At 32.5% G+C, this 72,089-nt stretch overlaps 2 protein-coding genes and 1 long non-coding RNA gene across 4 annotated transcripts; 2 read left to right on the plus strand and 1 right to left on the minus strand.

Moving 5' to 3' along the window:
• Window positions 1–4,359: 4,359 nt before the first annotated feature.
• LOC124847044 (uncharacterized) lies at window positions 4,360–8,505 on the plus strand. Of its 2 annotated transcripts, XR_015780465.1 has the most exons (5): window positions 4,360–4,668; window positions 4,760–4,870; window positions 6,155–6,218; window positions 7,648–7,753; window positions 8,087–8,505. It is a non-coding gene; the product is annotated as an uncharacterized LOC124847044 (long non-coding RNA). The 2 variants fall into 2 exon arrangements; XR_015780464.1 differs by lacking the exon at window positions 7,648–7,753.
• Window positions 8,506–19,399: 10,894 nt separating this feature from the next.
• On the plus strand, window positions 19,400–20,097 carry LOC148196995 (uncharacterized). Its single transcript, XM_088093567.1, is given in 2 exon segments — window positions 19,400–19,922; window positions 19,925–20,097. Coding segments are annotated over 2 exon segments (696 nt in total).
• Window positions 20,098–42,801: 22,704 nt separating this feature from the next.
• LOC124847045 (cationic peroxidase 1-like) lies at window positions 42,802–44,812 on the minus strand. The gene is made up of 3 exons (XM_047324431.2): window positions 44,565–44,812; window positions 44,181–44,372; window positions 42,802–43,588 (listed from the first exon to the last, which is right to left on the minus strand). Exons 1-3 carry the CDS (start codon window positions 44,775–44,777, stop codon window positions 43,037–43,039), a joined length of 957 nt encoding a protein of 318 aa, XP_047180387.1. The 5' UTR covers window positions 44,778–44,812; the 3' UTR covers window positions 42,802–43,036.
• Between the last annotated feature and the right edge of the window lie 27,277 nt (window positions 44,813–72,089).

The following is a 72,089-nucleotide window of genomic DNA, read 5'->3' on the forward strand; positions in this document are numbered from 1 at the left end:
GAAATTAACTTTGTGGGGGAGGCCATAGGATCATTTATTGCCTGGCCTAGAGCATTGATTATGTCACACATCGCTACTCCACATGTATAATGTCTTTTTCCTTAGTATTTCTATGTTTATTCTTCAAATAAGTGTTGATAACTCTTTCACGTAAATTCTTATCTTCAGTTCACACGTCCTCAGAAGCAGCCAATTCATGATATAGTCATACATGAAGATGATGAGATGGCTGAAATGGAGGATGATCCTCTATCAAAGCTAATGACAAAATTACCAAAATTGAAGAAAGCATCATTAGAACTATACTGGGATTTGAGAGTATTTGGTCTTCCCCCACATGTGCCAATTTATATCACATTCTCTAATGCATTGGAGGTGATTGGGAGAGACATGATGTTGAATATTTCCATCATTCAGTTGTGGTGCATGTAAGATAGTTGAATAACTATTTGTCCTTCGTGATAGGTCGCACTGGCAGCTGATGGTCATCATTCCCAAACAATGTAAAATTATATGGTTTTGTTCGTTGCACAGGAGGATGAAAAATGACTTGAGAACCATGCTTCAAGGGTAAGTGTTTCTATGTTATTGAATTATCTAAATTCTTAACTATTTAGTTTGTCATTTTAGTGTAACCAGCAGCTAGATTCATGGGAATGTGGCTTCTATGTGATGTGTTGGATTAAGACCATCATTCGAGCTGTCATTACAGATGACTGGAATGAGGTAATGATGTATACCTTGAATACATTACAAATCAAATTCATCTTCAAACATATATATGAAACCATAATGAATCTTTCTTGAATTTTGCAACGCTTCAAGAGTACATCTCCTATACCAGAGGACACAATTAGGCAGATAAGGTAGGAGTGGACCGCTTATCTTATGCAAAGATGGAGTTAGGAATAGTTTTATTTGTTGTTGAACATTGTTTAGTTTTAGTTTAAGTTTTATCTTGATAGTTTTGGTAGTGGATTATATTTTACATTAAGTAAAACTTTGTTTATATGAAACGCATATATATATTATTGCAAAATTGTTCTGGGACAATTTTCTGCTTTTCAGGTGTGGTTTTATTGCAAAAATAAATTGATTTTTTAAAAAAATACGCCCAGTAGACGTCGGTTAGTGCACTGTCCGACGTCTATAGACGTTAGGCAGTACACAAACGGACGTCCAACCCCAGCCCTACCACAAAACAATCCAGGCAGGTGGTCGCCGGGGGATACACCTCGGACGTCTATGTAGACGTCGGGGGAGGGAGGAGACGGACGTCTCTGGAGACGTCAGACGGGCACGTGGGGACGTCTATATGAACGTCCGAGGGTGTACGCCGGACGTCTGGATAGGCGTCGGGCCTGACACATCGAACGTCTATATAGACGTCCGATGTGGACCCCCCAACGTCTAAGTAACGTCACCCAGAAAGACGTCGGGGGAGGTCAGACGTCAAAAGACCAAAAGAACGAACATCTAAAACCCTTTCTACACTAGTGCTTTAAAACAATGATTTGTTAGCTTCTCAGTTTTTCACTAATGACTTAAATAAGTTTTTGAATAAATCTTAATATAAGCGCGAGGTAATAAGTTTTCAAACCCAACAACATTTTTCCTTAAAATAAATAATTAAATTTGCTAGTTTATTAATGTACTTATTATTTTCTTTGTGTACATGAAATATAAAAAAATACTACAAATAATTTAAAAACACTTTCTTTTCTCCTTTCAAAATCTTTGAAATCATAACATATTTTCCTTTAAAACTTTAATTGTGAGAGTTAGATCTCAACCAAATGAATAATCATCATCTCATGATAACTAACTTAATTGCCAAGAGGATTCTGCCTTCAAAAATACAAAACAATCATGTTAATTATGACAGTTATTTTAAGATATTACAACAGTTTGAACAATCCCAATTTATGTGACGATTTTTAAATCCAACATAAATTTTATCGAATATAGTATGTCAGTTTTAAAAAAACCATCATTTATTTCATTATATATAAAGTGGTGTTTTCTAGACGTCAATAATTTTAATAAAACCTCGTAATTTTTTTATTGGAAAAAAAATTCAATGCAAAGACTAACCGTTTGAATAGTCGTTATTCTCATTATATAATGATTTGGTGGAAAAAGAAGAAATGAATGATCATGGAAAAATGAACTGCTCCTACTTACACTACAAAAATAATACATTTTAGGAGGGGTTATTTTCTGGTGGTTTCAGAAACCCCGATAACTTCCGGCGGTTAATAAGAAAAACCGCTCCTAAATATTTTATTTTTAATTTTTAGAATAATTTCCCCTTACCCCTCCCGCCTCTTCATTCCTTCCTCATAATCTAAATTTCTCCCCAAACCCTAATTCTCTCTCCTCGCCTTCAATCTCCCAAACCCCTTCATTCCTTCAGCATAATCTAAATTTCTCCCCAAACCCTAATTTTCTCTCCCCGCTGCCTTCAATCTCCCAAACCCTTTCATTCCTTCAGCATAATCTAAACTTCAAACAATTTCTTCAAAACAGATCTGTGGTTCCCCGCATCCGTTTGGTTCCCCGCATCACAATCTTCAAACAATTTTCGTGTTGGTTCCCCGCATCCGTGTGGCTTCGTGTTGGTTCCTTGCTTGGAAACGAGGCGTTCGTCAAGATATCTTATTATAGAAAGAACACAACACTCTCAACAAGGTTCCGATCAATTTCGTATGTTTTTTATGTTTTTGTTTGGTTTGGTTTTTTTTCTCTCTAACCTGAGTGCATGTGTTGCGCTGAAAGAAATAGAGGTGGAGTGTGAGTTTTTGAAGAGGTGGTGTGAGAATCTGACGGAGGACAACAAAAGGCTGCAAAAGGAAGTGCAAGAGCTCAGTGCGGAAGACTTGAAATATGATTTAGGTATGAATTAATGGAAAAATAAATCGCATAGCAGGATTTTATGGTTAGGCTAATAAATTGTTTCCAACTTTTGAGAGTAACTTCGTTACTCCTGTTATCTTGTTGAGTTTGGAATCATGCATGTGACATTTGATAAAAATGATTAACATTTGCAAATAATGAATTTAACCAAGCAAAAAAGGTCTATTGCCTTGGTTTTAGATCCAATCGAGGTCATAAATCCTTTAATTAATTAATTTTAAGGGTTTACAGCCTCGATTGCACCAGAACCAAAACAATAGACCCAATTTTTTTTTAGTTTACTGCTTCGAGTATTCTGAATCGAAGCAAGATCATAACCTTTTTGCTTCGGTTTTTGAACCGAGACAAAAAATTACCGACTTTTTAGCTTGTTTGAATATAGTTCAGTTCTATAATTGTTGTCATAAACCAAAAAAAATCGTTGTTCCTTCATTGCACTAGTGCTAGTTGTTTTCCTCCTTTGTTGTGAAACAAAAGTTGTTTCTTGCCTTGTTCTCTTGATTTTTGTTGGAAAACGCAAGTTCATTTGTTATTCTCTTTCTCAATTTTCTTTGTTTATTGTCTATAACTAATTCGTGTAACCGTACTCAACACAACATTGTAGTCCTCTCGTTAAAACAATGATTTGTTAGCTTCTCAGCTTTTCACTAATGACTTAAATAAGTTTTTGAATAAATCTTAATATAAGCGCGAGGTAATAAGTTTTCAACCCCAACAACATTTTTCCTTAAAATAAATAATTAAATTTGCTAGTTTATTAATGTACTTATTATTTTCTTTGTGTACATGAAATATAAAAAAATACTACAAATAATTTAAAAACACTTTCTCTTCTTCTTTCAAAATCTTTGAAATGATAACATATTTTCCTTTAAAACTTTAATTGTGAGAGTTAGATCTCAACCAAATGAATAATCATCATCTCATCATAACTAACTTAATTGCCAAGAGGATTCTGCCTTCAAAAATACAAAACAATCATGTTAATTATGACAGTTATTTTAAGATATTACAACAGTTTGAACAATCCCAATTTATGTGACGATTTTTAAATCCAACATAAATTTTGTCGAATATAGTATGTCAGTTTTAAAAAACCATCATTTATTTCATTATATATAAAGTGGTGTTTTCTAGACGTCAATAATGACAATAAAACCTCGTAATTTTTTTATTGGAAAAAAAAATTCAATGCAAAGACTAACCGTTTGAATAGTCGTTATTCTCGTTATATAATGATTTGGTGGAAAAAGAAGAAATGAATGATCATGGAAAAATGAACTGCTCCTACTTACACTACAAAAATTATACATTTTAGGAGGGATTATTTTCTGGCGGTTTCAGAAACCGCCCCTAAATATTTTATTTTTAATTTTTAGAATAATTTCCCCTTACACCTCCCGCCTCTTCATTCCTTCCGCATAATCTAAATTTCTCCCCAAACCCTAATTCTCTCTCCCCGCCTTCAATCTCCCAAACCCCTTCATTCCTTCAGCATAATCTAAATTTCTCTCTAAACCCTAATTTTCTCTCCCCGCTGCCTTCAGTCTCCCAAACCCCTTCATTCCTTCAGCATAATCTAAACTTCAAACAATTTCTTCAAAACAGATATGTGGTTCCCCGCATCACAATCTTCAAACAATTTTCCTGTTGGTTCCCCGCATCCGTGTGGCTTCGTGTTGGTTCCTTGCTTGGAAACGAGGCGTTTGTCAATATATCTTATTATAGAAAGAACACAACACTCTCAACAAGGTTCCAATCAATTTCGTGTGTTTTATGTTTTTGTTTGGTTTGGTTTTTTTTCTCTCTAACCTGAGTGCATGTGTTGCGCTGAAAGAAATAGAGGTGGAGTGTGAGTTTTTGAAGAGGTGGTGTGAGAATCTGACGGAGGAGAACAAAAGGTTGCAAAAGGAAGTGCAAGAGCTCAGTGCAGAAGACTTGAAATATGATTTAGGTATGAATTAATGGAAAAATAAATCGCATAGTAGGATTTTATGGTTAGGCTAATAAATTGTTTCCAACTTTTGAGAGTAACTTCGTTACTCCTGTTATCTTGTTGAGTTTGGAATCATGCATGTGACATTTGATAAAAATGATTAACATTTGCAAATAATGAATTTAACCTTAATAAAATTGCCTTTGCTTACCAATCTCAATCTTCACAACAGTAGAGTGCCGTAAAGACTAGATTTCCAACTATAACTACATTATTTATTATACAGTTTAACTGATATCATTACACAGGTTTAACTTTTTTCTAATATGGATGATTTATTACACAATATATTTTCTGAAATTGTTTGTAAAATTTTTAACTTTAATTTTTATTAAGTTAATGAATTTGTAATACTTAAGCATGAGAGTGTGTAGAATTATTTTACTTTACCATGCATTAACTGTGTTCTCAATAGTTTATTGATTTTCAAAAGTGTCTCATGAAAACAACCTTTTTAAGGTAATGTGTTTTAAAAAATAATAAAATGACATGATAACTTTAGAAGAAAAGAAGTACCAAAATTTTTGTTTTGATCAACTGGTTTGCATGGAGCCATTTTTCCACTCTAACTGTCAAACCCTTCATCCAAGCAATGATAGAAACCTCCCTCCCTTGGACGAAGCTTCCCTAAGCCTTCCTGGCTCCTCCTCACCATAAATGAACTTTTTTTTCTTATCTGTTTTTCATGAGTTTTTGTCTCATGTAGACAAACTGAGATCCAAGAAGACAAGACCATGTAAGTATTATGAGATTTTAATAACAATTGTTGTTTTTTTTGGTTGTTAAAATATTACTAGACTACCAATTTGTTGATGAAATTTCTATGACAGAATATCCCCTCAAGACTCAGTCATGTGTAGACCATTTATGACATGCGATGATCAATAAACACATATTACATATCCCTCTGCTTGTAAACAGAAATAGGTACCCTTTATTGATAGTGTGTTTTGGTTTATGTCAGAATTAGAACAAGGTTCCAACCTCAACGCCTCAACCAATGATTTTCTTATGATGCAAAGACCTGCCAAAGGGTGAAAAATCACTAAATTTGTATGGTTTTGCTTCTGATAAACCATTTGATTGAACTTATTGTATCATTTAAATAAGTTCATTTAAATACTTAAGCAAGGTCTATTATCCTAATATTGCAAAATCAAAGTAGACATGGTCAAATAAGTTCATTTAAATATGATGACCGGATAGTATCGCTTAAAAACAATAATTTAATTTTAATTTCAGGTATGTTTTGATGTTCATTCATTATTTACAAATGAGAAGAATTGTCATCCTTCCATGCTTGCAGGTGTGTACTTCAGACTTCATTCTTCTATTCCTCTACGTTAGCCTTTACTTAGCCTTTTAAGAAGTAGAGTGTCACTGGCTCTGCTATTAATGTTTCAGAAGTAACCATTTATTTTGATCTACACATAATGGTCTGTGTTTCCATTTTCTACATAATGAAAAAATTGATTAACTAAGAGTTCTAGGCATCTTTTCATTTTCATTTTCCATACAATTGGCTGGAAAACCACTTCAAATTTTTATGTTGTGGCAAAGCCTTGTTAATGGCAAATCACTTTTTACTCTGAGAAAACCACTTTAGCAATTGTGTGGCTAGTGTCAATGGAATAACTTTTTTGCAGTATGCAAATCACAGATGTTCAGTTAACTTTGTCAAGTTTGTACCTCATTAAACATTACCTCATATGAATAATTTTGTAATTTAATGATTAAATACTATTTTCTGTACAGGAGATGGAGACAACATATTATGTGACTGTGATATTAAATGTGCTTCCTTTGATAAAGTTATATATGCATAGAACTCTACATATCTAATTAAATTAAAATAATTTTGTTTTTAATTCATCTATAATAGTTTTGGTTTTTATCATTCAATTATTCAATTAATTATTTTAAGTAATTACTCATTAATTATTATCTTTGTTATTTTCATAGTATAAATTACTTATTTCAAATTCTCTCTTAATATATAAATTATTTGTCTATGAAATTTTGGGATTTTAAAGCTATTTTAAAACTGCAACAACATTACATACGTTATATCTATCATAGTTGAATGACTCAAATTATGCAAAATTTATGTGGATTATATATTAAAAAGAATAAAATACTTACTGAAACATTTAAATAATAATAAATTTAGTTAAAATCAACATAACACTCTAGACTATCAACCTGTAGTTTACACTTCACTTGTTGTATGGTGAAGAAATACACTTATGACAACTTATATTCTTCTGTATGATATAAAGTATATTAGTAAAAGAAATTCAAAGCTAAAAACAACAATTCATAATATTTTTTTCCCAAACAAACTATGTAACTTTGATCTTGTATTGTACTTGGATATACAAGGGTAAGGGCTCGCCCTTTCTAAGCTGAAAACGATAAATAATAGCTAAAAGCACTTTGTACTAGATCAGGACTAACTCTATTCTTGGACATAATGTGGCAAGTGTATGTTGTGTTGCTTAACCTAGATCTCTTTTTGGTATGCATGTTTCTTACCTGTGTTATTTATATTTTATCCTGAGCGACTTAATCATAATGGACTGTGTATCAAATTACTCTTTTCTTCGTGGATAACCATAATTGAGGTTGATGCTCCCATTTAAATAAGTGTCATTTTCTTAATGTGGCTGGATTGAAGGATATTTTGAAACTATATTTCCTCTAGGATAATGTATTCGAGCCTTTTCCATACACAGAAAGATACTCCCGATTTCTCAAAATTTGTCTCTCTTCTCCTAACCATTATGCACTGGTAGAATGGGCTAGCTGGATAAAGTCTCCTTTCTAGGTCTTCTTCTGCATGTAAGTAGCTCAAATGGTAAATTTGGTTTCTCATATAATTACATTCACTTTTACTTTAGAAGTGACTATGACCCATACCATTCATTATAATCACACTGGAGATGCTTCACTATTTATTTGTAAATATTTTTCTTTTACGAGACATGATGTTTTCCATTTAAACCATAACTATATTAAGGTCACTTTTATGGGCTTGGCATAAATATTTATGTTGTAAAAATGTCCTTTGTTGCTGTTAATTTTAATGTTACTTTTGGAAACCTCACTCAGAATCATGAATCAATCAAGAATGAATTTTGTTGTCATTTCCTTATATAGCTTTGTTTGCTGCAGCTGGAGGTTACTCAAGGATTTTGTGACTCTAACCCTACAGAATATGTTGATAGTGAGAAAACAGAGCCTGGACATCGATTCAGTAAAGGGGGAGTTCATGAAGATTATAAAGAATGGCTATGAAGGTTCTCCTCGGAGGATGGAGATGTCCATCTTGTTAGCTTCTCAGCTGCCAAATTGATGTTAAGAAAAGGAATTTGGTCTTCCATATTGGCTTGTTTGCAATGTATCACCAGTTCGAGTGAGGATTATAGTGGCTAGATCTATTTTATTTTGATTTATCTGCTATCTTGTTGTATTATAGACCTGTATATTTTATGTTATATTGTATGTATATGATAAAGCAAGTATGCCAAACAATGAGAAATGTAATAAAGAACAAAATTAAACATTGTTTCTTTTTAGTAATGTAATAAACATCTCAGTCATATTTTTAGTATTTTAATTTAGATTTGAACATATTTCTTTTTTAATATATATGAACAATTAGTTGTATGACCATATTAAAAAATATTGAACAATATAGTTTATTTTATATGTAATATCCAATTTTAGTTAATATTATTTCATCTATATGATCAACAAAACTAATTTTATCATAATTGCATTATAATAAAAAAAAATTGTACACATTTCCGGCGGTTTTAGAACCCCGATTAGGTAAAACCCAACAAATAGGGACGGTTTTAAAAAACCGCGGTTAGTTCCAGCGGTTTTGAAAAACCCCCATTAATACCGGCGGTTATGAAAAACCCTCCTAATACCGACGGTTTTGAGAAACCCCCGCTAATACTGATGGTTTCTCCAAAAACCGTCGGTAATTTTTTTAGTGACGGAGTTTTTTCCCACGATTTCTCTAACCGCGAGTAAAACACTTTTCGGGGGTTAAAATCGCCGAAAACGAAAAAAAAAATCCCGAAAAAATTATTAATTTTTGTAGTGTTAATGTGCAAAAGCACTTACTATGCCAAAACGTGTGAACCAATAGACACCGGCACCTGCAATTAATTCATTCAAAAGATCTAAAGATAAACAAGCAAGAAAAATAAAAGACAAATACAAAAGTTAGTTGCATTTTCATGATGTCTTTTAATGTACAATGTCGATATAAGGACAAAACTAAATATCTCCATAGCATTATAATTATTTCTTTATAAATTATGTCATTGTTTTTTCCTAAGCGGTAATCGTTTTACTTAGATATTTACCAGAATAAGGAAATAATATACAAAATAACGAATTGATAGAAGTTATTTTAAAAAGAGTTAAATATTCAATTTTTCTTTAATATGAAATAATATATAGCGATGTGGTGTAGGAGACTAAATATGAAATATGCTATTCATATCTACCATGAGTTAATGCAATTAAGTCCTCGTTATCCTACCTTTTTCAAACTATTAATAAAAAAATCTTAAGAACTTATGAAATCAAATAACCATTTACTTAAAGTGAATTATGCAATAAAACTTTCATTTTTCAAAAAATACTTTTATAGATAATGAAGTATTTTAAAATAAAAAACTAATTAATACTTACTTTTAAAAATAGTTTTGTGAATAGATAACCGATAGAAAACAAGGATATATCTATGAGAAAAGAAAGGATGAAAATTGTGTATCTTATACAATGATAAGGAAATAATATAATTTATATATACAACTATTTAAAACAATATAAAAATGGAATATAAATATAAAAACAAAATATAAATATAAAAATATTATATAAATATATGAATATAAATGAACAGATATGAACGGAAAATAAATTAAATCTAATATTCCTCTCAAGCTGCAACATATATATCCTTAATGTTCAGTTTGGATAACAAAGATTGAAATTGTGCTGGATGCAAAGCTTTAATATGAATGTTTGTAAGTCGTGTTGAAGTAGAAATGGATAGGAGCTTAATTACACTAGCTTGAACTTTATCCCTCTCATGCATGGCTGGATTTTGTGCAATTTGTATAGAAGATTGATTGTCACAAAATAGAGGAACTGGTTGTGGTAGAGGCTGTTTCAAATCATGGAGCAAATACAGAAGCCATTGAAATTCACATGTTGTGGAAGCTAAGGCTCTATATTCTGCTTCGGTTGATGATCTAGATATAACACCTTGCTTCTTGGATTTCCAAATGATTAATGATGCACCATAGAACACATTAGAACCAGTCACAAACCTTCTAGTGTCAGGGTAAACAACCTAATCAGAATCGCTAAAAGCCTTGAGAACATGTTCAGTGTTGGAGGGAAATTATAATCTCAGGATCCTTATTGCTGCTGCATAGTGATTTTCCAAAGGATTGGAAACAAATTGACTGAGAGTACTAACAGCAAAACATAAATATGGTCTTGTGTTGGTTAGATATAGTAACCTGCCAATGCACATATGAATAAAGTTTCCCTTTTGTCTTGGAAAATTTTGTGTTTGGCTAGATAGGAGTAGAAACAGGTTGACATCCCAACAATCATGCATCTTCTAGTAACTCTAGAGCATACTTCCTTTGTGACAAATGAATGCCCTATTGAGATCTTGCAATTTCTAAGCCTAGAAAATACTTGAGTTGGCCTAGGTTTTTAATCTTGAACTTTGCATTCAATAGAGCCTTCACAGTTTGGATTTCCTGGATGTCATCACCTGCCAAGACTATATCATCTACATAAACAAGTAAGATGGTGATATGAGCAGGATCACTTTTGACAAAAAGTGAATAATCTAATTTTGATTGTATGTAGCCCAAAGAAAGTAAAGTAATGGTCAACTTGTAATTCTATTTTCTAGAGGCCTGCTTGAGTCCATATAAAGACTTCAACAACTTGGAAACTTGCCCTGGTTTTTCTATTTTGTATCCAAGAGGAAGAAACATGTATACTTTTTCAACTAGATCCTCATGTAAAAAGGCATTATTTACATCTAGTTGATGTAAATACCAAGGTTTGGAAGCTATTAAAGCCATAACCAATCTTATTGTTATGAGTTTGACAACTGGTGAAAAAGTCTCAAAGTAATCTAGGCCTTGTTGTTGTGTAGCCTTTGGCTACTAACCTTGCCTTGTATCGTTCAATACTCCCATCAACATGCCCCTTTATTTTGTATACCCATTTTCATCCGATAGGTTGCTTTCCATAAGGTAGACCAGTCAAAACCCAAGTTTTGGTATTTTCTAAAGTTGTAATTTCTTGATCCATGTCATTTCTCCAACAATCATGTTTGATGGCTTGGTTATAGGTTTTAGGTTCACTAACTTGGGAAAGATTAAAGACATATGATTTATGAAGAGATGATAATGCATCATATGAGAGATATCAAGAGATAGGATATAAGGTTCCTGTGGATGACTGAGTGGCGGAAGAAGTAGATAACATGTTGCAATGATAGTCCTGTAGATAAGATGATTTATATTTTGGCCTGATTGATTTTCTTTGTGGAGTAGCAGTGCTAGGTTCAATAGAAACATGTTGAGAAGAAAAAATAACAGGGTCCGAAAAATAGAAAGAGGAGTTGTAGGTGGTAAAGAGGGTTGATCAGTAACTTCTGAGAAAAGAGGTGATGGAGATGAAATAATTTTGGTGACAAAATCCAAGGAATTTTGTGTATCAATAGGTGAGTGCTTGTCATTAGTAAGAAAAGGAAATATGTTTTCATAAAATACTACATTTCTTGATAGAAAAATTTCCTAGAGTTGAAATCTAACAAAAGGTAGCCTTTCACTCTTGTTTTAAAACCAAGTAAAACACATTTTCTTACATGAGGTTGAAATTTTGTTCTACGAGCTTGAAGAGTTGAAGCATAGCAAAGTGAGCCAAAAACTTGTATGTAAGTAATGTCAGGTTTAACATTGTGTAACAATTGAGATGGAGAAAAATATGCGAAAACTTTGGACGGTAAAATATTAATGAGCTGCACAACATAACGAACAACAAAAGACCAGAAAATTATGGGCAAATGGAATTGAAACATTAAAGATCTAGCAACATTGAGAATGAGTTGATGTTTTCTCTCAACGACTCCATTTTGTTGAGGTGTTTCAACACAAGATAATTGATGTTGTATCCCTTTTTGTATATAAAAATATGTCATTGCAAACTCATTACCATTATCTGATCTAATAGCTTTTACATCAATGCCAAATTGTGTTTTTATATAAGAAACAAAGCCAATAAGTTGTGATCTTGTAACTGATTTACTTGCCATCAATTTAATACATGTGTATCTAGGCATATCATCCACTATAGTTAAGAAATATTTGAAACCATCAACAGAAGAAATACAATAGGGCCCCAAAATATCAACATGAATTAAATCAAAAGGAGCTTTTGAAATAGTAGTACTTAATTGAAAAGGCAATTTTCTTTGCTTAGAATAATGACAAGTATCACAATTAGTGTATTTTGTATCAGGTAAAGTGACATACATGTTGCGTAATTTGATATAACAAGAAGAAGGATGCTCTAGTCTAAAGTGTCAAATATCTATAGAGTTATGTCTTATTGTAGAACAAGCAATAGAATTCTTAGGAGTAATAGTAGCTGGTGAACCAAGGGGTGTGAATGTAGGAACTATCATGATATAAAAGCCATCTCTTTCTTTAGCTTTCCCAATCATTTGTAGGGTTGACTTGTCCTATATTTCACATGAAATTCAGAAATGGTAAGTTTACAAGATAGATATTTAGTTAACTTTGTGACCGAAATAAGATTGACTGAAAAATTAGGAACAAACAAGACATTATGTAAAGTAAGGTGTGGGCTAAAAGAAACCGTGCCAGAAAAAAGAGCAAATGAATAGTTCTTGTTGGGTAGTGATACTGTAATTGGAGAGATTCTATGATAAGAAATAAAATGAGACAAAGAATTGAATATATGATCAGTAGCACCTGTGTCTATGTTGGGTAGTGATACTGTAATTGAAGAGATTCTATGATAAGAAATAAAATGAGACAAAGAATTGAATATATGATCAGTAGCACCTGTGTCTAGAATCCATTGGGAATATATATTACCTTAATCCTGTGAAGAAGTTGAAACATTATGAGAACTCACTAGATCGGTAGAATTTGTGACTGTGAGATTAGATTGAGGAAGAAGTGCCAATAGACCATGAATTTGCTCTTGAGAAACTCCCAGAGTTGAGGAATGTGACTGTGCCTGAGAATTATTAGGAGAAGGAATGACTGCAGACGCCATTGAATTTCACAACCTCAAAATGGACAAAAATTTTACAACTCGAATCTCCAGAAACTCCTCTAGATTCCTCAAAAATCAATCCAAGGATACGAGTGATTAAATCACCCAAAATTTTCTCATTGAAAACCCTAGAAAGAAAAGTCAAAACATGAAACATAACGATGCAAGAGTAATAGAGGGAGTAGCCATAGAAGGAGAAGAAATTGTAGGAAAGCCAAGAACGAAAGGTAGAAGATGAAGATCTCTGCAGTAACAAAATTGGTTGCGGAAGAACGTGATCAAGAAATAATTTTCTTCTGATACCTTGTTATGAGAAAAGATGATAAGGATGAAAATTGTGTATCTTATACAATGATAAGGAGAGATTACAATTTATATATACAACTGTTTAAAATAATATAATAGCAGAATATATATATATATATATATATATATATATATATATATATATATATATATATTTATAAATAGAATATAAATATATGAACATAAATGAATAGATATGAACGGTAAATAAATTAAATCCAATATCACGTTGAAGCAAATTGAGCAACAAGATGTCGTATGATTTGGACATTTTGATTGAGTTGAATGGCTGAAAAGAAAGCTTCAAAATTACATTATGGGGCACCCCTCTTACTCTCCTTATACCATAAATGTTTGATTTCGTGGTAAATCGTTTCTAGTGTGTTAATCTGAAACAAAAGATTTTCACAAAATGTGATTAAAATTTTGATTCTTACACATTAACCTAACTTCTATATCTTTTTAATAATTTTAAATATTTATGAAACATCTTTCTTCTAATCCTTTTCATACAAAGTAAGGGTTAATGACAAACACCAGTTTATCTTATTCCCTTATTTTCAGTTTTTATCTTTTGAAATTAAGTTGGAAAACTACCTTTATGAATTTCAATGTTTCTTTTTAATCATAATAAAAACAAATTAAGGACTAGTTAAGTGTTTGGATTGATGGTAGTGAGTACTCAGTGTTGAGTTTTGGAAGTAACAAGTAGTTGCTTTTTGGGAATTGTTTGAAGAAAATTTGTAACATAAAATAATTGTCGCTAACAATATGTTTTTATCCTTAAAGATTTAAAATGTATAACACAATTATATATTAAATTTTAATGAACATATAATCTAATTTAAGATGAAAAGAATGTTGATGATGATTTTAATGTAAACATGTGATCTTCCAAATGTAGAGAGTCTTAAGTATCACTTTTGTTATCTCTTGACTAGATGAAAAGAAAAAAAAACCCTAACACATACATAATGTTACTTTTTCTACAAATGAGGACATTAATTTTATAATTGCTTCTATTCACATTCCAAATTTTAATAATTTCAATTTAACCCTCCTCAACTTAAAATATTACTTAAAGTATCTACTCAACAACCTTTCATAACAATTATGCCTTTAGTCATAAACTTAATATTAATAAACCACTTTATAATTTTTGACTAACTAGATAATGATCCTAACAAATTTAAATAATATATATGTGATCCAAAAATCTAACAATCCATTGATCACATATGTATCCTTACAGATGTATTAAACTTTATAAACTCAAAATTTACCATTATATTCCTTGGACATAACGAAATAATCTCGTCTATTAATTATATCGATACATAGAACCAAAACAATTTTTGTTATACTAATAATAACTAAATTCATCAATGATCTCTAATATTGACATAACCAAAAGACATAATGATGAGTCCATGACTCTTCATGAGAGCATAGAGAACCTTCCTAGAGTGGTTACGAGGAACATGATAAGAAGGAAGACCTTTAATCCCCCATCTCTTAGTTTATTTAGCAATGGTTTATGTAGACTTTTGTTGGAATTCATCTTATTGACTTAACTTGAGTTGATTTGTTGACTATAATCTATGTATGTTTGTTTTGTAGGATTATTTAAGACCATCTTGGTAGGGAGATAACACCAACTTGGGAGGATGAGGGACTTAAGCTTGGATCAACACACATGGAGTGCATGAAGCACGGAGAGCAAGGTTGACCTTCCCTGTTAGAAGCTTAAAGGTGCCTATGGAGAGGCTTGTGGGCCAAGCTAGGTCACACCCAACACAAGGTGTCTCATTTTTGCGATGAACTAGTTTTGAGAACCATTTCCCTTTTATTTGCTTTTGTGTCCTTAAGTTTGTGGTTTTAGAAAAAGACCTCTTCCATTACCTATAAAAAGAGGTCTCTTACAATTGTAAAAGGGTTGGATATTTTGAGTTTATACACATATATTTGACCATCCTTTGTGAGAGATCTCTTGAGAATGACTTCTTCCCTTAGTCTTATCTTAAGTCTAGGACTGAAGTGGTGACATCATCCACTCATCTTGAGTTTGGCGAGCCTTGTGCCTCTCAAGTGGCGTGCTAGCTTCACAATCCCATCCCCCTTCTAGTATTTCATCTCATGCTCCATTTTTTACTTCTTCGTTTGTTTCATATTATGCTTATCTTGTTCGGCTATTTCTAATGTCTTTTCCTTTCTATTTTGATTTTGTGCTTAATTAAATCTCTTACTCTCTCTTGAACCGTTAGAAGTGAATCTTCACATTTAGATAACCATTTGGCTATCTTAATGTCCAGTGGGGATCTTCCTTGGGTTTTCCTCACCATAACACCATAACTCTTAAAAAAACTAAAATGGGTCTTCATCACAAAAAATCATCATGAAATGTGTATTCTGGAAATCACATGAAGGTGACTTATACATGTCAATTTTTAATTTTTCGTGGTTTACCCTAGTTAGATAATCAACAACAATATTATAAAAAGTCTATTGATTCAATACCAAACTATATATTTGATCAAAAGAAATTATCCAAATACAAAAGTATGTATGCATAATAACAAACATAAAACATAAATCACATAAATGACTAACTCCCACTAAACTAAAGATTCCTCAAACTGTAGAACATCATCTGAATAATGTGAAATCCAAAACAAACCTTGGGTGGAAGACCCTCCGTAAGAGGATCCACTATCATGGAGTGTATCCCTATATGTTCTATGAAAATATGTCTATTTTGTACCTTTTTCTCAACAACTAGAAACTTAATATCAATGTGTTTTGACTTGTTGTTGGAATATAATATGATTGATTTATTGTCAAAATATAACTTAAGTGGTCTCTTAATTCCTTTGGAAATTTGTTGTCCAATGACAAAGTTTCTTAGCCAAATCCCATTACTAGATGCCTCATAGCTTGCCACAAATTCTACAACCATGGTAAATGAAGCAATAAGAGTTTACTTGACACTACTCCAAGAAACTACCCCACCAACTAATAGACGAATATAACTCGTAGTGGGTCTCAAACCTTCCTTACATCAAGTAAAATTTGAATCAGAGTATCTAGTGATTTCTAACTGGTGTTTGACCTCTTTATATGTGAGCATATAATCCTTTGTTCTCTTTAAATATCTCATAATCCTTTTAGTTGTTTCAATGATTCATTCCTAGATTGCTTAAATTTTTGTCTAACATCCCAATTATGTATCCTATTTATGGATGCATACAAATTTTGGCATACATTAGACTTCCTACAACTAATGCATTAAAAATCTTTTTGCATTTCTTGAATTTCTAAATTTGCTTTTAAGCATTTATTAAGACTACATTTGCCTCCCTAAAAAACTATAATATCTCTTGACTTACAATCCTGCATGTCAAACCTTTTGAGTACCTTATTGATATAGTTCCTATGTGAAAATCCTAGAGTACCCTGGGATCAATCTCAATGTTTTTGGATTCCTAATACAAAGGAGGCATCACCAAGATGTTTCATTTTGAAGTTTCTTGAAAAAACTATCTTGGTTTCATGCAACATGCCTATATCATTAGTGAAAAGTAGGATGTCATCAACGTATAAGATCATAAATATAGGATTTCTGTCACTAAATTTATGATACACATAATCATTAACAATATTCATCTAAAACCAAATAAGAGAATTACTTGATAAAATTTGTAGCACCATTGACGAGACGCCTATTTTAACACGTAAAATGATTTTGTCAATTTGCAAACCATATTCTTTAGGTCTCCTTACACAAAGTTTTATGGTTGCACAATTTGCAAACCATCAAGAAATATTATCTTGACATTGATTTGATGGAGCTATAAATCACAATGTGCAACAAAAGCCATGATGGTCCTAATAGAGTATTTCGATGAAACTGGAGAGAAAGTCTCTCTAAAGTCAATTCCTTCCTTTTGGATATAGGCTTTAGCCACAAGACGAGTCTTATACCTTTTTACCTTACTTTTTGAGTGTCTTAAAAGAGTTTTTCGATGAAACTTGAGAGAAAATATCTTTCAAGTCAATCCCTTCCTTTTTGGGTACAACCCTTAGTTACAATACAAGCCTTATACTTTTCCACATTATCTTTGGAAACCCACTTAGTCTTAAATTTCATTGGCAACCAATGGTTTTGCACCTTTTAGCAATAGGATAAGTGTTAACTTTTTGGTGAATGTATTATTTTGTTACAATTAGTAAATGGAAGTTTCAAGTATCGTTTCCCAAAGGATTTGTGCTAGTTTGTCTAATTATGCTAATTTACCAATTACAACTTTGATACAAGCCATTCTTGAAAGCTTCATGTATTAAAACAAATTACAAACATCAAAATTATAAGAGTTGTAAAATGATCCAGTCAAAGCTTCATTAGGTTTCGATTTCTGATAATGACATATTTTAACATGATTCTAGTAATGAATTAAGAGAAAATGTCAACCATTCCTTAACTTTTTGCCTTGTAAATTCTAGGTTTCTTTTAGTTTGTTAAGTGGTTGCACCTTAAGCTTTAATGAGATATTTTGATCACTAATCCCTGCTTTCATGCTTAAAGTAGTTGGAAGAAGTCTATGCATCAAATGAAGACACTTGAAAGCAAGGAAAGCAAGAAAAACAACAAAAACGAAGAACCATAATTCTGATGAAGCTAGCCTGGGCAACCCTGGTTTATGGGGGCTTGAGCGCCAGTGCATCATGACTATCGTGCGTCTGAGGCCCCCTCTTTCTGGGGGCTTGAGCGCCAACTTTGTTGACAGGGCAGATTTGCCTTATTTAACTCAGAGTTGCAAAGAGCTTGACATCTTTTATTGCCCAAACACGACTTGAAGCTCTTGGAGGCGAGCTAGGAGCTACGAGAATAGTCCTTCTTCATCCTTGGGTCTTCTTCCTTCTTCCATTTCCACCATTGTTAGCTTGAGTTCTCCATTCATGGAGAGATAGTTTCATTGTTGTTGGGGGATTGATGTAGCCACTAAACTCTTATATAAATTACTCTGTTTTGAATGAATATATGCCTCTTTCATTGATTGTTAGCGTTTAATTCCTTCTCTTAATGCTTTTTGTGAAGTTTCTACCTATGACATGATTTTAGGGTTTGCTTGATATTGGGAAATGTTGGGTAAATCTAGAATTGGATTAAACACCTAAAGGAAATATTATCTAGGGATAGAACTAGGACCTTTGGTTGTCTTAAATCTCAATTCTTAATGTGGAAATAATTGTTAGGTTTTCCAAGGGATTAGAGCCTAATGAGGAAGTCTAGACTCTATCTACCAAGGGATTGAGTTTGAGTAAATTAGTAGATTGACATTAGCATATTAATGAAGAGGAAGTGAGTTACCATACATAAGAGTGAAGTAGGTGAAATCATACCCCCAACAATACCATTCTATATCATTTCTAATCTTTCCATTTCCAAGTGTTTGAGTATCTAAGATCACTTTTATCATTTATGTTGAATGTTTACTTTAATTGCAAAAAAACCGAAATTATAGAATCATTCTTTAGTCTAAGTTAGTTGGAAATTACACGATTATTTGGTGACACGAGTCTCTTAGGAAACGATATCCGGTCTTACCAGTTTATTACTTGAAATGATTTGGTACACTTACCAAAGTCTTAAAAAGTTTTTGGTGTAGTTGCTGGGGACTCGGTGTTAAAACTAGACTTTTATGTGATTTTTAACCGATTTAGACTCTATTCTTTTGTGTATAATTTTCTGTTTTTATTGTAATTATTATCTTTACTTTTGGGTTAACTTGTGGCTCGAGTTTGGTTGTTCTTTAGTCTATGAAGGGAAACATCCGTACAAGGAGAATTATATCATCAGAACCACTCCTTGTCGACCTTGAGATCGAGAAGACTGCTTGTAGAAACAATAGTGACACAAGGAGACAACAAGCTATAAGTCGACAAGCTGCCCCAGAATCCTCATCTTTATCTTCTTTTAATAATCAAAACATAGAAGCTCTTGATACTTCTTTAGTGAACGGGATGGCTGATGTAGGACCGCCTCTAAGGAGAACCATAGGGGACTCAATCACTTACATAAGCCTGAGAAACTTCTCAAGCATTGTGAGACCCACTATGAGTGAGAAGCTGGCAGAAATGAAGCCTGCTCTACTCCAGCTCATCAGGTCAAATCAATTTTCTAGCTTAGACAATGAAGACCCTCATGCTCATCTGGTCACTTTCTATGAGTTGTGTGGATCTGTAGGTGTAATGGGGGAGGAAGAAGAAGCATTGTATATGAGACTATTCCCATTTTCTCTGAATGGAAAAGCAAAGGCTTTGCTTTAGTCACAGCTTAATCAAATTTGACCAGTTGGGAGGATGTGGAACATAAATTTCTAGCATGCTTCTTTCCATCATCAAAGAGCATAGAAATAAAGGTTGCAATTGTCACTTTCGTTCAAGGAGTGGATGAACCATTATGTGAAGCCTGGGAAAGATTCAAAGCTTTATTGAGAAAGTTTCCCAGTCACTGATTCAGCCTAGAAATGCAAGTGCAAACATTCTGCAATGGTTTGCAACCTCATACCAAGATGATACTAGATGCATCTTTTGGTGGCTCGGTGTTGTTCAAAACTGCTGATGAAGCCATTGCGGTGATTGAATATATGGCTTCCATTGACATGCAGAGTCAACATGGGAGAACACAAGTACAAAGGAGAGGAGTTTATAAACTTGGTGCTCAGGATGCACTACTTGCACAAAACAAACTTCTTGCCCAACAAATGGAGCTCCTGACTCAACATATGGTCAAGCTACCTCAGAAGTTGCAAGTAATGCAAGCTCATGCTCAACCACATCATCAGGTAATGAGATGTGATTTCTGTGGAGATAACCATCCCAACCTGAAGAAGTCAACTATATGGGGAATCAAGGACGACAAAACTTCTTCAACAACCCTTTCCCTAATCCTTCTAATCAAGGGTGGAGACAAGCTCAAGGAGCTTCTAGCAGTAGAAATCCATATGAATCTGCTCAACCTGCTCAATATTTTCCATCTCAGAATGATTGGACTTCAAAACTAGAAGAAACATTGCAAATGTTCATGCAACAGTCCATACAAAAGGAGAAAAATATTGATGTATCCATAAAGAATCTGAAAGTGCAAGTCATTCAGTTAGCCAAGCAATTGGCAAACCAACAGGGTGAACAATTTTTTGCAAATACTCAAGTCAACCCTAAGGATGAATGTAATGTAATATTCACGAGAAGTGGAAAAGAGGTTGGGAGAAAAGAAGAAGAAAAAGAAAAGCCAGAAGAAGAGAAGGAAAATAATGAAGAGGAGGATCAAGAAGCAAAAGAAGTAGAAGAAGATATCGTTGAAGGAGAAAAAGAAAATAAAAAGCAAGACAAAGAGAAAAATCAAAAAGAAAAAGAGATTGTGAAACACCTTCCTTATCCGAAAATCCCCTCTAATAAAGAGAATGAGAGACAATTGGCTCGGTTCAAGCAAATATTTGACCAACTTTAGATTACCATGCCATTGACCGAAATACTGCAACAAATTCCTGCTTATACGAAGTACATGAAGCAAATCATCAACAAGAAGAAGAAGAAGTATTTAGATGAGGAAACAATTGAAATGCAAGGAAATTGTAGTGCCATAATGTAGAAGACTCTCCCTCCAAAATACAAAGATCCAAGGAGTTTCACCATTCCTTGCACCATTGGAGACTATGATATAGGGAAAGCTCTTATTGATTTAGGGGCTAGCATCAATTTGATGCCCCTATCCATGCTTAAAAATATTGGTGGTCTTAAAGCCAAGCCAACAAGAATGACACTTCAATTGGCGGATAGATCTATCAAATATCCATTTGGTGTAGTTGAAGATGTGATAATCAAAATAGATGAGTTCCAATTTCCAGTGGACTTTGTAGTTATGGACATGGCCAGGAAGATGCAGAGATATCACTCATCCTTGGAAGACCTTTCATGAAGACAACTAAGGTTGCCATTCATATGGAAGAGTGAATATTGAAATTAAAGGACCAAGATAGAGAGGTAACATTCAATGTCTTTGAAGCTGGACAACAAAATCGAAAAAAATATACTAGTCCTAAAGCTACAGATGAACTTCTATCAGTCACTAGTCTAACAGGGAAAGCTGCCAAGTTGGTCAAGAGGAGCCTTAATTGCTTCTCTCCAAAAGTGAAGGGAGAAGAAGAAGATAAGGAAAAGAAACTAGCTCACCAAAACCCTGTGATGGAAAGAGATGAACCAAAACCTGGCAAACCAGTGAGAATCAAGAATAGGTTATGGGTTATCTAGGATATAAAGATAAATGGAGTATTTGAAATTGAGGCTCCCTATTCAAGAAGGATCAAGTTGGTGACAAGAAAGCTACTGAGAGGATGTTGGTGTCATGAAAGAAAGAAGCATAGCAACATCAAGAATCAAACTTAATAGCCATATATGTCAAGCTAGTGACCTTAAACAAGCGCTTACTGGGAGGCAACCCAGCTTTCTATCCTTTTCTTATGTGTGATTTTGTTATTTGAGTGTGTTTTGATTGTTTGAATTTGCTTTAGAATGTTTTAGTTTAATTTGGTTATTTTGGAGCATGTTAGTTTGAATCGTAGTTTATGTGTTGTTAATGGTTAACTAGTGTAATGTTGAGTGTTATTGTGAATTGATGAGTTTTAGAATTGTTCAATATGTTTTTATGTGTTCTAGTGTGATTGAGTATGTTTTGAATTGTTATGTTGTGTTTAGGTATGTTTAAAGTGTAAAATTTGAAGCCTTGAGTTGTAGAATTAGAAAGATTTGGAAGTGTGCACCTAAATTGGCATTCTTGCACTCAATTTCATTTCTTATGGATTTGATCAAGTTTGTATAGTGAAAACATGTTAATCTGGGTTGAATTGAGGAGTAAGAAGTGTCAAGTTTCAAAAATCATAGAGTGAGTAGCCAAAATTCGCAAAACTAGTTTTTGGTATGGTGCCCCAACGCCCTTTGCTTAGGGGGGCTCAAGCCTGAACTTTAAATTCTGGCATTCTGGCCCACGTGCGCCTCAACCCCCATTGCTTAGGGGCGCCTAAGCCTCGGCGAGACAGACCAGATTTTTCAGCAATCCTAGTTTTCTGTTTTGCTTGAAATTTTTCATGCTCTAATATGTGTTTTGCAATTTTTCTTGCATATATAGTGTGCTTTCTACCTTGTGAACTCGTGATCATGCAATCTAATGATTGTTTATTAGAAATGCATACTTACATTCTGGGCTCACATTTGCAAACTTTATTTTCAATCTTTTGTGTAGAAATGGCTTCTTCATCCACCTCCATGAGAATAAAAACAAATGTCGCTACAAAGAGAGATGTCAGCAGAGGAATATGCAACCCAAGTAACATGGCTTGGGGACCAACCCAATTTATTGGGGGAGGTGGAGCCAAAACTGATGGTGCAGAAAATGAGGATTCTGACAATGATGACGGGCTGTTGATGATGACACTACAAATATGAGTGACTAGAGTACATCATGAGCTTCACAAGACCTTTTATTTTGCTTTCTTTTATTTTGGTTGCTAGTTTGATTTGGTTTTAGCTTTTGCTTGAATGAAACTTTTTCTTTTTCAATTTTAGTTAAGTTGTTTAAGTTATCTGGCTTGATAGACTATGCTGATCCATGATGCTTATGCTTGAATATGAAATGATGCTTGAGATGGGTCAATTTAGTTCAAATTGTCGTTGCTTTCTTCATGAAAAGTCTGAGAATGCTTTATGTTTAACTGCGATCAATATTCTTGGCAGTTGCTTGATGAAGTTTGTGGAACCTTGAGTTTACCTTGTGAGATGTTGTGCCTTAGATTTTTCTTGTGAATACTATCATGTTAGATCACAATTGACTTTGCTTGAGTTTCTCTGAATAGAATCATTTGCTTGGGTGTTACACATGATCAAGGCCATCTTACTCTTCTACATCTTTTATATGTTTGAGCCAAATAAGCCAATACAACCCTCTTGAACCTTAATGAAAGATGCATTCCCTCCTTAAACCTCAAGCCTAATGAAAATTCCTTGATTTACTTACCTTGAGCTGAATGAAAGAATCATGTTTGCTGCAGGTGAATGGTTTAAAGTTTGGGGAAGTTTGTTCTGTAAGGGTGTATTGAGAAAAATAGAAAGATAGAAAAATGAGGAAAAAGAAGAAAGAAAAAGATAAAGAGAAAGAATGGAATGAAAGAAGGGTGGGATATAAGTTCGAAAGTGGTTGTAATTTAAGTGAAGCAAAACAGAAACTTATGTGCATGATTTGAATTGTTTAATCTCTTAGCTCAAGGTGCTTTGTTATCCAAAAAAACCATGTTTCTTTCTTAGCCCAGCCACATTACAAGCCAATCAAAGTCCTTGTGATGCTAACTTGTTTGTGAATGTGTTTAATTTGGTTGAAACGAATGGCAAAGTTGATTTGTGTGACATTGTGATAGTAGAGTGATAGATACACATCCTTATACACCAGTGCATTCAAGTGAAACACTATCTTGGGTGAGGACTGGTTCTACATAATTAAGTAAAGCATTCTGCCATGACTGTTGATCTGTTATAAACTGTAGCATTTGATTGATTGAAAATGTTGTGAGCAGCACAGTGGAAGGCTAATCTATACACATTTCTAGTCGTTCCAAGTTAAGCAAGTGTTGTGAATTCTGCTATGTCTGTGAAAATATGTTTTGTGTTGGAGCCAGATACCTTTTTCTTGAGGACAAGCAAGGTTCTAAGTATGGGGGAGTTGATAATGACATATTTTACCATGATTCCAGTAATGAATTAAGAGAAAATGTCAACCATTCCTTAACTTTTTGCCTTGTAAATCCTAGTTTTCTTTTAGTTTGTTAAGTGGTTGCACCTTAAGCTTTAATGAGATATTTCGATCACTAATCCCTACTTTCATGTGCTTAAAGTAGTTGGAAGAAGTCTATGCATCAAATGAAGACACTAGAAAGCAAGGAAAGAAAGAAAAACAACAAAAAATGAAGAACCAGAATTCTACTGAAGCTAGCCCGGGCGCCCCTGGTTTATGGGGGCTTGAGCGTCAGTGCATCATGACTGTCGTGCGCTTGAGCACCCCTCTTCTGGGGGCTTGAGTGCCAACTTTGTTGGTAGGGCAGATTTGCCCTATTTAACTCAGAGGTGCGAAGAGCTTGACATCTTTTGCTACCCAAACATGACTTCTCTCATTTGGAGCTCTTGGAGGCGAGCTAGGAGCTGTGGGAACAATCCTTCTTCATCCATGAGTCTTCTTCCTTCTTCAATTTCCACCATTGTTGTAAGCTTGAGTTCTCCATTCATGGAGAGATAATTTCATTGTTGTTGGGGGATTGATGTAGCCACTAAACTCTTATGTAAATTACTCTGTTTTGAATGAATATATGCCTCTTTCATTGATTATTAGTGTTTAATTCTTTTTCTTAATGCTTACCCATGACATGATTTTGGAGTTTGCTTGATATTGGGAAATGTTAGGTAAATCTAGACTTGGATTAAACACCTAAAGGAAATAGTATCTAGGGATAGAACTAGGACCTTTGGTTGTCTTAAATCTCAATTCTTAATGCAGAAATAATTGTTAGGGTTTCCAAGGGATTGGAGCCTAATGAGGAAGTCTAGACTCTCTCTACCAAGGGATTGGGTTTGAGTAAATTAGTAGATTGACATTGGCATATTAATGAAGAGGAAGTGAGTTACCATACATAAGAGTGAAGTAGGTGAAATCATACCCCCAACAATACCATTCCATATCATTTCTAATCCTTCCATTTCCAAGTGTTTGAGTATCTAAGATCACTTTTATCATTTATGTTGAATGTTTACTTTAATTGCACAAAAACCCAAATTGTGGAATCATTCTTTAGTCTAAGTTAGTTGGAAATTACACGATTATTTGGTGACACGAGTCTCTTAGGAAACGATATCCAGTCTTACCGGTTTATTACTTGAAACGATTTGGTACACTTACCAAAGTCTTAACAATTTCATGAATCAAATTATGTAAATACTCTATACAAATTATCTCTATTTCACTGAAACATTCATATCAAAAGCTTACACATCTTAATTCCTTAGGAAAAAGTTCTAAATCAATATGCTAAATTAATAATTCTTTAGTTCATTTAACATTCAATTTGCTTTAAGTTCAGATATCTAGAATGTCCATGAGAAATTGAAACCATTTCTAGAACCAATTCTCTTTGGTGTTTTATCTATTTCCATGTTCCAAATCATTTCTTAGTAACTAGAAACATTCATATGCATAAAATTTCTAAACATAAACATTAAATTCAATATAAAGCATATGAACGAACAAAGATTCTATTGGACAAGAACTTTACATTAGTTTGAGTACATTATATCCAATCTTAATGAACATGGAGTTTACTACTCTTAATCATCTAAAACATACAAATTTGATGGAAATTGATGGAAGAACAATGTCTTAATGCGTTGGAGTAGCCTTTGATCAATTCTTGAGTTTCTTCATGTTTCCACAACCAGAACTGCCTTTTTTTTTCTTTCTTTCTTTAATAAATAAAAACTTTTAGAAATTAACCTTTCATTAGGCGAGCAATATGCATTTGCTAGGCAAAAAATCAACTGTTTTGGTATTAACTGATCATGCTCACTGAGCAAGAAATACACTAACCGAGTATCTTTCTTCTTGGATGAGCGAACAAACTATGGCTAAACGAGAAGATCCTAGCATCAAACTTCAATCCTAATTAAATTTTCACTTTCTTGCTCAATAATCTAAAATAGACCAACTAACCTAAAACATGAACAAAACAAGAAAATATTACATCCCATGAGGAGAACACATAAATCATGAATAAATACAAATTTAAGGGTAAAAATAAGCATTAATAATAAGTATTTATCACACTTATCAAGTTCCTAAACCTTGTTGTCTTGCATACACTTATATTCCTGACTCATTACTTTAATCCACTTTTCCAAGTTGGAATCCTACATGGCTTGATAGAAGTTGACAAGGTCATCTTCCATAATTCCATTATTTTTCTCATGTTCTTGGAGAAATACCATATAATCATTTAGAATAAAATTTATTCCTTTCTTTTTGTGGATCTCTACAAAGCTACTAGCTCATGAAGCATAGGTTCTTTAAGATCTCGAGTTTGATCTTGAGCATGCTCTTCATGAACAACCATATTATCTTAAGTGGTAATATTTTGTAGAGGTTTCAAACTTGCTTTATCAAAAGCAACTATATGACTCAACTTTTTGAATTGTTATCAAATCTTCCACTAAGACAATGTCTCTAACCTTGTTGTTCTCCCGAAACTGAATATCCTCAAAGAATGTGGCAGTTCTTGCCATAAATTTGTCTTTAATTTAAGATCGTAAAATTTAAAGTCATGTATCTTTCACAATAACCAATAAGGTAGGTTCTTATTCTCTAGGAGTCAAATTTCTTTTTATTTGACTTTTAAGGCCTTGCTTTAGCTACACATCCAAAAGCACAAAACATGATTCAAATTAGGCTTTCATCCAACCCAAAACTTTCAATGTGTTTAGGCAAAAACCTTGGTTGACACTATTTAAAATGTAAGTTGTAGTCTTATGTCTTTCCTAGGAGTGACTAGGGCAAGGTAATGTGACAAATCATGTTCATTACCATATACTTAAGAGTCATGTTTCATCTTTCACTCACACCATTCATGTTAATTAGGTGACCCTGGCATGGTGTACTATGGAACAATTTAACATTCCTCAAGGTACTTGGCGAAAGGTATCGTACATTCTTCACCTCAATTGTCATATCTACCATAGTATTCACCACAACGATCAAATATAATAGTCTTAATTATTTTTGTTGAGTTGATTTTCAACTTCAACCTTAAATGATTTGAACATCGTCCAAAAATGAAGACTTTTTTCATTTGCTTTTGACTTGTTTAACTTTAATGCATTCAATACAAATATCAAGGCTTATGAAGTTGATGGAATCCAATCGCCCATTTGACTTAAGGCATTCAATTATATTTATAGAGATGTGACATATGTGTTTGTATCATAATGCTCCTAAGTTACTATTGTAAATTTTAGTGACCTTCGAACATATCAAACTAAGAAATTTTCCTTTCTTTACACATCAAGCATGAAATTGGGTACATTTCATCTGTACATTTCCAATCTCACTACCAAGCAAACAACTTTTGCCTTGATTTTTTTTCTTTGTGCTAGACCCTTAACAACTTTATTCTTAGGATCCTTAGTTTTCCTTCTCTTTCCCTTGTTGTTAAAGGTGCTCACAAAATGACCATTTGTTATCTTTTCTTGCTTCATCCTTTCCTTTTCTTGCTTGTAGTATGGAATGAGCTTATTAAGAGATCATTTGTCATGTTATCAATTATAAGATATCTTAAACTGACCAAAATATGAAGGAAGAGAAATCAATATTTAATGTATGAGCAAGTCTTTTGACAACTCAAGCTTTAATGCCTCATGTTTTGGGATAATCAATTATCCTAAGTGACAATCGATTATTCCAACAAACATTCTGAAAATAGAGTATTTCATTTATCCATATGAGTTCACTACTCTAAAGACATAACTATTACAACCTTAAATAAAACAAAATCTTTAATAGAAATTCATCCAAGCATATAATTGTTGCTCCAAGTCTTTGTGCACTTCACCATCAAAATCTTTTTAAACCTTGCATCAATTTATTGCTAACAATCTTCCCCTTTTTTATTATGATCAAAATTCTTGTTTAAAGCTTTTGTTAGTACCTGCATGTTTGCAACTTAGACAAAAAGATTTAACATTAGAGTAACAATATGAGAATGCTTTTAAATTGTATATTCTCCTTCTCCCTTTTTTTCATCATAATAAAAAAAATAGAGAAACTCCCCGTAAACAAGTGCTCTGCACTAAATAGAAGCTCCCCCTCAATATATTTGGCCAATCATTTAGAAGATCCTTATAAGAAACGACACCACAAACATGGTAATGTTGAGAAATATGGAGATTAAGTAATTTTTATGCCTTTGTGTTTGAAGGTTGTACATCTCCTCTATTCTTTTGGTTAGAGTAGCAACATTTTCTTCCATAGAAGAAGAGAAGCTTGCAAGAGCTTGGGATTGTCCAATAAAGTTTGTAGGATCAGGCATGAGAGTATCTTTGTCGTCTTCATCAACAACTGCATCCCCTTTGTTGATGAAGGTTTGAAAGTGTGTCCTTGGGGAATAAAACTCATGTGTCTTAAGGCTAGCTGGCCAATCTCATGTGTTGGCAAGGTTTGTGAGACATTTTCTCCTTCAATGCTCACCCGTTTGTACTCACAGATGCAAGAGATAAGCAAGACGCATGAGAGGTTATAGGTAGGATACCTGTTGCCTTTGAGCATCATGTCAAGGATGAGATTAGGTCAATCAATAATGATGTTTTTGAGTAGCCCATATATGATAAAAAGATGTTGCTCAAAACATTGAGCACGGTTTGTGGTACGAGAAGAAGGAATCCAAACAATGAGATAGTGGATGAGGCATTCATCCATCTTGAGGCCACTCATTGGTATTTACTTGCACTCAATGGGCTGTGGGTTTTGGAGGAAGGATTGATAGGAAAGGATTAGATTCAAACCTTCAGCACAAAGATGCACTTTAACTACATCTTCTCTAATAGGCAAGTGAGCCTATGGGTTTTGGAGGAAGGATCGATAAGAAAGGATTAGATTGAAACATTCAACACCAAGATGCACTTTAACTGCATCTTCCCTAATAGGCAAGTGAGCCACATTTGTACAAATTCTATTGTCAAGAATAATATTGACCCCTTTAACCATTATGCGAGCAACGTCACCTCTTTGAAATTAAAGAAGAATACCCAAACTAAATATGCGCAATAAGCACCTTTTAGTTTCACAAAATGTTGCAATCTTGATTCCGTAGAAGATATTGGAACTGAAGTCAATTGTATGAAAACTAGTTGACATTGATAAATTTTGGTGCCACTAGTTTTCTCTCCTTATAAAAATTAATGAATTCATGTCATTTTTTTGGATAAGATACTTAACCTTCAAGGTTTGCGAGTCTCACAACCGGTGCAAGAGTAGGATCAATAATGTGACTCCTTATTATTGTAGGTATTTTTTGTCTAGATGGTTCAACCATGAAGGAAGAAAGGGTTTGGATGGCAGAGGTTGGATAACAATAAAAGAATGAATGTAAAGGATCACAAGAAAGTTCAAGGAAAGGGTGTAGAGAGAAATAATCATTTATAGTGTCATATAAATATTCTAACCAGTTCCTAACGAATAATTTAAAGAGAATCTAGTCGTTTCTAGATGTTTATGATCGTTATAATGTATTGTTTTTCACTTAAAGTCACACAGTAACCCATGATTATCAATTATCATTTATGATAATCCATTATTGTTTCAAAATTGTTACCCAGATGTTAGAGAACATCGATTATTAATCCAAGATAATCAAATATTCTAGCAATGAAAAAAGCATGTTGGCAGATAACATAAGATAATCGATTATCAGATGTGATAATCGATTATTATTGAAACACTATTTCCTAATACTTGGAGATAATTGATTATCAACTTGGGATAATCGATTATTAAGCGTTAATTTTCAAAAATTGCAAAAATTGGCTAATTTTGTGTCCTAAGACATATCTAACACTCTTAAGTTCTTATAAGCTCAAAAATCTTTCCTTAGGTAATGCTTTGATGAAGATATCTGCTAATTAGTTTCTTTAAGATATGTTAATATACGCTGAATTGCTACTAGGTGATATTCCTTAGGACATATTGGTATCTAGCACAAACACATACACTCTGCATAATATCAGGTCTTCTAGCGGTAAGATAGAGAAGAGAACCAATCATACCTCTAAACATGATTTGATTTACTTGAGTTCCTGATTCATTTTTGTCCAAATAGCAAGAGGTAGCCATAGGCGTGTTTGCCTCTTTAACTGTATCCATTCGAAATTTCTTAAGTATTTCTTTGTAATACTTAGTTTGAGAGATGAAGGTATCACCTTTCATTTGTTTAATTTGGAGGCCAAGAAAGAATGTCAATTATCATATCATTGATATCTCAAATTCTCCCTTCATAATGCTTGGAAACCCTTCACACATAGAACTATCAGTAGATCCAAAGATTATGTCATCAACATATACTTGAATTAATTGGATATGTTCTCCTACTCTTTTTATAAACAGGGTTTAATCAATTTTTCCATTAGAAAAGTCATTTTCTAACAGATAATTCACTAGTACAAAAATAGCGTATAACGTCACGCGTTCATCGTCCAACCACGGAATAACCAACGTTAAAAATGAGCGGTGACATTTTTGTAAATAAATGCAATTATTAAACGTCGTTTAGAATTGTAATTCGACATCAAAAGGTTAGTGAATTCAATAAAAATTTAAGCGGGAGATTGAAAATTCACTCACTTTATCTTAGCGCGCAATACCCTCTTCTCTTCTCAAACTTTTCTCGAACGAAGTTTGACAAGCATCACATGTAATCTTTCTTTAATTTGATACAACTGCATGTTAATTAATTACTTTATGTATGATTTTTGTTTGTTTTAACCGATTATTTTTGTGCTCTTGTCCTTCATAGGCGCATTCTACTTTCTCTCACTGTGACGAAACTTTATTCCGATGAACCCACCTTTTGAAGGTTAGTTTTCGTTTTCGTTTTCATTTTGAAGAACTTATTTGTTGAACTTGTTTGTTAATTTTTTTTGTTGAACTTGTTTGTTCTTGTTGTTTAGTTGAACTTGTTTGTTGTTGTTGTTTGATTGAACTTGTTTGTTGTTGATTATTGTTGTTTGTTGTTGATACTACACTACACGTTCATAGTTCATGCTTTATAAAATACCAAAAATTGAAATTTGTTGTTTTTTTTTTGCTTTTCAGGTCTCGTAGAGTTGTAAAAAAGGATCACAATTAATTAAAACAAAAACAATTGATTAATGTTGATTATTGACAAAATTTGAGGTTAAGTTAACGTCATATATTAAAAAAATTCGATGTTAATTTAACGTCGAATTTTTTAAATTTGACGTAAATTTAACGTCTCCTGACATGACGTCTTTCGCGAATTCGTCGTTAAAAGCCCAAAATATTCGACGTTGTATGCGATTTTTGTACTAGTGATTACTTAGTCCTTCATACCAACACCTAGGAGCTTCTTTGAGTCCATACAATGGTTTCTTGAGTTTGTAAATATGTTTTTAGATATTTATAATGTTAAAAATTTAGGAGGTTGCTCAACATAGACATCTTCTTTGATAGAACCATTTAAGAAAACACTCTTAACATCCATTTGAGATAGTTTAAATTTCATAAGAGATGCATAATAAAAAAGTAAGTGTATAACTTTTATCCTTGCAACATGAGCATAAGTTTCATCATAGTCAATACCTTCGAAAATATCCTTTTGCAACAAGTTTGTCTTTGTTTTATATAATATGACCATCCTCATCCAGTTTGTTTCGGAACACCCATTTTGTTTCAATAACTTAATGCTTTTGTTCTCTAGGAATGAGGTCCCAAACATCATTCCTTTTAAACTGATTTAGCTCTTCTTACAATGCAACAAACCACTTGTCATCTTGGAGAGCTTCACCAATATTCTTGGGTTCTATGTGAGAGAAAAAAGCCAGTGTCATACAAAAATTATTTAAGTTTCGTCTAATAGTTATCCCTTTTGAGATGTCTCCTATGATATTATTCATTGATAATCCATGAAGCTCTTGAAATCTTTTAGGAACATCTTGTTACAAAGGAGGATTATTAGTTATGTACATCTTTTCAAATGCTTCCGTTAAATAATCTTCATCACTTGCAAGTGGTCTATTTGACCCAAGAGGGTTCTCCTCAAGGTCCACAATTTCATCAAAGACAACATGCATAAATTCTTCAATTATTAATGTCCTCCTATTAAAGACTCTATAAGTTTTACTTGAAAGAGAATATCCTAGAAATATTGCTTCATTAGCTTTTGAATCAATTTTTGCCAAGTTTACTTTTCCACTATTTAATAAAAAGCATTTATAACAAACAAGTCTAATGAGCATCCTATTTAGTACATAAAATGCATTGCTCACAACATCGCCCAAAAATATTTAGGAAGTTCCTAGGAAGTTCTTCCAATGATCTATTTTTCCTTTTAACAACCTCATTTTGTTGAGGAGTTCTAGGAGCAGAAAAATTATGTATAATACCATGCTCTTCACAAAACTTTTCAAAAAATTCATTTTGAAATTCTCCTCCATGATCACTTGTCAAATTTTTTTTGTTAAAATCCTTTTCATATTTGAACTCTTTTGACAAAGGTCTTAAAGGCTTCGAAAGGTTAGAAAGAAAGTTAATTTGTACCTTGAATAGACATATATAATTGCAAGAGCATAATAATTGCCACCAAAACTTTTTATCGTTGAAGGACCAAATAAATCCATGTACAATAGTTCTAAAGGTTTTAAAGTAGAAATTACATTTTTTTGAAGGAAAAAAAGTTTAACTTGCTTTTCTTTTTGACATGCTGCATATAGTTTGCCTTTTTCAAACTTCAGTTTTGGCAAACCAATTATTATGTCCTTAGATCAACTTATTCAAGAGCTGCATATGAATTTGAGCAGCCCTTTTATTCCACAATCATGGATTTTCTTCCTTTGCAACTAAACATGTTATTTATTTCTATATGCACTTTCAATATCAATCAAATAAATAATATTATGCCTTAAACCTTTTAATGCAATTTCAGAAGAATTTTTATGATAAATAATGTAGTGATCACTTTCAAAGGTCACCTTTAGGTGTTTGATGCATGACTAACTTATGCTTAGAAGATTATGCTTCAATCCTTCAACATATATCATATCTTTTATGGTTAAAGTATCCTCCCCTCCAATTTCTCTAGTTATGAGGATTTTTCCTTTATTATTGTCCCCATAGGTGATAGAGCCTTATTCCTTTTTCTAAAATCTGACAAATGTCTTCTTATCACAAGTCATATGTCTTGAACATCCACTATTAAGATACCATATAGACTTTTTGGACTTTGAAGATCCCTACAAAGCAAAGGAAACAAGCCTATATTAGGTCCTCAATAATTTTTATGGGTCCTTGGGGTTAATAATATGGGAAAATCATTTCATGACTCTTACATAAGCATATTTTCCACAAGGAATATCATAATGCTTTATATTGCACTTGTTAGAGGTATGTCCCTATTTCATACAATAAAAACAAGTAATGTAAGACACTTTTGAATTTAAAATAATACCTTTTCAACCCAAACTCTATGAGTTCTTTTAATTAAGTTTTTCTTTATAAATATATTTTTATTTTTAGAAATCCTTTTATCTGCTACATGTTCTTCAATAGATTTAATTTTTGTAGCCTACTTAAGTAGATTTTCTAAAATATCAATATCAAACATATGGATTTTACAACAAAGACATTCAACAAGAGGTTTAATAACCGTGGCCTCTTTCATTTATATATTAAAAATTTATTTTTTTTGAAATAACTTCTTCATCTAAAACTTTTTCCTACTTGAGCTGCAATTCTTTAAAATCTTGCTTTAATTTTTCATGAGGAGCGTATAGTTGTTCAGATTCATCAAGTAATTCTAGAAACGCCTTTTGTAAATCAATTTCACCATCATTATAACTAGAATTGCTTACTTGGCTTGTATTGTCCTCATTGTTTGTCATTCAGCACAAATTGGCTTCCCCATAAGATTCTCTTTGAGGTAAATGAACTTGAGTTGTTGTCATCCTAAGCGATGTACGCCTTATTCTTTTTGTAAGATCTATTTTCTTTCTTTTCCTCACTCTTTTGGTTGTTTGGGTAGTTAGCTCTTACATGCCCCTTCTCACCACCACTATAGCACTTGTATTTTGAAAATGAACCTTTGATCTCGTTTTTCTCAATAACGAACTTGCCTTTTCCTTTGGACTTCAAGGACTTGATGAATCTTTTTACAATTAGATTCAAATTGTCATCTTCAGATTCCTTATTCTTTTTTGAATTTTACCAATTGAAACTTCATTTTTAAATGACAACGTCTTCTTCTTTCCTTGGTGCTCTTCAACACTTAATTTGCTCAATTAAGGATCATGTTCTCTCAATTTTCCAAAGAGCACTGGCATTGACATGGACACCAAATTTTGAGACTCGGTGATCGAAGTAACCTCTGGCTGCCAAGTTTTGTTCAAAGATTTCAAATTCTTAATATTCAGCTCATCAATATCAAAAGTTTTTACCTAATCTAAAGATATGGTTGACAATATGTGTGAAATGATTTTGTACGTCAATAATGGTTTCACCCTGTTGCATTTGAATCATCTCATATTCATGTGTGAGGGTGTTCTTTGCACATTTCACTTCGCCAGTTCCTTCGTCAGTAACACGAAGAATTTTCCACATTTGCTGAGCTATATTGCAAACTGAGATCCGATAAAACTCATTTAAAACCAAAGAAAAAAAAAGATTATGTTGCAAGTTCTTACATCAAACTACTCTCGCCTACATATCATTTATAACAATAGTCAGAACTATGGGTGTTAGCAATATGATGAAGATGAAGTTTTGATGATGCCCAAATAAAGTCAAGAAAAATCAAGATTCAAGAAGATCTTTTGAAGACTTGTATTCAGATGAAAAGCTTTTGTAATAATTGTAATTTAGTGTCTAGGACTTAGTTTCTTACTGGTTTTGATTCCATGTATCTTTGAATTATTAAATTTATGTTCAAAGTCAAAAACACATTGTATTAATCAATTAATCGATTAATCATAGTAAAAGCTGAAAACTCAAATTGTCTCTGGAATAATAGATTAAACTACCATTTAATCTATTAGCTAATCGATTAACAAGTAGATTAATCGATTAAGTTTGACCGTTGGAGTTTTCTAGCCGTTAAACTAGCCGTTGCACTTATTTTAATCGATTAGTTAATCGATTAAAAGCGTCAAATGACAGAAAACGAAGAATGGAAGAATCTTTGCTTGATTCTATAAATGGACTCTCTTTTTCCTTCAACAACAACTCTTCCCTTATGCTCTAATACTCAGAAACCTTTGAGACTTGTGTGTTCTTTTTCGGCTTTAGAAACTCTCATCTATGGAACTTATGAAGTGTTGCTACGGTGATAGAGGAATAATCGGTTCATCCTTGGTGCATCTAAGGAGGTGTTTGGAAGAGGAAAGTCATCCTTCATGAGGTATTCAGAGGAAGTGTTCATCTTTTATGAAGATTCAAAGGAGGTGTTCATCCTTCGTGAAGTATTCGGAGGACGTGTTCGTCCCTTGGTGTGTTTAAGGGAAGTGTGTCTCATCTCTTGTGGCTTCAAGAGAGGTGTTTTCTAAACTATTACAAATTGTATCTATGTGATTTTAGTTTGTAATTGTTTTGTGATTAGTGAATTTTTTATCTTATTTTGAGATAAACGACTGGACGTAGGATTGGTAAATCCAAACCAGGATAAAATCATCTGTACAAATTTCTTTCAACCTTACTCTCTTTATTTGTTATTATTATTTTCTTAGTAAGTTTAATTGAGTAGAAATTTAAAAGGCACACGTTTTTATTAAAGACCAATTCACCCCCCTCTTGGTTTCTTATCCCATGTTAATCATTCCACTATAGCCACTTTGACAATTGGTACTAAAGCTTGATTTGATAGTTATTCTTATAGAATTTTTACAGGATTTTTGTAAAAATTGATAGCTTGACAATCTAAGGTGCTTGATTTTAAAATTTTACAGGATTCTGTTTGTAAGACTGCACAAGAAATGTGGGAATTGCTGAGAGTAACCCACAAAGGTACATATGATGTAAATAGAGCTAGAAAGAATACCTTAATCCATGAATACGAAATGTTCAGGATGAAGCAAGGAGAAACAATATCAAATTTTTAGAAATGCTTCACCAACATGGTAAATCACCTCATTGGACTAGGTAAGTCTTTCGAAACTGATGAGTTTAATATAAAAATTTTAAAATCTTTAGACAGGTCTTGGCAACCAAAGTGATTGCAATTTCGGAGTCACAAAATCTCAACACAATGACTATGGCGGCATTATTTGGAAAGTTGACAAAGTATGAACTTGACCTTGGATGACTAGATGAAGATGAAGCAAAAACTAATAAAAAGACTCTAGCTTTCAAATATGAGGTAGAAAGGAGCAAAAGCAAAAAATAGAAGATGAACACTCAGATGATGAAGAAAATTTGAGTCACGTAATCAAAAGGCTCAATAGGTTCATGAAGTCAAAAGGCAAAGGAAGATGTAAATACGAAAAGAGAGAAAACCAAGAATCTTCCTCATACTATAGATGCTATGGTTGCGGAGAAAGGGGGCACTTAAAAGTTGACTGCCCAAATCAAAATAAGAGTGAAGAAAAGAAAGAAAAGAAATTTTCAAGAAATAGAAAGCCTACATTGCATGGGACGATGACAACGAAACAATTTATGACTTGAGCAATTTTGATGAAGAAGCAAACATCTGTTTAAATTTTGAAAATATTTTTGAAGAAAATAAAGATTAAAAAATAAAATTTTATTTTATGAAAAGGGTAAATTTACTAGTAGTGATGAATGTGCATCTTGTGAAAATTTTGAGAAACTACTAGAACAAACAACCTTAGGTGAATGTAGCAAAATTAATGTAGAAAGTAAAAAGGTTGATAAAAATAAGTATGTTCCTAAAATTAAAAATAAACATAATAATAGAACCCGTAGAACTTGGACAGAAAAAGGAACAACTTATAGGAACACAAGTGTTGTATCATGCTTTTATTGTATGAAAAATGGTCATACTTCAAATAAATGTAAAATTAAGCATTATGGTGTTCCAAGTGGTAGATATGTTTGGGTTGTAAAATGATTTCAATTTTACAATCTAACCAAAGGACCCATACAAAGTAGTTGGGTACCTAATGTTTAACATTTAAGAATTTTTTAAATTTTTTCATAAACAATGGTAAACAAAATTGAAGTAAATGATTTTAATAGAGGAAAACATATTTTGATCATTCAAGTATATGTTGATATTATTTTTGGATCATCTAATAAATATCTTTGTGAGAAATTTGCTAAGACTAAGCAGGGTGAATTTGAAATGTCTATGATAGGAGAATTAACATTCTTCATCGGCCTTCAAATTAAGCAAATGAAAGAAGGTACGTTAATTTCTTAAACTAAGTACTGTAGAGAAATTCTTAAGAAGTTTGAAATGGACAAAGCAAAGGAAGCATCTACTCTTATGAGAACCTCTTGCTATTTAGATAAAGATGAATCAAGTAAAGAGGTAGTGATGAGTTTTAGGTTCTCTAGTCTAAGAATGACTTATGTTTTGGGATGTATGCTTTAAATATTGTGTGTTTGAATGTTTGTTTAAATTCAATAAAATATGTCATGTCTTTCCCCAAATTTTATGCATACATGTTTTTCTTAAGGGGAAGTATTACTTCTAATTATTTTTAGGGGGAGATAAATCTAACACAACTTTTTAATTACGATAAAAAAAGGGGAGAAAATTTTTAAAGCTTATTTGTGTTTATTAAATCCACTAGTATTCTTTTCTTCCATAAGTTGTGTTTTTATCCAGATTATTACTAAAAGCTTTAAATCAAAGGACTTTTTGATCATCATAAAAAAGGGGAGAATGTTAGGAAAATGATGAAGATGAAGTTTTGATGATGCCCAAATAAAGTCAAGAAAAATCAAGATTCAAGAAGATCTTTTGAAGACTTGTATTCAGATGAAAAGCTTTTGTAATAATTGTAATTTAGTGTCTAGGACTTAGTTTCTTACTGGTTTTGATTCCATGTATCTTTGAATTATTAAATTTATGTTCAAAGTCAAAAACACACTGTATTAACCGATTAAACCTAGTATTAATCGATTAATCATAGTAAAAGCTGAAAACTCAAACTGTCTCTAGAATAATAGAATAAACTACCATTTAATCGATTAGCTAATCGATTAACAAGTAGATTAATCGATTAATCTTTGCTTAAGTCTATAAATGGACTCTTTTTTTCCTTCAACAACAACTCTTCCCTTAGGCTCTAATACTCACAAACCTTTGAGACTTATGTGTTCTTGTTCGACTTGAGAAACTCTTATCTGTGGAGCTGGTGAGTGCTGCTATGGTGACAGAGGAATAGCCGGTTCATCCTTGGTGCATCTAAGGAGGTGTTTGGAAGAGGAAGTCATCGTTCGTGAAGTATTCGGAGGAAGTGTTCATCCTTTGTGAAGATTCAAAGGAGGTGTTCATCCTTCGTGAAGTATTCGGAGGAGGTGTTCGTCCCTTGGTGTGTTTAAGAGAAGTGTGTCTCATCTCTTATGTCTTCAAGAGAGGTGTTTTCTAAACTATTACAAATTGTATTTGTGTAATTGTAGTTTGCAATTGTTTTGTGATTAGTGAACTGTTTATCTTGTTTTGAAATAGGCGACTGGACGTAGGATTGTCAAATCCGAACCAGGATAAAATCATCTATGTAAATTTCTCTCAACCTTACTCTCTTTATTTGTTATTATTATTTGCTTAGTAAGTTTAATTGAGTAGAAATTTAAAAGACACACATTTTTATTAAAGACCAATTCATCCCCCCTCTTGGTTTGTTGTCTCAGGCTAACCATTCCGTTGTAGCTACTCTAACAATGGGTCCATTTAAAATAGTTTCCCAAACACTCCTATAAATAGACCTAAAAAAATATGCATTATAACTTTCTAGAATGCATAGTTATCATCAGTAAAAAGTGGGGGTTTGTTGATGTTGTCCAACCATTTTCATAAACTTTTTGAAAAACTATCAAAGCAAGCTTTGATACTAACTACTGAAAAATATGCAATGGAATATTTAGAGCGTGGACAATACCAAGAGGGGGTGAATTGGTTTTGCGTTAAAAATCACTTCTTTTTTTTAAAAAATATACTCTTGAAAAATTTCTTTAACAAGTTGATAATGGTAGAAAATACCGTTATCTGTGATAATAATTTTGATGTTAAACGCACCCTTGTTGACTTAGAAGCTTGCTTGAACTCATGTTTTTAGTTTAGTTTTGTGAATAAGTGAGTAGAGGGTATACTTAATGATTTTATCACTAAATTTCCTTGATTTTGTAGGTTATTGGAATGATTTGAAAGAGGAGTTAAAGTATCAAGGAGTTGGAATGCAGAAAAAGAGAAAAAAATGCAGTGCAGAAAAGTCAAGCTGAAGCTGAGGGCCCCCTCAAGGGCCTTGAGCGCCAGGAAGTCAAGGCTGAGCGCCCCTTTAGGGGCCCTAAGCGCCAGTCAAGGCTGAGCACTCCTTAGGGGCCTTGAGCGCCAGTTTTTTCCCGCACACCGCCTGGGCGCCCTAAGTGAGGTGCTGAGCGCCAACAACGTGGACTTGGACCTGTTTTTTGTTATTATTTTGATCTATTTAAGGACTTGGACGTCCTAGGGATTGTATCTTTTGATGGCTTGAGCACAGAAACACATTTTTCACCCCTTGAGGGTAGATTTGGGGATGTGACAACTCTTCTCTTCTCTTTCTAGGGTTTTTCTATCTCTTTCATTCCATTGTTCATTTAGTTTCCCCATGACAATGGGGAACTAAATTCAATTTGTTGTTGGGGAAGATGTAACCTCTAAACTCTCATGTATTTGAATCGATTCTTATTTATTTATGCTTCTTTCATTAATTGTTAGGGTTATTCTTTGCTCAATGCTTGTTATGTTTAACTCATTCATGGCATGATTATTGGTTTTCGTGATATGGACACATACGGGGAAACCTAGATCTGGAGAATTGCTCCCAAAAGCAGTATTGCCTAGACATAGGGATATGAGTTTTGGTTATCTTAAGCTTCTGTGCGTACGTAATGCAGAATTAATTGCTAGGGAGACAAAACATTGTAAACTAGTAATTAAGGATAGACTTTCTTCGCCGAGACATCAGATTTTAAGTAATTTAGAAAGTGATATTAACATTAATGAAGAAGATGAATTCATCATGCATGAGAGGAAACTTGGTGAAATCTGAACCCCCACAACATAGTCATCTCATATTTTCAACTTCATTCATTCATTCTAGTGTTTAGCCTCAATTGATCAATTTGCATTCATATTTACTTTCTTGTTTTGCATTCAAAAACCCAAAAATTGTTCTTCTTAAGTCTTAATTAGTTAAGCAATTACACAACTGTTTAGTGTCATGAGTCATTTGGAATACGATACTTGCGAACATCTTAACACAAGTCAAAAAACTTACTTTGAATAATAACAAGTAAGCAAAAGAGGATAAGAAAAAAAAAGCTTATACAAAAATATTTCTAATGATTTTGGAATAATCAATTATCCAAGTGATAATAAATTATTCTCACAAAAGCAATACTAAAGTAGTATTGGAAAAATAGTATTAATTTAATAACATTAATGTCTACATTATCAACGTGGTCTTGCTCGACAACAACCATGCATTTAACTAGGAATGATGGGTCACATCAATACCAAAACCCTAGCAACCCCACAACCTAAGTTGAAGAAGTGCTTCACTCTAAAATTGGCATTGAGCTCTCGAAGCTTCTCAATGAGAGTGGCGCACGCTACAAGCTTATCATAGTGATGTGAGATAAGGGGAAGCGAGCTTTGTTCATGGATTAAGGATTTATGTTTCCATTTTTGGAATGCGGGGAGCACCATGAAACTATGGAGAAAAGTGGGTTACGTGCGTTAGAAAAGGGTATCCAAATTTTTAATTTGTGAAAATTTTGAAATGGAGAAAAGTGGGTTACGCGTGTTTGAAAAATGACTAGAGTTTCAATTTAAGGAAAATTTTCAAACATATATCAATTGATTGATGCAATTTGGATCATTAAGAAATGAAAATTGAAAACACCTATATTTTACATGTAAAATATGACCATTTTAAAAATATTAGATAAAAATGTCATATTTTACATGTAAACTATGACATTTTTTCAATTGTCGTATTATATTGTAAAATATAATGTATTTATCTAGTCCTACTAATATACTAAAAAACATGATCCAACAATGCCTATTCAACTTTATTGACCTACACATTAACTAAATAATTTTAACATGGATATTTGTTAATTTTACTACTATATATTAACCGAATATATTCTCAAATCTCGATAGTTTGATTATATGATATATTAATATCAAAGGTATCCTTTTACACAATATATCAACATATATGATTAATCTGGTTCAATAGTATATTATTGCTATTTTAACACATACAATAAGCTTTTATTATTTATTGATATTCTTTTATACTCTCTATTTTATAACAGATTTCATGGACCTAGAAACTATAAATTTTTATTATTTACGGATTTAAGCGCCAGAGAGTCTCTTATAGGTGAATCTTCCTCCGTCAAATCCATCTAGGACATCATATTCATCGCTTGGATCCTGTCACCTGTCTTGTAGACTATATAACAATAATTTTAAACAATCGTCTTATTAAAATTGTCACAATATACATATTTATTTTGTAGTGATGACATATTTTTTTAAAACTTCAACCATAGAGATCTCAACCAAACGAGTGATCATTATCTCACTGCGACTAACTTAATTGAGAATTTTCAAAAAGAGCATTACCTATCACTTTTAGGCGTAAATGTGCAATGAAATTGTGAATTTGGTTTTTGCGTTGAACTGTTTATGTTATTTCAATGTTGAATCTTCAAAATATACATGATAAAAGTTATATTTATATTTTAAAATATATTAAAAATTCTTTTACTATATCAACATTAATATATTTTGAAAGCTTGCACAAAATTAAAAATTCGGCAAAGAATCGGAACTCGAAACTCTAAAATTATGGATATTAAAAGCAAAGTTTTTTTTATTAACAATACACAGTATAAGATAATTGATATTAATTATATTACAAATGTGAGTTATATATCAAGTTCATGATTAATTTTTAGTAGAAATTATTCACTTTCTTGATATTTTTAATTATATCTTTTTATTTACAAAACATCGGATTTAAAATCAATTTTATTCAGATCATGAGTAATAATGATTATGGAAACTCAAAAGGAGATGAAGAGAATTTGAAAATACATAAATGTGGCTTGGATAAGGAGTGGCCTAATAGTGAATAACAACTTCAAAAAGAAATAAAACTTTAAAAGCTAGAAATTAAAAAGTAAATCATAAAAAGGAAAAAAAACTACCATTAATAATTATAACCCACGATACACCAAATATATAGTCAACTTTCGACCACAACCTTTTTTCTTCATCTCTAAAACACGTTACAAACAACACCATGCTGATGGGTCCTCTTGTTATTATGGTGAATATTAGCTACACAAACATAAGCACCATCACGATGATGATGATCATTGTTACTATTATTATTGCCATACTATTATCAGTTCACCACCCTGCAGTTTCTTCTGATCTCCCCATTGGTCCCAGTGAGAGGACTAATGTTGCCCATCTTCACCATGGCAACAGCAAAGTCCTTGAAAAAGGCAGCAGAATTGCCACTGTAGGTACTCACAAGGGCATCTTGAGAGCCACCATTGAAAAGCACTTGGTCAGAGTGGAGAAGGCCACGTTGGTTCACAAGGTTAGTGTAGTAATTGTTGTCAAAATGGGTTGGTGTGACGGTGTCAAGAGGGGCCAGGTTGGTGTTCCCTCCAGAAACAGGACAAGTGGCCCTTCTTGTGGCGGCAAAGTTAGGATCAATGTTGGTTTCGTTGTATATGCGAGTCCTGAAGAATTGGCACTGTGCTTTGCCAATTGTGTGGCCTCCTGAGAGCGCTGTTAGGTCCCTTGCTGTCAGACCTTTGTGTGCAAACGAGGTTATCAGGGCGGAGAGGTTTAAGAAAGGTGAAGGGAGGTCGCTGTTGGCTGCACTCTTATTTGCTGTTCTTGAATCTCTTCTTCCTAGAGGCACTTTCCATGAGGGTCCTCCTAGCTGTAATCAATCATGGATTTTAAATTCTTGACCAGTGGAAACAACACATTTTCATTGTACTACGTACTAATGATGCTTTCATCTTTGGTGAGTTTCACTTTTGATGATCAATGGTTGGACACACTAAAAAGAGAAAGGACATATTTAGTGGGATTGTAGAACCCTAAATTTTTATGGGGTACCATACTATTTCTTCACAAAGAGATAAGGTAAGCATGAGAAATGAACCTTGATTTTTGTTTTATATAATGATGTTGTTTATGGAAATAAAGAAAGAAACCAACATCAAGTTAATTGCTAGTTGACTTGTTTGTGAGAATGACTTCACATCAGAACGAAGTCTAATAGAAGGAAAAAAGCCTGCATATATATTTATACTGTTTATATTTTACTTTTATTTACTGTGCATAGTGGCGTTTTGGTAAGTACTCATGTTAAAGAAAATATTCTAATTTGTTATTTCCTACAAAATACATCATGTTAAACGTTTAGTTATCGTAAAATACCCTTAGAAGATAGTGATATGCAGTGTTTCAGTTAAATACTAGTTTTGTTTGAAGGGTTTTGTAAGTATATGGAGAATTGGACTCACGAGCACAACTCCATCTCTTGCGGCAAGTGCAAGAATATCAGCACAAGACACGGTGGCATTGCAAGCAGCTTCAACGTTGTGTTTAATGTTATCAATAACTTCGAAGCCCCTCACTGAATTTATGTTAGGAAATGCAGTTTTCTCTCCTATGAATGTTGCAGTGTCGTCCAATAGAATTGATGCATCACAGCCCTGCAAACAAAGAGACAATTCAAACTATAATGAGAATAGTTTTGAACCTTTTATAGGAGCTCATGTGCTAGTTTATAACAACATTACACAATAATCCAAATGAAACTCATTTTTTTTTTGGTCCTAATTTTTTTTTTATGGAACAAAATGTGAGCTTTGATTGAAAGTGCAAAGAGGGGTCGCAAGGTTTACTTGTACAAAGCAATCATGAAAAAACAAGCGAAGAATAGAGGCACCAATCCTAGGTTCTGTGGCAATGGCTTGTTTCATTGTATTGTTCACTATGGTTTGAAGGTTGGGGCAAGTTCTGGCATAAAAGTGGGGAGAAAGGTTTGCATTGCTTGAAAAAGCCAAAAGAGAAAGAATAGAAACTATAACATAGAAACAAGTGTTAATGGAAGACATGTTGTCTATAGCAAGTTTGAATATAGCTTATGAGGCTTTTGTGTGAGTTTGTGAAGTTGGTTTTAGAAGTGAGCATGCATGATATTTATAGGCAGAAGGGTGTTACGCATGCAGAGAAGGAGAAGAGAAGAGAGATAAAGAGTTAGATATTTGAGTGAGAAATTAAAATTAGAAAATGGAAAATTATGTCTCCAATTAATTGTGTTTGGTACAATTTTCAAACTTTGCTGCTTCTACTTTACATGGACGTGCTTTGCTTTTGTTTTGGGAAAGATGAATGGAAATAAAATTGTAAAATGAAGACAAAAGATACGAAGAGTGGTTGACTTAAGCTATTTTAACAAAGCATGCATCGTTAGTGCAAAATAAATTTAGTAGAAAAGACTATTAAATAAGTTGTAGAGAAATTGATGTTATGCAAAATACAATGCCAATTTTATAAATATCGGAGCGGAAATTGTTTATATATATATATATATATATATATATATATATATATATATATATATATATTAAATCGATTAAAAAACTAACTTATCTAATAAATATATATTAGATCGATTGAAAAAATAATTAATTTAATAAACTTCTTTTATTAAGTGTAAAATATTTTTTTCACTTTTTACGAAGTTCTTTATTTTATCACAGCTTGCAATATAATTTTTAGTTTTTCTTTACTCTTCAACTCTTTTATTTCTCATTTTCGAAGTTCCAAAATCTTCTCTAGTCCTTAACCAATACACCTTACAATCATCATTACTAGCAAAATCAAAAAACGCAACTCGTAAACTAGATTTACAATGAGCTACTGCAACACAATTCAAACATTATCTCATCAAAAAAAACTTGGGTCACAATGCAACAAACTAGCATCACGTCACTATTAGTCTTTGTCAAAGCATACACAAGCATCATTACCAACCACCACAAACCATTGCAGCAATTCACAAACGATGTAGCAAGTATGCAAAAATCACTTTCAAAAATGTTTTTTTTATAATTAAAGATAATAGATTATTGTTTCAAAACCGATCTAATATATCTTCGATATAAATATATATTAAATCAGTTAGAACTGCAATCTAATTAATATGCACTCCAAAACTTATTTAATATATCTATTGTGCACTATAACATACAAAACAAAATAGTGACACCGTATTTTGAATAGTATAATAAATGTAGGGTTTGAATTATTCTCTCATTGTGTATAAAAAATTTAGAGATTTGTGGCTTTAAGGAATTTAGTTTTGTTATCGTATCCTTTTATATATATTATTGTGATTAAAATTGGATTTCTTTATTTTTTACTTGTCTAAATTGATTAATGTTAAGTTGGATTTAAATGTATAGGCTGATTTATTTTATTAAACACTAATTATATTTTATATATTAAAAGGGTTAATTAGTTTAGATCGAGTTAACAAAAATTTAATAAATAATAATTATGTCCATTATTTTCATTAAAAAGAAAAACATGACTCAAACTAATTAAATTTATTGTGATTGTAGATTCTAAAAGGGAAAAAAGGCACTTTATATATGATAAAAACTTTAATTACTGGTAGATTTTAACGTATAGTTATATAATAAAAAAATACACAGTGTTAGGATTTAATATTTGTTATGACTTAATATCTTGTTAGGATTTAAAATCTTGCTTGTTATTATTTCTATTTGTTATTATTCTGTTGATATAGCTGGTAGATTAGATAGAATTATAACTAATTTTGTTATAATCTTAATGTATAAATATCTGTATCTGCATTATGTAGATATGGAATAATACAAAAACTATTTTTGCTTCTCTATTTTTCTTCCTCTGCATTGCAATCTCAATACTTGGTTTGAATGATGATTCTAATAATTAGTGTAATTTGTAACTATGCAATATAGTTCTTTCCATTGTATAAAAATAACTCTTGGTTTTAGTTAATTTATTGATAAAAAAATTAAATGTTAAATAATTAATGTTTAATTAATAATTTAGTCAAATATCCGTAGATTTATTTTATTACGATTTATTTATTTAGTTCTCTTTTATTAGTGTTAACACCACGTGTTAATGTATTTTTTTTTTTCTTTTTGTTTTTTTTCTCCAAACGCTTATCGTTTCCCACTCATTGTTGTCTCAACCTCTGTCAGGACTTTTTGTCGTCGGAAGAGAAGTTTGAATTGCAGTTAGACCTAATGAGCGCTTCCAAATTGAAGTTTGGCGACGATCCTAAGAAGATCACATCTATTGGCGATGTTGTGGAGTGTAGGCAACAAAGGTGTTGTCCAGGCAGTATTGGATAAGGGGAGACTTTGGAGAGGAGGAGGATGAAAGTGCGGTCAACGATGTTGTTTAGCATTTGGACGACGAACAACAGGCGACGGTGTTATCGGGGGAAGGATGGGGAAAGTGTACGTAACACCCTTTTTAAGAGGTAATAGAACCAATTAACTTTAAAAGAAAACATAAACCCTATAGTGTCACATAACAATGAAATTTAACAAAATTTTACTTGTTCAATATAAATTAATATTAAAACCAAATCAAATAGTAATAGAACTGAAAAAATAAATTCACTACAATTCATTCTAATTCAAAACTTAGAAAAATTTTCAAATATTAAAACAACTTAAAAAATTATTTTCCAAATACTTTGTCATTGCTTCCAAAAAGCTTCCAAAAGTTTTCCCGTCTCCTCTGTGCGTCTCCAATGTATTAACATAAATTTTTTACTTTTATATACATAAATTTTTTACTCTTATTTGGCATTACCCTTTCTTACTTTTTACTCTCTTCTTTTTTTCAAAAAAATTACAAAAAATTACTTTTTTATAATCACTTTACCCTTATATTTGTGTGTCAATTAAACGTAAAAGTGTATTACCATATCATTACTTTAATTAAATACTGTAACGACCAAATAAAATACTCTCTTACACTAAGCAACACAACAAACAAAAATAAAAAACTGCACCAATTAAACAGTAAATAATAAACAAAAACATTATACAAATATTTATGAATCTTTTGACATAATTGAAATGAGATGAAATGTTAAGTACTAAATTAATCACAAAAGAACAATTAAAAACAAAAAAAAGTACAAAAACACTCAATATTTTTATATTGATTCAACTTTTCAAGAATTTACGTCAAATTATTCAGTAACTTGAGGTGAATTTTCAAGAGTTAGATTACAAATATACATTAATAACCTACACTCTAAACAAAGAAAAAAAAAACTTGAAGAAAAATCCTTCAAGAATTACAAAGAAATGGTGATGGTACGTACAATCACCTCAAATCTCACCGTATTCGTGAATTACAATAGAAAGTTACAAGTAAAAGAATCCGAAAGATGCCAACTTGGAATTTGATTTTACAATCAAAAGCCCTGTAATCAATAAATAACCCTGTAATCTTTGATCTTCTTGAAAAACTTGATTTGTGATATTTGATCTTCTTAAAAAACTTGATTTGTAGTCTTAAGATCTCTCTCACTCACACGGTTATTAGAATATCAAAAAGTTATTTTCAAACAAGGGAAATGGTAAGATTTAAAGAAATTTGACATAATTGAAATTAATTAATTAATTTTTTTTTTCAATGTGGAGAAACTGAATGAAGATATATTAATTAATTAATTATTAAGACTTAATCGATTAATGCAAAATAAGCAACTTATTACAAGTTTGCAATAAATAACTATTTATTATTGGTTTTACACAGACTTACAAAACACACACAAAGCCTAACACTGGTATTTCTAAGAAAGACGCTTCTACTAAAACCGTACATCAGTTCCCTTTTTTTAAGGTATGTTACCGTGTATTTAAGAAAGATACTTCTACTAAAATATGGATATCATAAATTACATCAATTCCCTTCTTCTAAGGTATGTAACATTGTGGAGAGACTTTTCAATCTTGATAATCTATCTTACCAAAACATATTTATACTAACAAAAATATTTCTTTATGAACTTAAATAAAAATCATGAATAAAAAATTTGAATTGAATAATTGAATTATATATGAAATGTTTTGAGACTTTATTGACATAATTAATTAAATACCAAATTAATGACTTTGAAAACTTGGTTTTGATGACAAAATTGGAAAGCTTTTACACAAATCTTAGCATAGGTTTCCTCTCTTAAGATTATTATACTCATAGATATGATTAATACGTATTTATACCTTTACATTAATTACGGATGAAGCATGCAAAATATTTGAGTCAGCTCTTTCAAAACAAGTTTTTATCTTTTTTTTTTTTTAAAAAAAAAAAGCAACGAAACAGTCTTATTTAAGTTCATAATATTTTTATGGACGACAGAGCTTTCTTCGTTTTTTATATTATATATACATATAGTAGAAATCCACTTATTTTAAGAATAGATGAAATAACCTATTGTTAATCTTCATATTCTATTTTATTTTAAATTGACGGTTGAGATTAAATAAAAAATAGATGCATTTAAGTATTTAATAAGATATCTTATTAAAAACATCATTATCATTCTTTCCACAATTCATTTTTAAGTATTCTAATATTCTCTCTAATTTACTATTAAGTATTCAATAATTACGAAAAATATATTATAAAGTACGTATATTTAAATTAAAAATAATCACATTGTAATTATTTTAAAATTTATTTTTTATTTTATTACTGGCTAAAATTTAATTATAATAATATTATAATTAAATAATATAATTTACAATAGTCAAATATAAAAGTTTAACATAATCTTATCAATTTATTATAATTATTAACGTTTGTAATATATTATTTACATTTTAATAGTTCAATGTTTAATTCTTTAAAATATTAAGTACTTTTTTATATTTATGAATTATTTAAAATATTAATGAAAATAATATTACTTTATATTTCAATTAAAATAAATAAAGAATTAAATATATTTCTATTATCTTTCGGATCCTATAAAAAAATTACTTGTTTTAAAGATACATTTAAAATAAATCTTTAAATATACTTATATGTTTTAGAATACACGATGAATAGAAATTAAAGTTTTGCATTTAAAAAATAATGTGTTTTATTATTTATTATAGCATTTTCTAAAAATTTTAATTAGTATTTTAAAGAATTGAGATTCATATTATTAAACAAATTAAATTTTAGATTATTAAAAAATTAATTAAAATATGAATAAATATTAAAGAAGTTAATAGTTTTAAAAAAAATGAAGTAATATTTTCATTATAAAAAATATTTTTTTGTGCCAAGTGTTCACAGGGAAGATTCTCTTAAGGAAGATTTTTCATAATACTCTTATTCACAAGGAAATTGTTTTTAAATAGGAAGAAAAAAATTGGAAAAAATATTAACGATTTACTAAAAAGTAATTATGTGCACTTACTAACTAATTAAATTCAGCAGTTAATTTAGAAAAAAAAATGGAAGACTAAGACGAAGTCTAAAGTATTTATTTAGTAAATCCCTAGCCATATATGATAATAGTACTTCGTTATATTTAATATGTTAGGAGTTACTCTGTACGTCATATTTTATTTTAGACGAACAACTGAAATTAATTAGATAATATGTAATGTAATTCTCTCTCACAGATATAATTATAAGATCGCTTTTAAATGTGTTTCATGGTTTATGCTTGGGACATAATTTTTCTGTGAATTTTTGAAGTTGTCGGAAAATACTACAAGAGAGGTAACACTTATGAGTTAACTGTGTTTTATCTATAAACGTTGTTTTGTGTAGATCGTTTATAGAACTAACTCAATATTTCTTAAGAAGTATCTAGACAGTAACCCTTTGAAGATATAAAAGTTTGCAGACAACTTTTTGTAAACTTGAGTGTGTATAAGGATAACTTTCATTGTTAGACAATCGTTTACTAGATAGACCTAACACTCAAACAATCTTTATATTGGTTCACTTGTTAAAGCTACATTTAGTTCTCCTTTAACTTAACTTAGAGGGTTTCATTAAATATTCAACGAAGTATAGTTGAGTGTTTTAAACCACTCTTGGTATACTTAGTCATATTGAGTAACCATTGTTACTTCTGACAAGTTGAGTTTCACTCACTGCCAATTGTGTAGTATTATTCACAACTTCTGGTATCCCTAGACGATGTTAGTATCATTTTCATACACCGTCTAGTTGAGTTTAACCAACTCCAGTTGTGAAGTATTTTTTACCACTCCTAGTATCCCTGATCAACAAATAACCTCTAGTTATCCTAGATCAGTTGAGCATTCTCACCACTCGTGGTATCCTCAATCAGCGAATAACCTTCTGTTAACCTAGACTGAATGAGTATTTGTATCACTCATGGTATCCTCAGTCCACAAATAACCTTCTTTTACCCTAGAGTAGATGGGTATTCTCACCTTTTCTATTATCCTCAGTCAGCGAATAACCTTTAGTTACCCTAGACTTGATGAATATTCGCACCACTCCTGGTATCCCCACTAGTAAAAAATATCGATTTTAACTCGCGCATTTGATATAGGTTTCGTTGCAACCGAAGCATAAAGTGGTGCGGTGGCATATTTGCAATTATCGCAAACATATATGTCTTGGTTTACAAAGAACCGAAGCCTAAAGGGGTCTATGACCTCAGTTGGTTAGAGAACCGAGGCCATAAAGTACTTATGTTTCAGTTATACCGTGAACCGAAGTATAAAATAACTAAAAATATTTTTTTAGAGGCTTTAGGCAGCGATTCTTATTTGAACTAAGGTCATACAACCCTTATTGCTCCAGTTAATAAAATAAATGAGATAATAACATGTGTTTCTAAGGTTAAATTTCTTGAAGTAACAGAGCCTTTTTCACATTTCATTTTCATTTTCTGTAGTTGTTGCGTCGCTCTCCTCTCTTCGTCGCCTCTCTCCCATCTTCAACTTCCATTTTCGCAACCTCTCCCCTCTTGTGTATAGGTACTCTTTGGATGAGTGGTTATTGACGTTCGTTTCATTTCAACACCAAACTCACCTTCAAGGTTAGTTTCATATTTTAGGTTTTTTCATGTTTTCATTTGTTGGTAAAACTGAGAGTATGCACAAATGAACTCTAAATGGCTTGAAAATTTGTATGAAGGACAAAAAATCATGCAAACCCTTCATAAAAAGTTTCAGCTCAAAATTTAAAGTCTAACTATTTTAAATATTTTTACAAACTTTGAAAAAAAAATTCCATAAAAAAAACAGCATTTTGGGGGAGATATTTAAGGATTTGCTCGCTAGGCGAAAAAAGTTGTTGTTGAAATATAGAAGAGAGAAGATCAACACAAGATAAAGTTGTTGTTGAAATATAGAAGAGAGAAGAGGTGAAAAAAGAAAAAGTGAAAAGTAAAGAGAGAGTTTATGTAAGAATGATCATTAAATATCAAACTTTACTTTATCTTAGTGCATATACTGAATGATGTTCTGCAACCTAAGAAATATGACGAATATATGAAAGAATGAATGTAAGCATGCTCTAGTAGAAGAATGATGAGCAAGAGTGAAGAATAGAATTATCATCATATATATATATATATATATATATATATATATATATATATATATCTATCTTGGTACTCCATCTCGAAGCCTACAATATCTAAAGCTTTTAGAGAAGAGAAGAAAATAAAAGTAAGTCATGTTGAATATGTCAGAGCGGTGCAGCGGAATGGTTAACGCATTCAACAAACCAAGAAGGGGGTGAATTGGTTTCGTATCGCAAATCATTCTTTTAATAATTTTCTCGTAAATATAAAAACTCCTTAAAACAATTTAAACAAATTTAAAGAGTAAGGAAGAGAGAAAATGGCATAGATAATTTTTATACTGGATCGGATCACAAAGATCCTACATCTAGTTGTTAATCTGAATTGAGAATTAACGCTTCACTAGCATAATCTAACAAACTGTTACAATCACAAAGAAAATAAACAAATTGAAGGTTAGAACACCTCTCTTGTTACCCCAAGATATGAAATTCACTTCCCTTGTAATCCACAAGGATGAACACCTCCTCCGAATGCTTCACGAAGGATGACCATCTCCTTTGAATCTTTCACAAATGATGAAAACCTCCTTTGAATCCTCACAAAGGATGACAAACTTTGAACTCAGCAACAACAACAACACTCAATCACACTCCTAATGAAAGTTTTCGCTCTATGCCAACACACAAAGTTATCAAAGCCACAACACAAGGGTTACACAAACCCTAGAACAATTATCACCGCACACTATAGATAAGAATTTTCGAAATACACTTATTTTGTATGTTGTATATTAGAATAAGAGTCCCAATTAAATTTATAAAGATTTCATTGAAGGATACCTCCAAAAATTCATTGTCAATTGTTTAGTGTGTATTAAATGATTATCCAGATACGATAATCGATTATGCTTTAATGAATGCATAATGGTCAAAAACTTGCTTGAAAAATCTCATAATTTCTCGTGATAATCGATTATGGCAAATCATAATCGATTATTGATAATCGATTATCATAAGTGGTATTCAATTATCTTAAGTATAAAATGAGGTTTTTTTATTCAAAACGATTTTTAATGCTACCTAAGGCAAACAATACACAAAATCAAGTATAAACCACATCCTATACATCAATCTACTAAATTACAAATGCTTTAATATAAAAAAAAAAAAACTCTTCATGAAGATCTTCCTGTAATAAGAGTACTTGAGACTTTACTTTGAGACATCATCAAAATTTTTGCTCTTCAACTTTATGCTAACAATCTCCCCCTTTTTGATGGTGATAAAAAGTTCTTTGATTTAAAGCTTTTTGTAACTTGTTTTGATTTGTAACTCATACATAACTTAAAGAATAAGGATTATTAGACAACCGATAAATATAACATATCTCTCTCCCTTTTTTATCGTTATTAAAAGAGTTATGTATATAAAACAAATTCTCCCCCTAAATTAGAGAACTTCCCCTTAATATAAGCCGTGAATAAATAGGAAAAAATAAGTAATAAGGAAAATTTATATTATTATATAAAATAAAACATAATATAACATAAGAGAGATACAAAATGTGAATGAAATGCATGAGGGATGACAACTACTCATCACTTTCATCAGCATCTAGAGGGTGGACTAAGCCTCTAGATCATGGAACCTATCATCTAATCCCCTAATAAGAGAGCAAACTTCCTCATGCCTAGAGGCCTGAAGAAGAGACATATCAAATAACTGCCTACACAGACTCTCTAAGGAATAAGAGTGACTGGTTGATGCTGATGTAGATGGTTCCCCTTCATCCTGAACATCATCCATCTCCTAGTCGTCATCTTCATCTTCTAGGTTCCTGTTAAGATCTCGGTAAGTGTACTGAATCGTATCAAGTAATAATAAATGGTAAGACCAAGTATCATTTCCCAAGAGACTCACGATACTAAACAGTCGTGTAATTACTCAACTAATTAAAACTTTTAAGAACAATTTTGGGTTTTTAAATGAAAAAACAAGAAAGTAAATATGAATGCAATTTTGATCAATTGAATAGAAACGCAAAAGGGGGTGATGATGTTTGTAGTATGAGATGAAGATGTTGTTGGGGTTTAAATTTCACCTAATCACTCTCACGCATATAAGAATTCTTCTTCTTTACTAAATGTCAATGTCACTTTCTAAATTACTTAGAACCTGATGTCTTGGCGAAAGAAGTCTATCCTTAATTACTAGACCACAATGTCTTGCATCCCTAATAATTAATTTTGCATTACGAACGGAAGCTTAAGACAACCAAGCGTTCTATCCCTATGTCTAGGCAATAGTTCCCTTGGGAGAAATTCCCCAGTTCAAGGTTTCTAGGTATTTGTCAATAACAAAGAAAACCAAAAATCATGCCATGAATGAGTTAAACATAACAAGCATAGAGCATAGGAGAATAACCCTAACAATTAAGGAAAGAAGCATATGTTAATCAGAATCAATTCAAATACATGAGAGTTTAGAGGTTACATTTTCCCCAACAACAAATGAATTTAGTTCTCCATTGTCATGGAGAAACTAGATGTACAATGGAATGAGAATGAAAGATAAACCCTAAAAACCGAAGAGGAGAGCTTCCGCATCCAATTCTGCCTTCAGAGAGTCGATCAAGTTTGAATTTTTGTCCCTTCTGTCAAAAGATACTCCCTCTAGAACATGCAAGTCCTTAAATAAAGCTGAATTGGATCATGGGCCAACGTCGCCAGCGCTCAGCGCCACTACTTAGGGCACCCAAGCGAGCTTGCGAGAGAAGTGGTGCTCAATGCCTAGGAGGGGCGCTTAGGCGTGAAGCGATACTCGAAGTCTAGTGCTTAGCGCCCCTAAAAAGGTGTTCAAGCGTAGATGTGAGGCCTCCTACGCTGAGGGCTCCAAAAAAGGGGAGCCAAGCGCCCATGCGAGACATCCTGCGCTGAGGGCCCCAAAAGGGGCAGCCAGGCGCCCATGCGAGACATCCTACGCTGAGGGCCCCAAAAAGGGGCAACCAGGCATCTTGCGACCTTATGTAGCCTTCTTTTCTAGTGCTTTTTCTGTCCTTTTTGAGTTCCAACTCCTTGATATTTTAACTCCTCTTCAAATTCATTCCAATTTCCTACAAAATCAAGGGAATTTAGTGATAAAGTTCTCAAGTATAATCTCAACTCTCTTATTCACAAAAATAAGCTAAAAGCAAGAGATTCAGCAAGTTTCTAAGTAAAAAAGGGTTCATTTATTATCAAAATTGAATTCCAAATAACGGTGAAATCAACCGTTATCAGTTCCCCACACCAGCACGATGGATATAGGTATTTCCTTGTAAGATGAATCCCATTTGACGGAGGGCAGAACCACAAATCTTGTTGTCGGGATGAGTGCTCTGGAATGCCTCCGTTAAGACATATACTCCCTTACACTCACAAATTCTGGAAAGTAACAAAGCATAGGGTAGAGGATAATGTGTGTAGCTCTTAGCCGTCATCATAGTATCGCAGATGAGGCTTGGCCAATGTATCTTAATTTTATTGACTATCCCATAAATGATCATCAAGTCAGCTTCTGAACATTGAGCATGATTTGAAGCACGGTGACACAACAACCACACAATCAAGTAGTGGATAAGTCTTTCATTACTCTTAAGGTCACCCATCAACAATTGCTTCCTATTCACTTGTACCTCAGGGTTCTTAAGGAATGAACGGAAGTCCAAGATCTTGTTGAAGCCTTCTAGCCCTTGGGTCAGCATCACTGCATCTTTATCAAGTTGAAGTTGAGCCACGGTGGTCCAAATATCATCATACAAAATAATGTCTACTCCTTTGACTCTGGTAGAGTAGACCTCATCTCTTGCTTTCAAATTGAAATAAAATACTCAATTGTTCCTGCAAGTCTTCTTCTTCACCTGCATCTAATTCATCTAACTTAAGAGGTTTTTGCTCAAGGTTCACAATTTCGTCAAAGACAACATGTATACATTCTTTAATTTCAAAGGTTCTCCGATTAAAAACTCTATATGCTTTAGTCGTTAGAGAATAACCAAGAAATACAACTTTATCGAATTTTGAATAAAATTTTCCAAATTTTGTTTTCCATTATTTAAAACAAAACATTTTCTTTCTTTAAATAATTCATAAAGGGTACGTTTTAAAATAGGACGAATAAGCATTTTATTTAAAGCATAAAATGCTGTACTCACAGTGTCAGCCCAAAAATGTTTTGGAATACTTTTTGAATACTTTGAAAGTTTCAATTTTTATAGTAATAAAGAATGTCCATGTATATCTTGAATAGTCATCAACAATAACTAATGCATAATAATTTCTCCCAAAACTTTTTATCCTTTTGTCACATAATTGACTAATATTGAGAAGATTATGCTTCAAACCTTAAACAAACATAACATGTTGTTTCGCAAACTTTTTGAATACTTTGAAAGTTTCAATTTTTATAGTAATAAAGAATGTCCATGTATATCTTGAATAGTCATCAACAATAACTAATGCATAATAATTTCTCCCAAAACTTTTTATCCTTTTTTCACATAATTGACTAATATTGAGAAGATTATGCTTCAAACCTTAAACAAACAGTACACCTTTAATCATCAAGATATTTGGACTTCCTATGTCTCTTACTCCAAGGATCTTTCCTTGTTATTGTCACCATATGTGACATAGCCTTCTTCTTTCTTCCAAAAGTTTGTAAATTTCTTAATATCACCTGTCATGTGCCTTGACCAACCACTATCATGGTACCACATGGATTTCCTAGATTTAGAACTTATCTGCTAAATAGAAAGAGAACAAGCTATTTTAAGTTCCAATCACTAGGTCCTTTTGTTAGCTAAATAAATATTTAAATTATTTTATAACCAAGTAAGCTCTCCACAAGGAACACCGTAATGTTTTATTTTGCATTTATTTGATGTATGACTATTTTTCATGCAATAGAAACAAGTAGCAACGTTTGATTTCCTATTATTATTAGTTTCATGTTCTATCCAAAATTTATGGGTTCTATTATTTTTAATTTTATAATTATAGTCATAATAGTAATTTTGATTATATTTAGGAACATATTTGATTTTATTTTTATAATTATAATTATATTTAGAAATATTTTTAATCTTATTACTATAATTATAACCGTAGTAATTATAATTATTTTTAGGAACATGTTTAACAACCCTAATTTTTGAATTATGTCTACATTCAACGTTGGTTGTTTTATTTAGAGACATCTTTTTATTTAAAAACGAAACACATTCTTCAATTTTGGTATATTTACCTTTTTCATAATATAAAATTTTATTTTTCAATTCCTTATTTTCTTCAAGAATTTTTTCATGTGTTAATTTGAGGTTTAAACCCTCAAATCGTCCTCATATTTGTATGAGAATCTCAAGTGGGTCCTCGTATTTGCAACTGTCTCAATTGGGTCCAAATATTTGAAAAATTGAGCCAAGTTTGCCATGTCCGTTAAGTTCTCACAAACAGCGTCAAAGTCTACTGACGTGGTGATGTTGATTTGTGTGATCTTATTATGTGGAAATAAATTTTAAATTATGACATGGAATTTGAAAAAAATAAAAGAAAAGAAAATAAGAAAATAAAGTAATTCTCCACCCAAATTAGGCTTCTGCAAAGCAGATTCTTGGGCGATTTAGGGTTATGAACCGCGAGTTTCATGAACATCACCGATCACCATGCCTCATCGTCACTCCTGCACTCATCGCCACCCTTACTTAGCCCTTCACTCATAATCATTCTCTTCCCCATCGTCATTCTCACCATCCTCTTCCTTGCACTGTTGTCGCTCTTGTCCGCCGCCACGCACCTCATACGCCTAGCCTCTGTCAAGACCAACTACGACTCCTCAACATCCTCCTCGTCGTTTTCACAGAGAGAGATATGCAACCGCTGTTTCCTTTTACCAACTACCCCATTTGACGGGGCTTCTCTTTTTTCCCTTATTTTCATCAGAAGACGGGAAAGATTCAGTTTTTGTGGAGTTTTCAATTGTGGGTCTGTGTCAGATTTGGTTTGTTTTTAAGTAACTACTTGTGGCTTAGCACAGTGCAAAGACACACATCTATGGTTTGCGAGGCTACCCCGAAGAAAAAGGTGGACTCCACTGTGAAGAGAGTTCGCCAAATGAATTTACTTGTATCCCCAAATGAATCAAGACCAACATCTTTAGTGATATCTACAGCACAATTTGGATCGCCAAATGAATTTACTTGTATGAATTGATTTCCATTATAAAGAACATCAAACTGAACATGTGTAAAAAGGTAATAGTTTAGTCCTCTTTCACCATGAGTCCACCTATGATCTTCTAGTTTCCCAATGAACCCCCAAAATGAAAGATCATCCAGGTAAAATTGGAAGTAAAATTCACGGTCTATAACACGGTTAAAGAAGCCAATTTCATCAACTACAAGCTTCTTTGGGCATAAGGTCTCATCAATCTTGTCCTCTCTGAACTTGAACTCATACAAAGCATTGCCCAAACGGTCACCATTGCGAACTTCCCCAGGGACTCTCTCTTTTTGGACAATTGGGACTGTGAAAACAGAAACTTTTTATAATCCAAGTTGTTCAAATTCCAATCCAATGATCATTTTATCCCATTTTTCAACACCACGAGATTAAAAATTTAACCTTTAACCTAAGACTAAGAGTAACTAATTTGGGGTGCAGAATAGCACATCATAGAATTCATATGTCTCATAGAAGAATTGTGTAACCATAATTTCAGTGAACATAAACATGAAAAAAAAGTAATAAGGGAAAGAATGAAACCTGGGGTTGTTGAAGGGTCGTCGCACTTTGTTGACAAACAATGGGATAAGTTCTCCAACATTGTAAAAGTGATCGAAGGGTGAAGATGAAGAGAATTGTAGAGTGACGCAGAGAAGAAGGAGAATGAGGTGGTGCTTTTCAGCCATAGATGCAAGTGATGAAGAAGATGAAGCCAGATGCAAGTCAATCTGTGATAAAAACACTTACCAAGAAGGTGAAAGCTCTTTGCTATGTAAAAGGAGTTGTTTTGGTTTGGGTTATGTTTCAATTGAATGGTTTGAATTTGTTACATTATATTGGAGAACTTGCATTGTTTTTTTGTTTGGCATGGAATTGATCTTATCTAAGTATAGTGAAGTTAGTTTCATGTTTATTTGTTTAAAAATGACTAAACTATAGAATTTTAATTTACTTGATTGAGTGTTACCAGGAGAGGATGAAGGAGACGACGACGCTAGTGACCTTGCAATCGGAAACAAGCCCGCAACAGAAGGTTTTGTCTTGTGCCACGTCAAACATTGATAATTTAAATACAAAATTCCACGTAATATAAAAGTTTTACATTAGCAGATTAAGTGTGCTCCATGTTGGCAAATTTTAACGTCGTCTATCAGCACTTAACAGACACGGCTTAATTGGCTCAAATTTTCAAATATTTGGACCCATTGAGACAATTGCAAATACGAGGACCCACTTGAGATTCCCATACAAATATGAGGACGATCCGAGGGTTTAAACCTTAATTTTAATTCTTTAAAATGGATGATGTCAAAGAGATGAAGACTTCAATGCATCCAACAACTAGCCTAGGGCTAAATGAAAGCTCAACAAAAATGGACAATATTCTTTATTGTCAAATGATAGGTTCACTTTTGTATCTCATTGTGTCTAGACCTGACACTATGTTCAGTATCTGTCTTTGTGCGAGATTTCAGTCAAACCCCAGAGAAACCCATTGTAGTGTTGTTAAACGCATATTTTGCTATCTAAAGGAACAACATCTCTTGGTCTATGCTACAAAAGGAATGACAGTTTTAATCTCGAAGGATATTGTGATGTTGATTTTGCTGGAGATAAGCTTGAACAAAAAAGTACAACGGGAGGCTGCCACTTCATTGGAAGAAACCTAATATCTCGGCTAAGCAAGAAGCATAACACAATTGTGCTATCAACTGCTAAAGTTGAGTATATATCAGTTGCACACTGGTGCTCTCAACTCTTGTCAATCAGGAATCAACTGGAAGATTACAATCACTTTCAAGGTACGATTCCTATCTATTGTGATAATAATGTTGCAATTATTTTATCTAAGAATCCTACATTGCATTCACACGCTAAGCATATTAAGGTCGAGCATCAGTTCATACGTGATCATGTTAACAAGGGTACTGTGGACTTACAATATGTAAACACAGAAGATCAGCTTGTTGACATCTTCATTAAGCCATTAGTTAAAGATAGACTTAACTATTTACTAACCCTTATTGGTATGAGAAACATTGAATGAATTTTTATTAAACATCTTCAGTGTGTTCATATAGTGTTTTAGAGAGTCAATCGTTTAAGACACATTTTCTCAAAACCCTATTTCCTCTCTCACTGTCATGTCCTCGCAATACTCTAAGTCTCTAGACCTTTAACATTCAAAATCAATGAAGCCTTCTTCCAAACCTCTTGATCATCATTGTCATCACGTCCAATCATTTGAACAATATGTATATGATAATCCAACATCCCTTCCTACTCCTATTCTCAAAACTTGCATGCCTTATGCACGTAGTTCTTCCATGTTACCTACACATGTCCTAATCTAAGCCAACCTTACCCAACCACCATTCTTTCATTCCTCCCTTGCCTCATGATCCGCCAATTCTCTTCTTTGTCCCATCATCATATTATTCCTTTGTTCTAATATGATATGATGTGGACCAATCCCATTTGTCAGGCTGTGATGTCCTTTCTCTCCTTCGCTTTTGATATTTATCAAATAAGGGGAAGAATAGAGAAAGAGTATATGCATCAGCATCTAGGAGCATGTATGAAACAAGTGAAATGAAAGGCAATAGGCCTAAGAAATTGAAAGAATAATTTGTCAAGGCCTCAAGAAAATATGGGGTGTTAATAAGTTCTTAGTAATAGTTAATTTCAATGTTGAATTCACACTTATTTTTTTATAATTGTATGTAAAATCCATGTTAATCACTGTAATTTTACTTGTTTTGCAGGTACAGAAGAAATTAGAGTCAAAGTTGAATTTTGAAAAAATAGAGAAATTCAAGCACTTTTCAAGCAATTTGACACCACACGGCTGCAACACTTAAGGCTTGTTCACTTGAATGGATTTGGGGGAGAGTGATTGAGGGGATTTGAGAGGATTTGAAAGTAAATTTTTTGTTGTTTATTTGAGTGGATTTGAAGGTAAGTGAGAGTGAATTTGGAAGTAAAGTTTATGAGAATTAGTGTAGGATTTGATTGACGTGACAGATTAAAAAAATTTACTTCCAAATCAACTCTCATTTACCTCCAAATTCACTCAAATAAGCAACAAAAAAATTTACCTTCAAATCCTCTCAAATCCCCTCACTCACTCTCTCCCAATGAGAAAACACAACATGGAATGTTTCCTCAAGCCGACTTGAGGCTCAAGTCATGTAAAGTTCTTCATCATGAAGTAATCTCCGAAAGGCTCCAACACATGAATGCACAACTTACGCCTTGGAGGCAACCCACCTAGGGAAGGAACCTCATGGTTGGAGCCATGAACCACCGCTTGAGCCAAGTTGTCAATGTTTGTAAATAATAAAATTTCATATCAATTGAAAGAAGAGCTTTTTGGAACATTTTGAGAGAACTTTTTGAAATAAACTCCAAATATTCTTTTGACTCAATTCCTTTATAATTAATAAAACATCTTTATAGGATTAAGAGATGAATTACCTTCCTTGTTGTTACTTCTTTATATCATTTATGTAGAGCTAAATCTCCCATGTGTTGGAGTGACATGTAACCACTTTGAACTCTATTGGATTTAGTACTATCTTCTATTTATGAATGCTTGCTTTTTAATTTGAAGTTTTTTAATTGAGTGATACTTAACATTGGATAATTGATCACTTGTCCTAATTCACTAGCTTAAGATTTAGTGAGAACTAGTCTTAAGGTATGGTCCAATAATTTATCTTGTGAACTTCTGTATGTTAGGAATAGATATAGGGTTGTTGTTGGAGATAGAGTCTTGATCTTAATGCAGGTGATTCGTTCAAGCAATCAATGAGAAATCAAATTGAAGGTTGGTGATCGTAGACTCTAGGTGTTAGGAATGGACCTAGGGTTGCACTTAAAGCAAGCTCCCAAGATTTGATCATTTATAGGTTCATATATTTTGATATATCTGATACAATAAAGGGAGAAGTAGTGAATTCGAACTCCAATAGAGTTCAATCATCTAAAAGTCCCTCATTTAGTAATCTAAACTATTTCTCAACATATTTTATAAGTTTTCATACATACAAATATGTTTTCAACACATTATAAACAATATTTTTGTTTTATAAGGATCAAGATAGTTAAAACATTGTGTTTTCTCCCAAATCTCTTTGGATAGGACACTTTTTGTGCTACAACAACCCAGTATATTTGTTGGTATATTTTGGGTTCCACACCACGAGATGAACAATCATACCTAATATAGGAAAGCCTTTTGAGGGTTTTTGTGATGCATCATACCATGGGTTGGGTTGTGCGTCATGTAAAAGAAGAGGATTATGGCTTATGCTTCTCGACAAATGAGAGTTCATGAGAAAATCACCTACTCATGACCTTTAACTTGTTCCAATGATGTTTTCCTTAAAACAATGTATGTAATATCTTTGTGGGGCTTAATTTAAAGTGTTCAATGACCATAAGCGCTTGAAGTACCTATTTAACCATAGGGTGTAAAACATAAGGCAGGAGAGGTGTGATAGCAACCTCCTTAAGCTAGGTTGAACCAAAGTATGAAGAGATGTTATGGTGATTGTTGATAGGAGGAACTTAGATTCTTTACATCTTTGTTTTTTATGATGAATAGCTTAATTTTTTAAATGGTTTCTTTCACAACAAAATGACAAAAAAAATATGTATATATTTAACATGTTAGTGCTAGATGTTTGAATCCATTAAAATAGAAAACATAGTTTAATCCATTACATAAATAGCCTAATCTGTTAAGATTGTTATAAGAAGCAGTGGCATAAGAGTTCAAATAATTGATTACACACATAAGATAATTTATTAAAATAAAGAGAAAAACATAATAGATTATGCAAATAACATAATCGATTATTCTGCAACAGAATTTGTGAATCGTATATATATGTAACTTGAGACTTGTTCCAAAAACATTTTAATTTTCAAATATTAACATCTTTGTTGAGTTTTGATTACAGGTGAGCTCAAGAAACGTTCTCGGAGAATCTAAACTTCATTTGGTGATTACACATCAAGAATTACTTCAAGACCTTGGACTACATTGGTTCTAGTTCAATATGCACTTGGATAATGTGTTAAAGATCAGGTTCATCAACAATATGTTCCTTGTGTACCTGTATGAGCATAGCCATGTTTGAGAGCTAGGATTGCTCTTGGTTTATGTAAGAGATTCAGTGTGTTCATCTCTTGTTTTGCTATTTTGATTTTGAGTGGTGAGAGGAGTGCAATTGAAGGTTTTCACTGTATTCTTGTAAACTCAATCATTATAATGGATTCCCTTCAACTGAGATTGTTGAAGGAGGACTGATGTAGGATTATGATAGTCGAACTAGTATAGATTATTGTTTCTTGATCTTTCTCTTTTCCCTCTCTTCTTAGTTGATTCATAATTCTTTGATTATTGATTTCAAGAACCAAGAACTCATAAACATTTGAAAAAGCTTTTTGAAACGGGTAAAATCAAATTCACCCCCCTCTTGGATTGAGATATAAGGCCTCACATTACTAACAATTGGCTCCAGAGCTGGGAATTCAAAAATTAATCAAAATTTAACCAATTGTATTCGTAGTTAATAGATTAAATTGATCCTGATGGTCTCTATATCTCAAACTTTTGGAGAAGGTGCATCTACAAATAGACTACCACTATTTGCAGGTGAGAATTACCCCTTTTGGAAAATAAGGACGAAGATCTTCTTAGAATCAGTAGACAAAGGAATATGGGATGTCGTGATAAATGGACCCTTTGAACCAACCAAAGTTGAGAATGGAAAAACCTAGATTAAGGATTTTTTTTTAATGGACTTCTGATGAAAATAAAAGAGCTCATTATGATGTTAGAGCGAAAAACATTATTTCTTCTGCATTTATTAGTGATGAGTTTTATAGAAACTCTATGTGTGCAACAGCTAAAGAGATGTGGGATGTGTTAGAGGTAACACATGAAGGCACGAATGAGGTGAAGAAAGCTAGGAATTTTAATCCAAGAATATGAAATGTGCAGGATGAAGAGTGGTGAGACAATATATGATCTACAAAAGAGATTCGCCCACATTGTAAACGATCTTCTTGTGATTGGGAAGACATTTGATAAGGAAAAGATAAATATCAAGATTCTAAAGAGTTTGAATAGGAGTTGGCAGCCAAAGGTCACTACATTATCTTAATCAAGAGATTTGACTACAATGAATATAACCACTCTATTTGGAAAATTGAGAGAACATGAGCTTGAATTGGGGAGATTGAAAGAAGAGGAAGAAGGAGAGCAAAAGCATACAATTGCTCTCAAGACAGCAAGCAAAACAAGCTCAAGGAGACATGATGTAGAAGATGATTCTGAAACTGAAAAATCTGATCTTGAAACAATGAATTTTATGGTAAAAAAGTTATCAAAATTCCTAAAGTTCAAAAACAAAACAAATTCTGATTTTGTAGGGAATTCAAGGATCAATAGTAGGAAAGGAAAATTTTTTGCTGCTCCAACATGCTATGAATGTGGTAAAATTGGACACATCAAGCCTAATTTTCCAGTGACAAAAATAAATCAAAAAATGGAAGAGAAGAGCAACCATGATAGCAAAATTCATAGGAAGAAAAAGGCTTTCTACAAAACTAATTGAAATTATCGATAGATTTTACTGATGAATTTTTAGATCCTAGGTACACTATCTGTCACCCAATCAACCAAAGACTTGATCTGCAGAAAAAAAAATTAGGAGTTTAAACAGCAAAAAAAAAGATAAAAGCCTAAAAAAAAATTTATTTTTCTGAATACTTTTACTAAAAGGGAGAATATCTATTTATTTAAAAACCTATTTTATTTAAATAAAAAGAGCAAATTAACTATACTTCTATAAAAAAACCTATTTTTACCTATTTATACTAATCTACCTTAATTCTAGAAAATTAAAAGCGAAAATAACCTAAAAGAAGAGTATTAACAAAGAAAAATAGATAAAAGTGGAGAGTTATCACACCCCCACGCTTAAGGAACTACCCTCCTGGGCAGGAAAAATTTAAAGGAAAACAAAGACTCAAACAATAAAAGAAAAGATCCTAAACAAAAACTCAAAAATACTGGACCTATTCACAGCTCATTCGATCTTGCCAATTTCATCAATTCCTAGCCATTTCATACATTCAGAATTGCATAATCATATTTCTCAACATTAAATCTCAGTATCAGCAATCCAAGCATTTAAACAACAACCAGATTCAGCCAATTTCAACGATGAACACACTCAAAAAAGCATAAGTCAATTTCAGCCTCCAGGAACAAGTGTTTGCACTCAGTTTCACTCAAGTGTTTAAGGTTGTCTTGTTTCACTCACTCGTGTCATGCTAACTTCTACTCTTAACTTTCAAAAGACTCTAAGTGAAAGTGCTCAGCCCATGGTTTCATCTAGATCAAAAGGTCTTTAATGGCTTTTAATGAAAATGACATGAAGGGTTAGAAAATGACAAGAAGAGGAAAGATCCTAGAACTCAGTGCACTCTTCGTCTAACTTTGACCAATCCAATTATTTTTTCTTTCTCTCTGGTTTTTACACACTATTAGGTCTCATTTTTTTTCATTTCTTTTGCATTTTTTCTCTTTTTCCAGACCTGTTCTTTTCTTTTGCACACAACCAGATTTCTCAGATCATTTTTTTTTCACTCCCGGCCTCTTCTTTTTATTACACTCACCAAGTTCTTAGATCCTCTCCCTACTTCTCACAAGTCTCTACAGGTTGGGAATTTGGTGGGAAAAAATCACTTGTAACGAATGGAAACAAAGAATAGGCTATGGCTCAAAAGAAAGGTACAATGGTAAGAAACTAGAATAGTTAAGATAATATCGCTATGGATGAAGAAAAAGAATGTCTAAATCATGTCTAAAATCTACCAAGAGCAAGCTTATCATAGAGAATCAATGTAAAATTAGAATTACAAGCCAAACATGCATGAAATCACACCAGAAAGACAAAAACTGACTTGCTACCCTCTTTATGAAAAAATTGCTTTATTGAACTAAACTCAGATGCAAAAATAATGCTACAATTACATCTACTTAAATCTAAAGCAGAAAACTACATTAACAGTTCTAAGTAAGGAAATGAAACTGTGAAATGAAGTAAATCAGCAAGAAATGAGCAAAAGCATGAGATAAAACCTAAAAAGAACCAAAAAATGAAAACGAAACCTAAGATAATTACTAATTAAAGACTAAACCAACACTTAATATGAAAAGAACCTAAAACAAATTCATATTTACAGAAGCTAAAACAAAGAATGATCTAAATGACTAAAACAAAACATGAAAAAGGGAAACAAAAATAGAGAAAGGAAAAGAACAAAGTACGAATTCTAATTACAAAAACAATGGAAAGAATACAGTCTAAACAATCATAAACTCAACCTAAAACAGATCCTAGACGAAATATTTACAAAATGAACTAAGTATGGCTATTTACACTAAGAGCTTCAATGTTTACAAACACAATCAGACCTAAAACTAAAGGGAAAAACAACTTAGAAAAAAAATTACCCCTAATTTTTACTACAAAAACACGTACTAACATAGGTATATCAAAGGAAAAAAAAATTGAACTTATACCTTCTCACCCCTACACTTAAGAGGCACATTGCCCTCAATGTGTGAATGAGTAAGTCTCCTAAACAACACAAATCATACCGTTATGTACAAAAATCGATTTACGCATGTGATATACAAGGCAGAACTAAAATAGGACAAAAAGTAATCAAGAAAATATAGAACATAATAGAACTAAGAAGACTGAACACCAAAGAGTATAAAATGTATATGAACAGAAAAGAAAACGCAATCGAACACAACATGTACAAGAACAAAAATGGAAAAAGAAAATTTAAACTACAAAGCTACAATAAGAAGAAAAATTATTCAAATCAGCCATAGATCAAAATTGATTTTCTTAAATTTTATAAAAAACAACATATCCTCTATCCTATTATTTACTATGCTATCTATGACTAAGCAAGCTAATAGAAAAAACCTAGAAATACAATTAAAGAAAAGAAGGTTAAAGAAATGGCTTATAGGTATTGGTATCCATGGTCAGTCAAGGTGTGCATTAGCTCCTTCCCAACTCTCTGCTTTAGCATTATCAACTCTCTGCTTTAGCATTATCAACTCTCCATCAAAGGTTGACAGTTGCTTCTGCAGTTCAAAACTCCTTGCTATAACACTCAGAACTCCTTATTCACATGCTTTTGGTTTTGCAAGTTCCAGGCTCTCTGATTAGAGTTAACACCATCTTCTGCATCAGTCAGGACTTCTTTTGTATCTTCAACGTCTGCAGCACCTTCAAGATTAGTGACAGCAAGTGTAACAACTGCAACAACCATATCAGAGGTAAAATGCTCAATTGAATCATCAGGCTTTACAGAATTGTCACAGGTAAACGCATAATCATTCAACAGACCATCAAGAACATATGCATCAGACTCAAAGCATCCAATATCACTTGTTTTAATCAGGTAGAGGTTTCATAGGTTTAGCATGCAAAAGGTCATCAGGACTAGTCTGCATCTCAATTAAATAGATAGGGAGTTAAAGTTTACCTTTACATGATTGTGATTCTACATACACACGCTTTTGGTTAAGGATGAGAAAGGTAATGTTCTTATTGATTGTACAGCTACTTGGCCAAATAGCCAACCTTGATACATCATGATACATTTGTGAACCCTTTTAAGCCTTGATAGTTTTTCTTCTACCTTGAGCTTATTATATCTTATCCTACCTTACACCATAGAAGAGAACATGTGATATGCTTTAGAAGAGGGTAAGGTTGAATTCAAGTTTGGGGGAAGAAAAGAATATATATATATATATATATATATATATATATATATATATATATATATATATATATATATTTGATCAAAAGGGTGCATAAAATGAAAAAGAAGGTTGCATTGTGAAACATTATGGTATGGAATTAGTGACATATTGGGATTTAATGACTGAATTGAGAATTGAAGCATATACTTGTGTTCTCTTCTTAAGAGGTGCCTTTGAATCCAAGAAAAATCATGATTCTTCTAGCGAAGCCAAGCTTTAACCTTGAAAAGACCTTTTGAGTTAACTAACAGTGTGAAATCTTGAATTAGATGATGTGTAAAAGTTGATAAAGTTCTATAACAAATTTATTGATACACATGTGAGGACAAACACTAAATTGGAGTGATGTAAATCTTTGGTCTGGTTGTTCATATTCTATGCACAAGTGAACTTTAGGTTGATGAATGCGTCATGTCATGCTTATTTGAAATATTAGGGAATTCATGTAACTTTTTCTAGTATGCACATTCATTTTATTAAAATGTCAAATGTTTATGTTGTTTTGGTTTTGTAATTTCATGAGAACATGAAATAATTCAAGTTTCAGGGAGTTGATAAGTATGAAAAATACATGTTTTCATACTTATTCATTAGCTCAAACTTGTACTTATTCATGAATTAATGTGTTTCCTCACAGAAAACGTTTAATAAGAAGTAGAAAAGTTGTGTAGTAAAATGTACAAGAAATTCTACATTATTTGGAGTGATATCAGTTCTTTTTTGCTAAGTGTCAGCCATCATTCGCTCAGCCAAAATGAAAACTTCTCACTCAACGCACCATCACTACGCATTGAACGAATTGAGCCAGTTGAAGGACATCATTTGACATTTTCGCTCAACGCATGCATAGTTGTGCGTTGAGCGAATTAATTAAATGAAAGTTGGTTTTTAAAGTTGACACAGATAGAAAAGAGGATCTTCTGACAGACGAAGGCACGAAAAACTTTAGAGGAACTCCAAAAGGCTACTTCAAGATATCAAGATACCATTTCTGCAAGGGATTGCTTCAAACGTGTATTGTTTAGATGACTAAGAGTAGTTAGAATTCTTTTTCGTTTGAATTGGATGTAATAACTTCACTGTGATGTAAAATTCATGTGCAATATATCGTTGTTCGTTCATATGCTCTTTCTTGAATTTATTTTCATTGTATGAAAATATAATGCTATTTGAATATCTCTGCTTACTGGAAAGTAACTTTGAACATGGACATAGATAGAGCACCTAAGTGATTTGGGATCTAGAGATAGACTGAATAACTTAGTCATTCTTAACATCTGACTTAATGCAAATTGTATGTTAAATTAACTAAGGGATTATCACTTTGATAAATGAATTTAGAACTAGTTGCTAAGGGATTAGGACTAGTATGCCTTGATATGAATGTTTGAATGAAATAATGATATGATGTGCAATGTTTTATCTTCATGTGATTCACGAAACCCAATTCCAACGAAGCTTGCTTTAAACTTTCCATTTCAATTTTTACTATTTTGTTAATTCCATTATGTTAACTTGCATGAATCAAATTTCCATTGTTACCAAATTGATTTTGGTAAATAATTCTCATTAGATAATGTAACTCATTTCCCTTGGGAGAACGATACTCTAAACTTACTCTTTATTACTTGAAACGATTTGGTACACTTGCCAAAAAGTTATCATAAGTCTTGTGTTTTCACCCTAAGTAATTTTCTAATTATTATTTCATTTTAATGTTATTTGGTTAAACTTTAAAACATGATAGTGTTTAGGGGTATAGACGATTTTGTCTTTAACAGGGTTGACCAAAATGATTCATTTTAACATGTATTCAGGAATGACTAAAATATGTGAAGACTTAAAGGAGTTGTTTAATGGTGAGAAATGAAAAAGGATGTAGTCGAGACTTTGTGTTCATGTATAAAGTGTGTCAGAAGGTAAAGGTATAACATCAAAGTCGTGATGGTTTGTTGCAGCAGTTGGAAGTTTTAGTTTAGAAGTAGGATATCATTATTATGGACTTTATTACCCACTTGCCAAGGTTAGCTAGGGGGCATGATCTTAAGTGGGTGGTTGTGCGCAAGTTGACTGAGAGTACCCACTTCTTGCTAGTGTACAGAAAAAAAATGTTTATAGCTAAGTTGGCCTAATGTATATTAAAGAAATGGTAAGCTTGCAGGGGGTGCCATCTAGTATAATGTTATATAGACTCGAGGTTTATCCCTAGATTTTGGCAGAACTTGCAACAAGTAATGGGAAGTAGTTTGAGGATGAAAGCATCTCAAAGTAGCCATGAGTCTTATGCAGATAAAAGAATGAGGCTTTGGAATTTAAGGTCTGAAGGATCATTCATTTCTAGTGGTTATTCCTACCAATGGGATGAGAAGAGTGTGAAGATCAAAGAAGTTTTTTCTTAAGTTTATTGGGCCATATCAATTTCTTTTGAAAGATTAGTTTGGTGATGCTATACCACTCATTCGTTCAATTTGCAATGTTTTTAGCTGGCAAAGTATAATATTGATCTTATTAATATAGCAGAAAAAAAGGATGTGCTAGATATAAAGGAATTTTCCTTAGGAAGGGGGAATTGGATTGGTCTACATTGTTGATCAAATACCAAAGTAGCTCAGAGGCAAGGTTATTAGTATGGTAAAGGATTGTGGGATGGTAAATCAATTGAATCCTTAGTTTTGTTCCACTAACTGGATTGTTTGGATGAAAATGTTTCTTGTTGGGGAGAATGTAACGATTGAGAGAATAATAAAGAGTAGTATTGGTTTCTAAAAGGTGACACTCAATTATTTTATTGTTTAAAAATGTTATACTGTAAATAGAATTTCTATTTATCGAGTTTTATTTTATAAAAAAATGTCATGTCTTTAAAACCATTTTCTAAAATTTTCTCTTTAGATTTTTTACCTTATTCTTCATCTATTTAAATATCAGAGACCGTAGGAAGTATCCTTTCATATAGCTCTACACATTAAACCAATCAAAATTCAAAATAGAGTAAGCTCATTTTTGTTCCTTTTTGAGTTAGTGTACTATTTTGAGTGGCATTTGGCTCTCTAATCCATGCATATGTCTCAAATAGCTTAAGGTGAATCTTTATTTGTTTGTGGTCATGAGGATGTGTTTTAATCTTTGATAAAGGGTTTTCTTTGCTTAGAGCATCTTGTGAGAACTAAAGTTTTAGGAGCAACCTTTGAGTTAGGAATTTTTACTTTGGCAAGGGAAGATATGTAGTGAAATGACATTAAGCGATTACTATGAGTAGGGTTTATGTTAAAATATGTTTTTATGATGTTAATCTGCTTATTAATTTTGCAAATGGGAATTGATGTTCCATTTGTGACTAAATGGTATTATGTGAGACATCATTGAATTCAAAGATTAATTTTGTACAATGAAAGGTAACGAAATTAGTTTGGATATATAGCTTGGTTATAATTTTTTTACATTTGTAGATTATGTAGATTCAACAGAATATATGAAAGTCTGTGAGTTAGGGGAGGCCTCACTTGTTGGGAGAGTGATCTACTCGTTGAGTGAGAGTATATTGATGAAATTCAAAGAAGTACAGGTGACTCATTCGCTACGGTAAGGCTCGTTGGTGAAGTGGTTTTATTATATAAGTGAGCAAGACACTTGCTAGGCAAATGGTTTTAAGAAAAATCCAATGAATTCAGATAATCATGGTCATTGGGGAAGCT

The sequence above is a fragment of the Vigna umbellata genome, chromosome 6, assembly GCF_029865625.1.
Source record: "Vigna umbellata cultivar VRB3 chromosome 6, Vumbellata_1.0, whole genome shotgun sequence".
Classification (NCBI taxonomy): domain Eukaryota; kingdom Viridiplantae; phylum Streptophyta; class Magnoliopsida; order Fabales; family Fabaceae; genus Vigna; species Vigna umbellata.

Bases quoted from the DNA above. Each gene is read 5' to 3' on its own strand.
- LOC124847045 (XM_047324431.2), bottom strand. From the start codon at position 44,777: ATGTCTTCCATTAACACTTGTTTCTATGTTATAGTTTCTATTCTTTCT. The intron at 44,373-44,564 runs GTAAACCTTGCG...CTTTGTTTGCAG, and splicing joins TTCATGATTGCTTTGTACAA to GGCTGTGATGCATCAATTCT. The intron at 43,589-44,180 runs GTGAGTCCAATT...GATTGATTACAG, and splicing joins CAAGAGATGGAGTTGTGCTC to CTAGGAGGACCCTCATGGAA.